At 36.1% G+C, this 72089-nt stretch overlaps 3 protein-coding genes and 2 long non-coding RNA genes across 9 annotated transcripts; 1 reads left to right on the forward strand and 4 right to left on the reverse strand.

Moving 5' to 3' along the window:
* Positions 1–18398: 18398 nt before the first annotated feature.
* LOC144411793 (uncharacterized) lies at positions 18399–20495 on the reverse strand. The gene has a single exon (XM_078109379.1). The coding sequence runs from the start codon at positions 20493–20495 to the stop codon at positions 18399–18401; it is 2097 nt and encodes a 698-aa protein (XP_077965505.1).
* Positions 20496–20551: 56 nt separating this feature from the next.
* Positions 20552–21429, reverse strand: LOC144411794 (uncharacterized). The gene is made up of 2 exons (XM_078109380.1): positions 21259–21429; positions 20552–21214 (listed from the first exon to the last, which is right to left on the reverse strand). Exons 1-2 carry the CDS (start codon positions 21427–21429, stop codon positions 20552–20554), a joined length of 834 nt encoding a protein of 277 aa, XP_077965506.1.
* A 5999-nt stretch (positions 21430–27428) lies between these two features.
* LOC144411761 (solute carrier family 22 member 15-like) lies at positions 27429–33075 on the reverse strand. 2 transcript variants are annotated; one of them, XM_078109350.1, is made up of 11 exons: positions 32619–33070; positions 31998–32414; positions 31763–31927; positions 31483–31612; positions 31078–31181; positions 30822–30881; positions 29894–30029; positions 29540–29680; positions 28991–29076; positions 28178–28362; positions 27429–27678 (listed from the first exon to the last, which is right to left on the reverse strand). In XM_078109350.1, the coding sequence occupies exons 2-11, from the start codon at positions 32062–32064 to the stop codon at positions 27502–27504; spliced, it is 1251 nt and encodes a 416-aa protein (XP_077965476.1). In that variant the 5' UTR covers positions 32065–32414; positions 32619–33070; the 3' UTR covers positions 27429–27501. The 2 variants fall into 2 exon arrangements, with proteins under 2 accessions (XP_077965476.1, XP_077965477.1); XM_078109351.1 differs by lacking the exon at positions 31763–31927 and having other exon boundaries at positions 32619–33075.
* Positions 33076–48958: 15883 nt separating this feature from the next.
* On the reverse strand, positions 48959–57268 carry LOC144411768 (uncharacterized). 4 transcript variants are annotated; one of them, XR_013468867.1, is made up of 5 exons: positions 56767–57268; positions 52992–53141; positions 51024–51116; positions 49837–50010; positions 48959–49134 (listed from the first exon to the last, which is right to left on the reverse strand). It is a non-coding gene; the product is annotated as an uncharacterized LOC144411768 (long non-coding RNA). The 4 variants fall into 4 exon arrangements; XR_013468869.1 differs by lacking the exon at positions 56767–57268 and adding an exon at positions 54963–55700; XR_013468868.1 differs by lacking the exon at positions 56767–57268 and adding an exon at positions 53472–54599.
* Positions 57269–63495: 6227 nt separating this feature from the next.
* Positions 63496–66541, forward strand: LOC144411769 (uncharacterized). Its single transcript, XR_013468871.1, has 3 exons — positions 63496–63623; positions 64222–64354; positions 66228–66541. It is a non-coding gene; the product is annotated as an uncharacterized LOC144411769 (long non-coding RNA).
* The last annotated feature ends 5548 nt before the right edge of the window (positions 66542–72089 follow it).

Here is a 72089-nt window from a genome sequence, read left to right on the forward strand (position 1 = left end):
TCAAATGCTAACAATCATCGCAATGTCTTTACGAATACAAACAGCGTTGCCAATGCAAATGTTTCAGGCGTGGTAGCCAGTTTCAGCTTTTGCCAGTTGTAGTAAAAGATCCATTGGGCTTTTCTGAATAAGTTATCGCTGTGCTAGATTCTGCTTTCTTTGGCCAATATTGAAGCAAATCAAGCTAGGATTGTAATTGCGACAGATAATCTCATAGCGCACTTCCAGCTTTTGCGTGGAGTGGGTCGACAACATGAACCAATAGGAATTGAAACTTCTCTTGGTTGGACTTGATATCGGAAATATGCGTACAAGTATTGGCAATAAAAAATTTTAAACTTGATGCATTGTGATTTAAGTGAACATTATACCATGTTACAAAAACAAATCGGGGGAAGTTGGTCCAGCGAATCTGTATGCACGGCATACATTCATCATATCTCGGACCAAAAGCCTTTTGATTTTGGGCGAATTATGTCGTATAATTAGCGAGGTATTAATTAATTAGTGATGGAATACATGGTGTCACTATGGAGTAAGAGCGCTGTTTTGGGGGATCCCCTATTTTTCGATCGATAAGTCTTCGGTCTATGACCGATATTATTGTATTTAGTTTTGATACATATTTTTTGCGATCTTGCGAATTTTTTATCGCTATTAGAAAAATCCTACTATCTGCTATAAATATCCATAGAGTACAACTTGATTTAATACTTATTTAAAATATTATTAAAGTATATTAGTAAACCAAGTAAAAAAAATATTTATCGCCTTGCTTTAATATCAATTTATTAGTTGTGTCATTTTAATCTGCGGTTGTGTTGACGAAATAAAAGAAATACTACTCAGAAAATATCATGACGATCCATGGACACAAATATGCGTGGTAAAGTGCCCGATTATTACTTATCGATTTTAATCGGTAAGTATGTTGATAGGTATTTGTCTGTTTGTCTGTTAGATGCACGCGATATCTCACGAAAGCGAGATTGAATCTGCTCAAGATTTTGCATGTGCATTCATTATATGTCGTACCAGAAGCCCATTGATTTTGGATGAATTATGTCGTATAATTAGCGAGGTATTAATTAATTAGTGATGGGACACAAGGTGTCACTATGGAGTAAGAGCGCTGTTTTGGGAATCCCCTAACTTTCGATCGATAAGTCTTCGGTCTCTGACCGATATTCTCGTATTTTGTTTTAATTAGTATTTTTGTGAATTCTACAATCCTGAGCTGTTCGTACAATACTTATGGCGCTCCAGTACTGTACGTATCAATGCGAAGGCAGTAAAGCAAAGAATCCTAAGGTAAAATGCCCTGGTAAGTATACTACGATAGCCCCCGCAAATTAGCGATTTGCAAGCGTTTTTAATCGACCGAGGATCATCATAAAACATAACTTATGGTGGTTTCCGTTTTTATTTTGAGTAATTTGTATTGCCGCTTTTCAATTTAGAAAAATTTAGGTTGCCGCCATTGACACCTACCAGAAAAAAAATTATACCTCGTTGTTCGAGCTCGCGAGGAATACCACTTAGATATTTATCCACGCTTGTGCCGACTCGTGTTTTCGTCCGCAAGTACGGTAAATTGTGAAATCCAATCGTTTGATTAAGCGACGCGCAAGTGACCTGTCGAGTCACCTGTTACCAAATTTTCGAATAGTAAATTGCTATTCTAATAGTTGAATATTCGAATATAAGTCCAGTATATGATCCAGTAATTATGGACTTGATTTATGTTAAGTGAATAAACTTGCTTTTTATGTTTTATGTAAATTCTAACAGGAATCGTAACTTGGCTGATGGTTAAGTTTCGCAAAACATTTCCGACTCGTTGCGGACTCATTCGAACGCTCCGCGTACTCATTTGATACCGCGGACTCGGGTTGGGAAACACTGCACTAAACGAACACGCAGCTCGTATAAGTTTCTAAATTCTCACAAAACGACTTAAATAATAAAGATTTAATAAATATTCGTGTCTCGGTGCTGTGTTTCAAATTCTAAATCAGTTTTCACGTAAGATATACGTTCATTGTGTCGTCACAAGTATTGATTTAGATATCGAGGGATTTACTGCGAAAAGTGCTTGGGCTTGAACTGTGGAAGCAAGTAGGATTGCTTCATACTTGAACACCAGGAGTTCACAGGTTTAGTCACAAATAGAAAAGCCCTTACTGTTGTAAGTTCAATATCTGATGCTTGGGATGAAGCATTCATCAATCGGAGACTGAAGTCTTGATCAAAGTGGAGTGATTCTATAAATTTTCAAAATATTTCGATTCCTCTTCAATTCAAAGATGTTCAATGTAAATATTTCCTGTACAAATTTGGCATATTCTGTCAAATAATATCAAAGCATTCCAAGAGGAATTGCCACAGTCGTTCAACTTAACGCTGATTCCGCGTAAAATCCTACTGATTACTGCACTAGAAAAATGGATATTCCTAAGTTTTTATAGAATTCTGACAGATATCAAGTTGAACCAGCTTTTTGCGATTGACTGAGCGAAGCAAACCGAAGCTATTTGCAATTAGTTTTAGAAAAGAAGACAAAAGAGTACAACGACAATAACTTCGATGACTCGATATTGAGTTGCGGAAAAAGAGCCGGACTTGGGAAAAAAAAATTCTGGCACTAGTTTTTGACCCTACTCGACCCGCGTCAGGATTCTGCCTCATTTATGACTTTCTGTGAATATTCATGGGGGTGGCTTCGTCAGCAGTCCGCGTGGTTATAAGTTTTAGTTTAGATTGGGTTGGGAAAAATATTCGAATATCGTATCGAATATTAGAGTGACAGTTTACTGTTCTAATATCTGGTAACACAACACGTGCCTTGAACACGACACGTCATTTGCGTGTCGCTGAATTAAACGATTACACAGCACAGCGCACGAGACACGAGAATCAGCATACACTCCTGGCTAACGGACAATGACGTCAGAATTGAGTGTTATATTTGCGTTATAATATTTTTATTTATTTCTAGTGGATATGATATTGTTTCAATTCCTCGATGAGCATAATGTTCCCCCAATGTCGCATGATTTTCAATTATTCAGTTGGAAGTTTTGTAAGATGGGAAACATTGATACAAGTTTTTAATGAGGTAACATTTAGTCAATCATATCAGAAATTTTTACCGATCCGCAGTGACGACATTTCATGAGTTACATTTAATGCAAAAGCATGGATGCGACAGAAAAATACAACGAATCCCGACACCAGTAGCAAAGATATTTTTCACTTTTTCATTTTAAAGTGACGATAAGAAAGATCAAAGCCGACACGGAAGATTATAATCAAAATAATGTTAATTTGGAGATGGGGATTACAAATTCATTTCTATAATTTCCCTGGCGTTTCGTCGACAATGATCGCACAGTAGTTTTCGAATTTGTCAAACAGAACGCGCAGTTCCGCAATAAATTTAAAAAAATTAAGCATTAGAAATTGACTCAAAACTCAAATACCCCCAGAGAGAAGAAAACCAGAAATCGAAAGATGTGAGTCTACCTTTCTGTGTAAATGATTTTGTAACTTTCGGAAGGGTGATGAAAGTAGGTTTTGATCCTTCTCTAGGAACATTAGCAATGTTTCGTTTCATTTTGAATACTTGAATACATGCTCATTCTTCTGGTTCTGACGATAGGATATTCTTCAAATGTTTTTGACTATTTAGAAGAAAAGGGAAAGTTTACCTTCGTAGTTGAGTATTAGTGGTTGGAGATCTTCGACAACGCGCCCCTAATAAACAAGTCCTGTCACGAACTAAACGATTTGTTTCTGAACCAGTTACTAGTGTTAAGTGCTGTCCTAATGAAATTCAACTAGGAATCTGTGTAGTTTGTTCAAAACAGTCAACATGATGGAACTTGGAATAGAAACAGGAACATGGCATCTGCTGAAACAATGAACATAAACTAAATATTTCATACGGCAAGGCAACCCAATTTTGCAGTATTATAATATCACAACTATCTATATTTCAAATCAATCAGAACGATATAGTTTAAAAACATACAAAATCCAACAGTATATACATACCTAATGTTTTGACTCCACAAGCAAAACAATCGGACGAAATATGCTCTGAAGTAAATAAAATCCAAGCTTTATAACTAAAATATTAAAGCAGTAGTTACTGTGCTCATTTGACTGCCCTAAATTATATTTGTATTACACTTGAGAACCTCACTTCTTAAAGAATTTGTAAATTTACAAATAGTTATTTCCAACGAATACATAACGAGTACTATCAACAATACAGAACCTGTAAACACTGATTCACACCGAATATTGGCCTAGACTGAGACAAGACATCCAAACATTGCGCTTCCAATTTATCAATTAACCCAATTAATCAACAAACTCACAACATACCATTGTGTAGTGCGTCAGATGCGCGTTTGTAGTTTACGTAAAAACGCCAAATTACCCTGGCCAACATTCGGATGGAGCAGTAACAACCTATGATGATTTAAGAATGTATGTTAGTAGGAAGTTTTAGGATAGCAGTTATACATAATTATGAATAGGTACTGGTTGTGCCGAGCTTGATAGGGTAGATCAGGGTGGTCCAACCCGCTGCCCGAGCGCACATTCCTTGCGCCTCGCAGAACAATTTTAGCGTGTACAATACCATTGGTAGATATGTGTTTTTGTTGGCAGAATATGAGTTATTTTTAAACTATTCCAACTGGGATTGGCCTTTTTCCTTATCCCGATGTCCGGATTGATGTTTGGTAAAATCGCGGAATTTCAATGTTGTATCCATAAACGTCAAGACTGTGCAAATATGGAAATGACTTCCCGTGATCGGTACGAAGAGAAATGATTGTCTTGTGCAGACAGGACCAAGCCGATGAGATGAGTCGCGCTTTCATCTAAATTTCGTACATTTTTTTAATTTGTGAGTTTTGTGCCTTTATTTTAGTTAAAACACTTCTTTATTTTCAAGCATTGGCCATGTAACAGCAGTGATGAACAACAGAGCAGACTTGAGCCCCAAGCGATCTAGTATGTAGCTGGGTCAAGAGTCCCAACCTAGACGTAATTTCGGTTGTTTAAGGACAATACTACCAGACCTGGTCACTCTAAAAGTAGTGAAATTAGTCAAATATATGAATTCTTCATACAATAACTGTAAAAAATAGGCCAAAGAAAAGGAAACATATTTTCTTTCCCACAACAACGTTAAACCACAGTGTCTGGTGTGTTTCTAGGTAATATCTACCATGGAAGAATATATTTTTGAGCGACATCACAAAACCATCTCTGAGAAAAGTTACCAAAATTACCACGGTATTTCTCAAGAAGCAAATGGTAAACTCGCGATGTTTTCACCACTTTCTGCTGGTTTTCTGCTACTGCGGCTCAGCCCAGTTTTCTGCTACATCGCCAGAAGTTTTTGCGGCCCGACTACCTTCAACCTTGGACCATCTTGAGGTAGATAGTATGTAACGGATACTGCAATTAGTCGGAACACAAATGAATATTGCTTCGGTAAAACATGTATAGAAATAGATTTTCAATACGATTCGCGAAAATCTTTAGATTCGAATCTCGCTCCAGCCCAATCACTAAGACGAGTAATAATTTCACAACGTCTATATATGCATCACGGAGTTGATTTTGAATTAAATGTAATTACTTTGAGCCACATATCATGTATTTGGAAAATTGTCAATCATATCTCCCTGCTACTTATTTTTTATACTGTGAAAAATTCTAATTGTACAGGCATTCAGGAATGCAAATTAAAAATTTTCTGTGGATAATATGGGGATAATAAAATATATAAGTTTGACTTGTTATATACTGGCTCTGTGATCTTCAAACCTACCTTACATACTAGCCCATTCATCAGAAATTTATCAAATGTAAAAGTTGTGCATGTGGGATAAGTACTGTAAACTAAGTTTTCTCACTACGACTCCGAGTTACAAGGTAACTAAAGTCGTGTCCTGTCCCTTGGTGCCCAAATTAATGTCTTCAATCTATGCTCCAACAACTAACAACTGAACAATGCTGCAATCTGTACACCAACAATCCCGTACACTTGTGTTCAAAGAAAAATTTTTATCAGCCCTAAACACATCTTATGATGACGTCGAATTCGAAATAGGAAAACTCATCAATAATAAAATATATATACAATTGCAAAGCAGATTCCTGGATCCGCATTGTGCAATGAGTGTTTATTTTATGCGTGAATGTACTCAAAGAGCTTCAAGTAGACAGAGCTTCGCACATAATTAGAATTGGATATGCGCACTTTCACTTTTCTGACAACTTGTTGATCATCAGGGTCTCAAGTTCTCCAACTTGGAAGTTGCGTTGAACATTGAGTCACTTCTGTCGTCACTGTAATTCGGGAAGATATTCAAGCGCTGCCAAAATAAATCAAGTAATCGCTGAACATGTCTGTGTCCTCTTCCGTATTCATTTGTTCGAGAGATCAAATCAGGTGGCAATTACTGTTCTAATCTATTTATCAAATTTGAGCTGGGAGTGAGGGCATTCAAGTCTGTCGGATCGTCACTTATCGGTGTGAGTGGTTTATCGTTGAGAATTCCTTCCACTGCTGTTTGAAGAGACCATAATAAGTAATCATTGAGAGACTGGCCATTAAACATAGCTCAAAGAACCAATCTTTCCACCACTCCGTTTTCATGAATAGAAAGAAAGAAGAGGTGAAAATTGCCACTGTATACCATTTTGGGATAGAGATGTGTCGATCTGTTGGGAATTCCACTTGATAATAATTTCATAACGTCCGCATATAGATATATATAACGAAATTGGTTTTGTACTAAATTTAATTACTTTAAGCCTTATGGCATGTATTAGGAAAATTGCCAATCATATCTCCTCGTTTTTCATTTTTAATAGCTTAAAAATTCTAGCTATACAGGCATTCAGCAAACGCGAGTACACTTTTTCTCCCTCATTGGCTTGGCTTTCATAATCTTAGTTGTCCGCATTCAATGATCTTCTAATCTCCCTTTTGTATTAACCCATTCTTCAGAAAGTTAGCAAATGTAAGAGCTGTGCATACTCTACCTTTTTCTATCTGCTTCTACCTAGTTGCTTCTCATCGCTGTCGATTTGAAACCGGGAAAAGTCACAACCGTTGGTTACAGGGAAATTAATGAGTAGACCAGCGTTATGTTGCTTTATTCAAATGTAAGGTGTATGTTCTTCAAGTTGTGGGCGACAGTTATAAATATATCACTGCCTACTTCGAGTTTACAGCTATCATCACTTCTGTGCTCATTCGTTCTATTACAATATTTCAATGACGTAGTTTATTTATTTCTGCATGTTGCAAATCTATGATTGTGAAAAGTGACAATAGCACAGCAACGAAACGACAGTTCTTTTTTAATGAGCAATTCGAGAGTCCTGCTGCACGCTTACACAAACGTATTTCTGTAACCTTTTGTCTGACCAAAGTCAGACATCCACAGACAAGCAGTTTACAGCAATCAACTTTTTTATTGTTCAGGGCTAGGCTTTTATTAGTTTTTAATTCACATTCATTCCGATTTATGACGTCATAATCAATCTAATAAAGCATTTAAATTTCGTTCTTTCAATTTAGATAACAAGCGATACAGGCAACGTTCGCACATTTACGCACATTACTTGGAAATTGTGGAGTATAAAAATCAACTTAAATACCTTCAGAAAAGATAAGTTAGGCAGAAATCAAAAGGTTAACAGATGATGTGAGTTTTGCTTTCTGTTTAGATTGTTTTGTAACTTTTCTAACAGTATTTCATTTCATTTAGAATAACTGAATATTTGAATACATGCTCAAAATATCTGTTCATGGAACAGCTATCGCTGTGCTTTGTTTATTCAATGATATATTGCTTCCGCGGTTAACTTGCCTGATGAGAGTGGCTCAGAGTATCTAAGTAAACCAGTCTCAGTTTATAGGAAGTGTTTCTTAACATGGGTTTTAATGGGTTCGACAAAGGTGCTGGTTTGAAACATTAGTATGTCATGGAGTACTTGTGTTACCATGTTATGTAAACCTACAGTTCACTGCAGATATTGAAGTTTATAAAATAACACAACTATTTGTTATTACTCAACAGTAATGCAATACGTCATACTGTATATATTGAAGACTTTTGTCTCCTTTCGAGCATTCTACAAAATTACCTTTAACCGTTCAATCCAAGAAGCAGTTGACGCGTGGATTGTTCACTGGCAGCCAAACTAGTCCGGTAAATTTGCTTATTTTTTGATGAAGTACACAGTTGTCTTGGCGACGACGGTTCACGTATTGTTCGCTTATTCGCGTCCTTGGCGGGGTCAGCAAAACGACATGTCGACGGCTTAGGTACAATGGGAAGCAATTTTGTCCTTGCGATGAGGAAATTGATACATAAGTTCGGCCAACCAGTGACGATCGCTTGGGCCTGTTTCTAAAAGGTCGTAGATAGCAAAGACTCAGGAATTCAATAGCCGCAAAATCAGATTTTAAATCATTCGTTCAAGCATCCACAAAAACGTAGTTGCTTCTGCAATGGTTTACATTCTTCGTACCCCTTCGTAAATATAAATCGTACCCGTGTTACCATTAACACTTTATGTAACAAAGGCGTTTCACAAGACACAGAAGTAGTAAAATTGTCGGTGAAATCTGGTTACGACGAATATTGGAGTTAAACAACGTGTTTGTGATCAAGTCACAAAGACCACATTCAGATAGAATGCTTAAAAAAGTTCAATATATGCCTCACTTGCAGGATATTCCGTTGGCCGATATTGAAGCGAATCAAGCTATGATTTTAATCGCGGCAGATAATCTCATAGCGTACTTCCAGCTTTTGCATGGAGTGGGTCGACAACGTGAACCAATAGGAAGTGAATCTCCTCTTGGTTGGACTTGATCGGAAATTTGCGTACAAGTATTGACAATAAGACAATTTCAAATTTGATGCATTGCGGAATACGTGACCATTATACCATGCTACAAGAACAAATCGGATAAAATTGGTCCAGCGAATCTGTAGGCACGGCAAACAATTTTTCGCATAGGGAGTCCTTCGAAGATAGACGAGAATATATTTTCACGAACAGTAAAATTAAATTATTTGACCGTCCTGATGAATTCGGTTTCATGGAGTTGAATGGAAATTGCGAAAAGTCACTAAACAAACACGCAGCTCGTATGAGATTCAAAAGTCTTACAAAGAAACAACGATTCAATGAATAATCGCGTCGGGGTGCTTTTTCATTTTCTGGAAAGACCGACAGCTATAAACGTCAATATAAAAGCCATGCTTCATTTATTCTATTTTTGAAAAATGATATTAATTCTGCAATTTTTAACTGTACAAATAACTGTTTTTCTTGGAAACAGCCATGTGCGTATAAATTATTGCCTCGTATTGCTTTCGTAGCTGTTGATTCATCTTATGTGGCGAATTTTTGTCGTTTAACGGGAGATACGTACGATAGCGGACATAAATTTCCTAGTAGCGCATTATCAATTATCGATATACACTTTTACGTTGATTTACTTACTTCGAAATAGAGTTCGATTCATTGGTATCAGCATCTAAGAACGTGATTGAAATGTTACACAATAACGGGTTCAAGACGACAGATTGGGTTTCGAATTCCAAATCAGTTTCACGTGAGATATACATTCATCGTCTCGCCACAAGTATTGATTTAGATATCGAGAGACTTACTGTGAAAAGTGCTTGGGGCTGAACTGTGGAAGCGAGAGAGATTGCTTCATACTTGAACACCAGGAGTTCACAGGTTTTGTCACAAATAGAAAAGCCCTTACTGTTGTAAGTTCAATACTTGATGCTTGGGATGAAAAATTCAACAATAAGAGACTGAAGTGTTGGTCAAAGTGAAGTAATTCTATAAGTTTTCAAAATATTTCAATTCCTCGTCAATTCAAAGATGTGGAATGTAAATATTCCCTGTACAAATTTGGCATATTCTGTCATATGATATCGAAGCATCCCAAGAAGAATTGCCAGGGTCGGTCTACTTAACGCTGATTCCGCGCAAACTCCCACAGATTACTGCGATAGAAGGATGAATATTTCTCAGTTTTTAGAGATTTCGGACATTGGACTAGTTTTTGACGCTACTCCCCCCGCATCAGGATTCCGCCTCATTGATGGATGACTTCCTGTGAATAGTCATGAAGGTGCCTTTGTCGGCAGTCCGCGTGGCTATAAATGCTAGTTTAGTTCGGGTTGGGAAAAATATTTGAGTAACAGTTTATTGCTCTAATGGCCGTTCTCACGTGGCCTGGACACGGCACGTCACTTGCGCATCGTTGAATCAAACGCTTGGACAGAACAGCGCACGATACACGAGCATCAGCCTACAATCCTGGCTAACGGACAATGGCGTCAAAATTGGCTGTTATATTTGCGTTATAATATTTTTATTTATTTCCAGTGGATATGATATTGTTTCAATTTCTTGATGAACATAGTGTGTCCCAATTTCCCATGATTTTTAACTTTTCAGAAGGCCGTTTTGTAAAATTCGAAACATTGATACAAGTTCATGAAGTAACATTAGGTCAATAATATTAGAAATTTTTACCGATCCGCAGTGACGACATTTCATAAGTTTTATTTAATGCAAAAACATAGACACGACAGACAAATACAACGAATCCAGGGGCCAGTAGCAAAGATATTGGTAACTTTTCAATTTTACAGTGGCGATAAGGAAGATCAAATCCAGATCGAAAGAAAAAATTTAAAATAAAGTTGATTTGTAGATGGAAATTGCAAAATCATTTCTATAATTTTTCGCAGCGCCTCGTCGCCAATGATCGCACAGTAGTTTTCAAATTTGTCAAACAGAACGCGCAGTTCTGCAATAAATTAAAAAAAATTAAACATCGATATCCACCAGAGCGCAAGACTTGATACACGCGTGATTAAAAGAACCGACATTTGTATGTGGAATGCCGAAATAATCACGCCATAATCGTGAAACATACTTTAGCGGAAGTGGTTCCCAAACTTTTTAGAGTTGGGGCCCACTATTTATTACCAAAGCTTATGGCGACCCACTTAACTTTAATTTAATTTTAATTTAACAGAACACAGCAATGGCTAATCATCGCAAAACTACCGTGTTTCCTGGAAGTGAAGACCTGGCCTGAAAATAAGATAATAATTTAAATTTTTAAAATGATTTTAAAATGACCCTACCCTTAAAATAAATTCAAAATGTGTGGGAGAAGAAAGGTTCATTAACCTGAAGTAAGGTGAAGATCACACCACTATTAAAGATTGTGTGATATCACAATTATGATATTTGTCACTTGATTTTTGTATAGAAAATACAAATAAAAACTATGGATGTCGGTTTTTATATAATATTTAGTAAAAAAATCTTGTGATTTTCTACAATGTAATTTTATTTTTGATAAATGAACACAAAAGATCTCTTCCAAAAAGACCATAGTGTTATTCTTCAAAATAAATAAATCTAAATCCTGTCTAAATTTCGGGGAAACACGGTAAGAAGTGCTGTACAGTGTACAAAACTGCTATGCGTGAAAAAGCCACGTGGTCATTCTTTGTGTAGCAAATTTTTGTTCCTTTGAGAAGATCGAAAAAAGGAACCAATCACAGATTCGAATTTAAAATCAATTTAATTTATTTTGTTTTTTGAAGATTTACGTATTCGAGTCGCCACCGATCCTAATTACCAGTATGATTAACCAAAGCTCTCTACATCTTTTCACGACCGACTAAGATTCCTTTTGCGACCCACCAGTGGTTCGCGACCCATAGTTTGGGAACCGCTAAAGTTTAGCCTATATAAAATACGGTACTAAAATTTAAACATTTAAAAATGTTTGCTTATGAACTCATTTAAGTGCGGGCTGAACGCGGCCCGTGCATGGGGCGTTGGTTGGACAGCCTAAACTATGTCTTTTTATTCCTCTTCGTTTTCTTTTAGATATATTCTATATGCGGTTATAATTTCGCAATTTTTAGCGTTTGCTAAGACATAGGTTTGGTATGACGTCATAATGATTCTAACTAAACAGGAATTGTGTTTTTTTATTCAGATAACAAGCGATTCAGGCGAAGAACGCTCATTTACAAACATTCCTTAAAATGTGGAGCATGAGAAATTGACTCGAAACTCAAATACCTTTAGTTTAGAGAGAAGAAAACCAGAAATCAAAAGGTTAGTGGAAGATGTGAGTTTAGCTTTCTGTGTAGACTTTCGTAAGGGTGATGAAGGAAGCTTTTGATCCTTCTCTAGAAACATTAGTAATGTTTCATTTCATTTGGAATACTTGAACACTTGTTCATTCTTCTGTTTGCACGTTAGTATATTCTTCAGATTCAATGTTCTAGAAATGTTTCCGACTATTCGAAAGAAAAAGGAAAATTTACATTCGTAGCTAATTATTATTAGTTGGAGATCTTTGACAACGCGCCCCAATAAATAAACAAGTCCTGTCACGAAGTTAAATATTTGTTTCTGAATCAGTTACCAGTGTTTGATATTAGAAAGCAAAGTTCTTCAGCATATTTATTGCCTGTGCCTTAATGTACAGTCCCAATGAAATTCAACTTAGAATCGGTGTAGTTTGTTCAAAACAGTCAACACGATGGAACTTGGAATAGAATCAGGAACATGGCATCTGCTGAAAACAATGAACATAAACTAAATATTCCATACGTCAAGACAATTTTGCAGTATCATAATATCACAACTCTCTATATTTCAAATCAATCAGCACGATATAGATTAAAATCAAACAAAATTTAACATTATATATATACCCAATGTTTCGACTTTCCAAGTAACACAATCAAATGAAATATGCTCTAAACTAAAGTAACTAAAATCCAAGTTTTATGACTAAAATATTAAAGCAGTAGTTATTGTGCTAATTTGACAGTAATACTGCCACAAATTATATTTGTATTACACTTGAGAACCTCAATTCTTATTGTTATTTCCAACAGATACATAACGAGTACTACCAACAATACAGAACCTGTAAACACTGGTTCACACCGAATACTGAGCTAGACTGAGACAAGACATCCAACTATTGCGCTTCCAATTTACTAATTATCCTAATTAATCAACAAACTCACATCATACCATTGTGTAGTGCGTCAGACGCGCCTTTGCAGTTTACGTAAAAACGTCAATATTTACCCTGGCCAACATTCGGATGGAACAGTAACAACCTATGATGATTTAAGAATGCATGTTAGTAGGGATTTCAGGATAGAGGTTACATGAATATGATTAAGTACTGCTTGTACTGAGCTTTATAGGGTAGATCAGGGTGATCCGAACCGCGGCCCTAGCACACATTCCTTGCGCCCGTAGAACAATTTTAGCGTGTACTAAACTAAACCATTGGTAGATAAGTGTATTTATTGGCGGAGTTATTTCTAAACTATTCCAAATGTGATTGGCCTTTTTCCTAATCCCGATGTCGGGATTGATATTTGATAAAATCACGGAATTTCAATGTTGTATCTATAAACGTCAAGACTCAAGACCAGGATGGAAATGACTTCCCGTGGTCGGTACGAAGAGAATAAATTGTCTTGTGCAGACATGACCAAGCTGATGAGATGAATCGCACTTCCATCCAAACTGCGTACATGAAGCTCGTCTTGAGTAACTTCCCAATTTTAGAGACGTGACCATGTGACAGCAATGACGAAACGCAGACCTGACTTAGCGCCGCGCAATCCATTTTTTTTTAGCTGGGTCTGGAGTCTCATCTTAGACATATATTTTGGTTGTTATTTGACGATACTACTAGACCTGATCACGCTAAAAGTAATGAAATTAGTCAAATATATGAATTCATTATACAATAAGTGTAGAATAAGTGAACAAGAAATAGGAAACGTATTTACCTTTCCCCAACAACGTTCAATGACGGGGTCTGGTGTGTTTCCAAGTAATTTCTACCACGAAAAAATATAAGTTTAGCGGACATTACAAAATCAAACACGAATAAAAATGCTATAAATATCACCATATTTCTCAAGAAGCAAATGGGTAAACTCCCGATGTTTTATCACTTCTGGGTTTTCTCCTACTGCGGCCCGCGAGACCTCGCCAAAAGTTTTTGCGTCACGCCAACCTTGGACCACCCTAGGGTAGATCTTATATAACGGATGCTGCAATTAGTAGAAACATAAATTAATATTGTATCGGTAAAAGATGTAGAGAAATCGATCTTCAATACGATACCAGAAAATCTATGGATTCGACACGCATGTAAATTTAGATTCGAATCTTGCTCCATCCAATTCACTAAGGCAAGTAATAATTCCACAACGTCTTCATATATATATCACAAAGTTTGTTTGAGATTAAATGTAATTACTTTAAGCCACATATCATGTATTTCAAAGATTGTCAATTATATCTACCCGTTCCTTATTTTTTATAATGTGAAAAATTCTAATTTTACGGGCATTCAGCGAATGCGAGTATCGGCTTTCCTAATCTTATTTCTCATCATTCTATTGCTAGGACATCAGTGCCGTATGCGATGCAATCACGAGAAAAAAAAGCGTATACATTGTGTTATTTTTATCTCATATAACATTCGAGACACGCGAAAGACCACTCATTAAACCTTATTTCTTGACACGTGTGGATACCAAGAGATAACCACAAAATACTTCTAAGAGAATGATATTAGAAACAAAATATGTGGATAATAAAATATGTGAGTTTAACTGTCTTTGACTTGTCAAATACTGGCACTATGATCTTCAAACCTCCCTTTCATACTAGCTCATTCATCAGAAATTGAGCAAATGTAAAGGTTGTGCATATGGGATAAGTAGTTTGAAGTAAGGTTTCCCACTACGGTTACGAGTTACGAGCTAACTAAAGTCGTATCCTGTCCTTTGGTATCCAAATTATTGTCTTCAATTTATGCACCAACAAGAAACTTTGAAAGAAACTTTGTTATCAGCCTGAAACACATCTGATGTTGACATCAGTGTTAACAGTCTTAGTACTTCAGTATTGGTGTTAATAATAAATTGACTGTTTTTGACAAAGACTCAATGAACAGCCGCGAGTATGCTAGGATACAAAATAAGACAATGATAAATATAACATTGCATATATTAGAGCAATCCTCAAAACCTCTTCGGGTAATATATGAATAAACCTAACAATATTCGAAGTATCAAATTCCCACCTGATAATCATTTTACAACGTATGGCATGAGTCAAACGCGAATTAGGAAATCCCATTATTAATAAAATATACAATTGCACAGCAGACTCCCTGATCCGCATTGTGCGACGTGCATTTACCTCGGGGCAACAAAATTTCGAATTTTCTAGCGAGGGGGGGGGGGTGAGTCATTTATTCGCCCCAGTAAAAGGAGGGACGTTGACTAACTTTACAGTGCTTAAATTAAAGGGCTTAAGATTCTATAAAATGGGCAATAAAACATTTCGTACACACCGGCCCCGGAAATTATATGAAATGTTTTGATGAAATGGATAACGGAGGGAAATATTAAAAAAAAGGTTTGCTCAACTTCCAAAAACAATTGGAGTTAAAAATACGGAAACAAAACCTATGAAGATAACGAAATTGTCAATTTGTATATGTGGTGAGGATGCTATATATGCAGTGTGTATTTTGTACGTAAATGTACTCAACAAGGTTCAAGTAGGCCAGGGGTGGGCAACCTATTTCGGCTCGCGTGCCAAAATCGGCTAAATTTAACAACAAAATTCTTCCGCGTGCCGAACAAAATTAAAAACAATGCTTTGCTACTTCCAAAGCAAAAATACATAATAATAAACCTTTCAAACATGTAGGCCTACAGACGGATTCACTATTCGGATATATTATCAGTCCGACAAATAGATTTGATTACTTATCTTATTCTATCTCAGTGAAACTTCTGCTGCTGCATTACCGCTGATAGAGATTTTACATTGGGTTCATATTTTGTAACTTTCAAAGAAATATACGAACTACTGGTTTCAACGTCCAGGCTACTCCTGTTATGAGACGACTTATTAAAATTCCAATCATAACTGAGAACAAAGATTCACAAGCATATGCAGATGATGTAGTCGCACTAGTCGGAAAACTTTATGTACTTGCATACACATTCCCTGTAGCGCGCAGGCCGCAATATTTCCTACTTCGAACAAGCGCTAGATTGAATTTCAAATTGTGGCGCATTCACCCCTTCTATTATTGCGTTATAAGCCTGCTACTATGAGATGTGTATGTGCCGTTTCTTAATATATATATATTATTCAACAACATATTGTTTTTATTTACTTGGTATGAATGTGAAGGATGATGTTTTTTTGCCACTTGCCCCCACGGTACGTCTTCCAAAGAAGACCTGACAAGCGAGTACGAAGTTTATTCCAAGTGTAATGCATTTCAGATAAAGCTGTTCGCAGCAATATGTGCTTCCGAACGTGCCCATTACTTGTTTTGCACTGTCGCATAGATTAACTGTGGCGCAGTCCTGGGTCTCGGGTCGAATTTTTCGTCGAAGCACATTGGAATGTTCAGTCCTCGTCGCGAGCTATCCTGCGTTTTCCAAACATTTTTGAATTTTAAAGATCACAATTAACTCGAACGACATGCAACTGACGCTACATATTTCAAAACAAGCGTCATACAGCAGAACTTGTTACCACATAAATCCGCGTACATACAATAACAAATTTGGGAACAAATTTTGCTTCATTTAATAAATGTCGGGTTGTTCGAGGGCCGCAACAAATTAGCTCGCGGGCCGCATTTGGCCCTCAGTTTTCCGACCCCTGTTGTAGAATAGTGCATTGCAAAGTTTTCAAGTTTTAAAAAAATTCTCGGAAATGGCATCCCAATCATGTAATAGTTCGTTTTCTGCACTTCTCTCTTGTATTCTCTTTCCTAATAGCTTATATTTCTTTCGAAATCAAGTTATAACAGTAAGTTAGCACGTAACCCTAACCAACATGAGCTGCACAACTTCATAAATCAATCAGAAATATATATTACGTAACAATGTAGCCAAACGTTGTGTTAATTCCGACAAAATTCGTCGAGAGCTCAGTTGCTACGCCATGATATATATATTTCTTTGAAGCCATGAAAAGACAAAAAGAGTTTAAATAAATAACAGATTGTTAACAAACGATAATGACTAAACGAACACCGAGTTTTATCAGATAATTCAGTCTCGAAACTTTTTATCTGAAATAAGACGATCTCGTTTCTGAGGCCTCGCTTGCATGCCGAATACATGGGCTCGCGTGCCAAGTTTGGCACGCGTGCCAAAGGTTGCCCACCCCTGAAGTAGGCAGAATCAAGTGGAATTCCACTTGGTACAAAATTAGTTTGGTATTGAATGTAATTGCTTTAAGCTTCATGGCATGTATTAGGAAAATTGTTAATCATATATCCTCGTTCATTATTTTTTATAGCTTAAAAATTCTAGCTATAGGCATTCAGCAAACGCGAGTGTAGGTAATAAGCGGTGCTATCACCTAACTATGATGTGGAGTGATATCGTGTGATCCAATGTGCGAGCAACACCAGAAATACTTAAAAAGCCCGATCCCAAATAGTTCATCCAACATTTGTTGCTTTGACTTTATTGCATTATCGCAGTAGTAATGAACATCGATGAGCCAGTTTATTTCAGTAATTACACACAATTTAATCTAATTTATGATCATCACTCCAAATATTAGCTAAATAAATAAAACAAACATGAAAAATACGACTTACAAATTGACAAATTCCGGGGCTTAGAAACAGAGGTGCGCTCACTAAAAACTCAGAAAGAAGAGAGCGCCGTGCGGGAGAATTTACAGATGCCAGATTATTTGTCAGAATATACAGCCAAGTTGGCTCCATAAAATATATATTTGGGACTTCTCATGTATTAACCATGGGAATAATATGTGGAAATAATTATTAATATCAAATTTAGGATAATAATCACTCCATTTAGCTGAATACGAATGTACTACTCTTGTAAAATTGAACGATTATCGCAAGACTGGCATGATTGCAAAAAATATATATTACGAAACACTTTTCTGGAACACAACCTAGTGACCATAATTGAAATGAGGAAACATTTCTTACATACCAGGCCCAAATTAGAGAAAATGAAAAGCATTTTATGTAATTTTTTAAAGCAATAAAAGAAATGTTCAAACAACACAATGTGTGAAACACACAAAAATTAACCAGAAATAATTAATCTGAAAGAATCAGCACCATTAGAGATACATAAAAATGGTAAACGAGAATCTCTAAGGAAAGGGTAGGAATGTGGTACAAGCATAATTCCTGTTGCGGTATGTATGTTGTGAATACGTGCATGTTATGTACAATGTGTGTGTATGTGCGTGTCACTATACAGAACTTTATCAATTTTATAATCTAACTCTTTAACAATAGATCTGGCCAACTCTGCAGCAGCAACTGCAGATACCACTTCGAGACGTGGTATAGTAATAGGTTGCTTGGGGGTGACACGGGAAACGCCTCTCACAAAAACAACATGAATGTTATTTGCTGCATCAATCATACGCAAATAACTCGAACAACCATAACCAACTCTGCTAGCGTCACAGAACAAATGCAACTGTACCTCAGTGGGTGTGAAGTCAGCTGGCTTGAAACAACGAGGAATAGACAAATAATTTAGGTTTGATAATATAGCGATCCAATTTTCCCAACTTTCTCTAGGTGGGCCAGAAATGTTATCATCCCAGCAATAACCTTTATCGCACAACTCGCGAAGAATAGGTTTTGCGGGAAAAATAAATGGCTGGACAAATCCTAATGGGTCAAATACTTGACTAACCATTGACAAAATACCTCTCCGTGTTAGAGGACGAGGCTCTACATTTATACGTATTACGAATTTGTCAGCATCAATGCGCCAATGCACACCGAGTGTCTTATTTGAGGAATCACCTTGAATGTCAAAATCTACCATAGATGGGGCTTTATCTTCATCGGGTATAGAATCTAAAACAGCTTGGTCATTGCTTATGAACTTAGCAAGATGAAAACCACATGTATCTAATAGCTTACGTAGTTGAGATATCAAACTGACGGTTTGGTCAGCAGTAGGCAAACTTTTCAAACAATCATCCACGAAAAAATTACGATTAACAGTTTCAATAGTGACAGAGTCAGCATTGGATAAATTATGATCAGCTACCTTTCGTAGCGCAAATGTAGCAACAGATGGAGAACTCTTACAACCAAATATATGACTCAACATTTTTAGCTCAACAGGGTCTCGGGATAAATCATCATTGGGCCACCATAGAAATTGCATGGAATCGCAATCAGGTGGATTTACCCGAATTCTATGAAACATTTGACAGATGTCACAAATTACCGCAACGGGTTCCTGTCGGAAACGCAAGAGAACACCAACCAATGTATTAGTATTGAAAGGACCTGATAACAAGTTGTTATTCAAACAAGTGCCTTGAAACTCGGCTGAACAATCAAATACTACCCGAAATTTTTGGCCAGTATAGTGATGTGGTAAATATGATGTTCTGTTACTGTGTGGCAATTCATGTATGACTAAGTATTCTGCATAACCATTCTGGATGTATGCATGTATTTTATCTTTGTATTTTTGGAAAAGATCTGGGTTTTTCAGGAATTTTCGCTTGAGATATACTAGCCTCTTTTCAGCTAAAATACGATTATTAGGAAGGGTTACATTATCAGATACCCAGGGTAAGGCAATTTGATACCTACCATTTACCATTTTCACTGTATCCGCCATAATGCTCAATGCTTTCTTGTCATCGACAGAAAACTCTGTAGTACATGGATCAGCATATAAATCAACAAAATCATGACCACAAATATGACACATAGATAAATTAGTACTTTCCTCAATAGAATTGGCATAACTATAACCTGCTTTCAAAAAATTGACATCGACACAATTTGAAATTTGAGCATTTTTGTCAGGACCTGCTAGAGCCCAACCTAACATTGTATGGTAAGCAGTTGGTGAGCCTTGTTCACCAACACATGTGTCTGAGATGGGAAATTGTCCCAATACATCAGAACCTATCAGCACTTTAATGGTGCCATTTACTTCGGGGAAAGATAAACCATGCAAGTGTGGATACTGTTCCACTATTTCCTGATGTGGGATAGAGTCACGCAAATCAGGAATACCATCAAAAGTCAAAATATTATTTATACATATTTCGTTAGGCTCGTTAATACCAGTAATAGTGAAAGATACTCTCTTTCCTGAGTGGGGCTTTGAACCACTGGCAGTGTGAATAGTACACCCCTCAGTTTCACCTTGAAAGCCTAAGCTCTTAGCAAGATCAGTGGTGCAAAATGAACGTGACGAGCCATAATCAAGGAAAGCATATGTAAATGAATAACAATCAGAATCATTAGCAGAAACCTTGACTGGTACAACCATAAGTCGCACAGGATAATTTTCTATATTAGGTGAAATAAAATTTGCATGCACATTACTCACACCGGGCCCATTTGAGCCACTGGATTTTGCATTAGAATTAACAGGTTTCTGAGAAGACAGGGTGTCACCATGAAGAAGTGTGTGGTGTTTCTTTCCACAGTTGTTAACTTGCGATCCTTTACGTTGTGTCCTGCACGCAAACAGTTGAAGCATGCCTTGTATTCTCGAACGAAGTCTCTACGCTGTTTGGTATCTTTATCTTTGAACTTCGTGCAGTGATACAGAAAGTGTGAATCACCACAACATAGACATTGAATTTGAGTGTTCTTGGTGAATTTGTTGTCACTTTTCTTTCCCCTTGTAGTTGCAATTGTAGAACTTGTGGTTGTGTATGTCTTAGCTGAGCGAGGTCTAGGGTTAACCTGCTGCCTACTTTTGACATAGCGTTCGGCCATGAGTCGACCATAAAATGTGTTGCTCAGGTGAGCTCTTTTTTCGACATATTCTAGTAAATGCATGTAGGATGGAATAGGACCATTTTTCCATGATTCATCTCTGAGATAGTCCATTTGTACATGATATGGCAATCGATCAAAGATGTCTCGCAGATACGATTGTGCATCAAGCATGTGTTCCTTCTTCCAGTGAGAAAGTATAACATAGCAATTTCTCATCTTCACAGCAAGGTCATAAAGCGCTTCAGCATCGTTAGCCTTTAGCTGAGGACCAGAGCAGTGAGCTGCTTTATAATTGCTTCAATCACCAAAGTTTGATTTCCGAATCTGAATTCCAAAGTCTTTCTTGCCATGCCATATCCTTCTGCTGTAGGTGTTATCACAACCAGATGCTTGATTGCGTCTTTCGCCTTTCCTTTACACATTTGAATGAGCTGTGCTAACTTCACATCAGGCGGATATGGATGTCTATCAATCATGTTTTCGAAGCCTTGGATGAATGAATGATAATACTCAGGGTTACCATCAAATGTAATTGGATCTAGCTTAGGCAAAGTGAACCCTTGACGCACTGTTTGCATAAGTGCAAATAATCATCCTTGCTAGCTGCGTTGCTTGGTTGAACATTAGTAGCTGGACGGTTTATGTTGTACGAAGGAAATTCATATGATGGCATCAAACCTTGCCGTGGTAGTGTTGACATCACAAGCCTGGTGGAATGGCATTGCAATAGTTCAGGTGCTCTTGTGTTCACAGACATACCAACTTTTGGATAAAAATTTCTTGTGAGTGGATTTAGCTGTGACTGACTGTTGATAGCTGCTAAGCTTGTGTATATTTGCATTCCGCTAGTGCTTTGAAGAAAGCCATTGTCTGCCAGTTTTGCAGGGGAAGCTGGAGAGCTAGAGAACATGGGTTGATGGGAATGCAAATGACCTGAACTTGTTGCAATTGCCGGGCCCATAGACAACATTGGTTTACTCGGGCGAGTGGTAATATGGGTTGGTATGTCAGCAGTGGTAACACAGTTAGACACAGGGTGCATCAAAACACTTTGTGATGTAACAGGGATATAATCCACAGCGTAGTCTCTGATTTGTAACACAGGTGGTGGTGAGATGCTAGTAGTTTGCGAATGGCGGAAGCTATGCCTTGAAGATCGGACACTACTTGCTGTAGCTATTACTTGAGCTTTTTCCATTTGTAGCTGGGCATTTCTCAAGGATATTTCGAGTTGCAATTCAGCTTGACGTTGATTGAATTCTGCTTGTAGTCTAGATTGAGCCAACTGTGCTTGTGCTTGCTCAACTTTTTCAGCAGCTTCTAGTTCAATTAAACGTGCCTTTGCTAGACTTGAAACAGATGACATTGATGAAAGAGATTGATGAGAGTGACGAGATTTTTTACTTTTATGTGATTTACTTCGACTTGATGTCACACAAGACTCTAAATAGCTCTGGTATTTTATGTCCCACAGCCTTTGAGTCTCTTCAGCCCTTGCCAGTTGTAATTTAACCGTTTCAATTTCTTCTGATGCAACCGGGACAGATGCACCGTCAGTTCCAGGAGAAATATATTTTTGCAATGTTTGCCATGAATATAATGCAATGTCCAAATTTTCTTTGACTTTTGCGACAAGTACATTGTTCTTAATATCGGATAGAAGTGTTGACAGTTCGTGGCATAGATCTGCCACATTTTGAGAATGTACTTCACATTTCTGCTTGAATGCTTGTGTAGGTTCATCATTTGTAGATGCCATAGTCTAATAGTTTAGTTCAGTTAGTGTTGCACACGTCAAATTTAGATTAAATCCAATATATAGGTAATAAGCGGTGTTATCACCTAACTATGATGTGGAGTGATATCGTGTGATCCAATGTGCTAGTAACACCAGAAATACTTAAAAAGCCCGATCCCAAATAGTTCATCCAACATTCCAACATTTGTTGCTTTGACTTTATTGCATTATCGCAGTATTAATGAACATCGATGAGTCAGTTTATTCCAGTAATTAGGCTACACACAATTTAATTCAATTTATGATCATCACTCCAAATATTAGCTAAATAAATAAAACAAACATGAAAAATACGACTTACAAATTGACAAATTCCGAGGCTTAGAAACACGTTCTGCTGTGAAGTTAATGTTCTGCTGTGAAGTTAATGTGAAGGCCAACATACGAATGGTCAGGGTGGTTTGAGAGTTTCTGCATGGTTTGCGAGGAATTCACCCTGTGTCCCAACCATATTTCAACTCTAGTCTTTGAACTAGCGTTTTAAAGATTGATAACTAATAATCAATATCTACTCGAAATAATAATTAATTCTAAACAAAAGTGTAGGGTAGTGCTGTTTCCAAATATGTAACCTTTGAATATCCTACTCGCAGATTTATTTTCTGTTTTTCAGGTCGTTCCGTGATGATCAATACAATGGCTAGTTTATTGAATTTAAATGGTGTCAATGATGATCAATACAATGGCTAGTTTATTGAATATAAATGGTGTCTACAACAACAAAATTCGCAGGCTGATGTCTTATCCACGATAAACTTGAATTGACATCTATTACGCCACAATAATTAAATGAAGAAATGATCCTGTGAAATAACAATACTAATTCCTTTATTCCTAATTTCTCTATCCTTGCAGAAGTCAATATCTAATAAAATAAAAAAAACCTTATAACCTTAGCAACCAACATATTCCTATACCCTGTCTTTCTACCTTAATTAATTATAATTACTCATACTTATAAAGTTACTGATATATTTAAATACTTATTACAATCTGGACTATAATTTGGCAATAATAGGCTCTAGTTTGGGCAATGAAGTGGTCTAGCCCACCCCTTCATGCACCCAATTCTGGCAGCTTTGGTTGGGCATTTTGGCATTTGACTCCATCTATAATCAGCTTGACAATATATTTTTTTATAAAAGTTTATCTTTACTGTTCACTCCCATTTATAAAATTTGGCAGTGGCAATCACCATAAATTTATTAATATGGTGTGGCAAGTAATTTTTATTTATTTATTTTTCATTAACTACCAGTATGTAATTTTTCATGTTCCCTTTACTTAATAACTTCTATATGGTTGTGTGTGTGGGTGCGTGTGTGAAATATTTCAATTATTTTAGGTGAGTGAACACGTAACGTACGTTACCTTATTATCGCCACTCTTCACCACACGCCTTCAGAATCGCCCTGCTGCAGTCGCACTTACAGATAGCGCTGAATATGAGTTGTTTTCGGATTGCGACGTCGTAAGTGATAAATATTAAACATATTCTGTCACCCGGTGGCGTAAAGACATTTCAATAAAAACATACATTTTTGTAAAATGTAAAAATCAGCTGATATCACGCTCGGTCAACTTTTTGGGAGGGCGGTAATTACTAATTAGCAGCCCAAAATAGCGCGACAGTGTTTATTATTTTAGTTTTTGTCAGTTAGTGTTAGATCGACGTTGAATCAAGTTTGAAATGGGAAGTGTTTGTAAATACCGTGCTGTTGTTAATTATTGTATCTGCAGGGTGGCGATAGTTAGGGTTGGATTATCCGGATAGCGGTTAACCGGATAACCGATTAACCAAAAGGTATTTTGCTATCTGATAACCGGATATTATTGTAACGGTTAACCGGATAATAGAGCAGTATAAATATTGCATATGCGCATTAGTGATTTTTATATTTTTTGTTGAGTGGCCAATGACATCTCTCAGAGCATATAATATTCACTTATATCCACACCACTCTGCATATTTTAGTCATCCGTGTAATTCTGGAGTGAACTTGACTATAGTATTACATCATAAAACACGCAGAAAAATGTGATTATTGCGTATTTGCGGTATAGAAGAGCCCGACTTACCTTAAAATAAAAGCATTTCTACTCTAGATAAGAAAATAAATGGTAAGCTGCACGAACAAATCCAATTTCCTATTTTTGCTATCTTGAAAATTCATCAAATTTGAGCTATTATTGCAATTCCAATGAGTATAATTTATTTAGTACAATAAATGCAGATATTAATTAGCTTATAGTTATATATCAACATTTTCGGGAGAAAAGTCGGGTTCAGTTTCGTCGGTATATAACGCCGATAATTGTTTTATTTCGCCCGGAACTGAAATGGCCGCAGTATGTTATCTATCGTCGTATCTATCTATCGTTAAGAGAGTAGATCTGAAACACACATTTTTGACTGACAATAAGGAATTGAATGCTAACGAAAATACCACGACTCTTGATTTATGAGCCAGTGATAGATAAAACAAGACTCTATTTTAGGCGCTGTTGAATCGCCAAAATTTTGTAATAATCGTATTTACTGAATTTACAACAAGGGTAACTTTTCACGGGATGTAACTTCTTTTCAAATTAAAACTGGCATAATGCCGATGTTAATTCCCCAAATAATAACGCGATGCGGAAGAAAACGATCGGCGATGATAACACAATTAGCCTGTAAAATTCGACCGCCTTTATTAGTGACGTTTTCGAAAATTTCAAAATGAGGAGGAAAGGCTGTCATTACATTTATGGTTTTCATGGAACTTTCACAAACAAATTTGTTTGCAAAATGGTCTATAATATTTCAGAAAAGTTTAATGTGACAGACTCTGTATCGTGTCATGTTTTTCGTTTTTTCATTTAGGGTGGTAAGTAAAGTTGTTCAAAAACTGGCGCAGCATTGTTTTGGCTCTGTTAATTTAGTTTAAAAGGTATTCGAATGGAAATAGATTTAAAGTTGTGGCCTAATTAGTACAAACGTGAGAATATTTACAGTGACATGTTAAATAAGTGAAGTTTTCAAATTAGAAGAAATTTCTGACCACTTCGGTTTTTTCATAATCATCAATTTGCTTTGTTATTAAAATTTTTGTTCAAATGACTTATATTTTCCTATACACTTCACGGAATTTGTTCCCCCTATATTCTATTTTTTGGATACTTCTCTCACCGAAATAAAATGTTCGAAATGCACGATTTTTTGTGTTCATGATTTCATTTATATGTATGCTCTTGTGGTATATATTAACAAAGTTTATTTCGTCGTGCAAGAAATCACCAAATATTATAGAAAACAAAATACTATACATGACAATATTAAATTCCATTGCAATTGATAGGAAGGTGCGGATGATCAGAAATGATCATTGTGAGTCTGCGACACTAAAATTTAGTACGAGTCAAAATTTAAAGAAAAGAGGCCCTAGACACAAAAAGAAACTTTCAAAAAACTTCACAATAAAGTAGAAATAATATAAATCTTTACATATTATTTGAATAGGGAAAATAACTTAGCAGTTGGGGGAAAAAAATTAGGACACAATATTTTCAAAAAATGTTTCATTTTATTATTCCGCTGTACATCGGTACGACTACTGAGCTTAAATTATTATTTATTGACACATGCAATATTAAAATGCACCATAATTCATATTCAAGAAAAATAATACATATGTGAGTATTTACAACAGAACTGTGTGGTGGTATTCGTTCAATTCACCGCGAAAATCCTGCGAAATCGGTTCTCTAAAATCAGCAGTAACTATCCGGTTAACCGTATATTTAAAATACGGAATACCCGTTATCCGGATAGTGAAAATTATAGGTATCCGAACTAACCCTAATCCCCACTGCTTCTAAGAAAAATCTGCTGTAGCCGCCACTTTGATTCACGGGAGCCAAAGAACAACACACCACATGCGGCTCAGGAACCGCAGGTTGCCGACCGCTTGTCTATGAGGAATAAAATGTTCGCCAATCTGATCTCCGAAGGTCTGTTATAGGATTTACATATTTATCCCTGGGGAGAGGAAAGTCGACAAGACGGCTTAACCATATGGCGAACCACGGCCTCTCGTCCGGTTACCATTCCATGTCGGGTATGGGATTAGTTAGTTACGGTATTTGTTTTCGGTAGCATGGATTTGATGGTAGAGGAAGTCGCGAGGAGTCCAGCAATCCTCTTGCACACAATTATCCCCGCATGGGATTCGAACCCCGCAGAGTAATCAGAGATGCGGTGGCGAGCGTATCATGATCCACAACGCCGCGCCATATTATTATATTTGAGTTGAAAAATTGAGGGGCCGCGCTCGTACTGCTTAAAATCATAGCAATAGCGAAATCAGCCATGACATGACCTTTGAAATGCAGTTTGATCTAATTTTCGTATTCTTCTGTTTCTTTCGTGTTATTATTAAAATTGCTATCGTAGTCCGCCTGTACGTTTTATTTGATGATACAGGTCTGCTTGTGTGGGAAGGCTGGGCAACTGCTCTTGGTTATTGACCCATTTCCTTAAATATTCGTTTGTTTTGGTTGGCCGTTGGCACTTGTTAGCAGTTTGAAGAATAAAACTTGATTTTTGTCTCTAACGGCTAATTTGCGTTATGAAAAGTCAAGTCAAAGTTCGCCGTGCCGTTTTTTTCAATTCCGAAAAACAAAAATAAGAAAAGACACGATAAACAATAATTTATTCAAGACGATACACAATAACTATATTCAATTAGTGTAGAGGACATAGTCAATGTTAGCATGTTATCAAATTACAACTATTTTCGTCGTTGTCTTCTTCTTGTAGTTCCGCTTCTTCAAAGGTGTTCGGAATTAACTTGGCTCGGGTTTCAGGGAGGAAAGCAGCAAAAACACTGCTCAATAATCCCACAATACCAAAGGCAAGAAATGGGTCATTCGATCCAGAAAACACCTTCAAATGAAAAAGTAATCACAAAACGATAACAAGAGAGCTACGCCCAAATATATGGACACGTCTGTTCGCAGTACAGTACGGTTTCCGTACCGTCAGATCACAGTCTACAAATATATTCACACCAAGCGAAGCAGTACAGTAGGACACAAAATGGCGTTCAATGCCCGCAGAACATTCGGTGACGTCATAGCAAACAAAAACAAATCTCACAGAGCTAACAGAAATATTTGAAATAAATAAAAGTAATAGCCTTCTGGAGAAAAATTCCATCTTTAACCGCTAAAAATTTCAAAGCAATTGGTCCAGTGATCAAAGAGAAAAGCGGTTTTTTTAATATTTCCACTAGGTGTCCAAAAAGTGTCAAATAACAACAAGAACAACATAACAACAAAACGATCGTTATGTCCACTAAACGTGTCCAATAATAACGACAACGATATATTTGTTCCGTTACCTTTCAGATGCTGCACAATAGTACTTCTCATAAAAAACTTACCGCAAGATTTGCTAAAAATGGAGCAATTACACCACCAACTCTTGCCCAGAACGACATTGAGCCCAGTCCAACGTTTCTCACAACTGTTGGAAAGAGTTCTGCAGTATATACGTAAATAAGATCAAAAGCTCCGCAGATTCCCAGTTTTCCGAACACTAAAAGTGTCAATTTGTAGTTTGAGCGATCTGAATGAAAAACGGTTATTTAATTTTTCTGTTTATCTACATTTATTTCCAGATTTACATTTTAGTAAAGTAATATTATTGTTTTTACCAAAAAAATCTTGGTCGGGTTTGTTGTCGACTGAAACGGGATGGTTTATGAAGGCTGAAGCTCTATGAAAGATCAAAAAATTTTTACGATGTCTAACGAGAAATAAAAAAATTCATTCAATCGGCTATAGCTAATTTCAGTTAAACAGATTATCTTCCAGTTACAGCAATTTATAATACGTATGTATTATAGTCATTTGAGACAAAATTTACACTATATAATTAAAATACATTTGATCAATTAAAACTGGATTTAACATGGAAGAGCAGTTAATTAAATTGCTCCAACCAGGCCCCGCTTTATGTATTATGTACTTGACTTTCGTCCGAATCTTTAAATGTATATTTTCATGACAGACTATTTGGCCTGAAATTCTGTTTATGTTATAGAATTTCGTAAACAGCACTTTATTGTGGGTCTGCAAGCATCATTTCGACTTAACGAAAACTGTTCTGTTCAGTAGGCATCCAGGTAATTACATTAAAAAACATATTTTCAAATTTGTAAGGTTGCTATTCTCAGGTAAATATTTGAAATTACCTTGGCCGAAGGAAACAATGTACATGACGAACATACACAGTGCAGCTAAACCCATGAAGCAGACCAGCGTTCGTCTTCTACCAGCCCTGTATTGAGTAAATCGATTAAAACTATGTATATATATGAGGATAAGAATTGAACAAATACAATCAACTGAGTATACTTAGCAACACCTCTTCAATTTCTTGCGTTATATACTAATAATATAGCATTTGCTGCTTATTTTCTATGGATGTGGCCATTTTTTATGGAGTCAAATATATCAGTATATAAATATAATCCCGCGGCCGGTTTATAATTTCACCACGAAGCCTTTACTCATTTTCAAGGTCATATGATCTGTTCGTTCATTCACTTTCAACGACTCTCGCTTTATTTTGCGGTTATTTTGTAGGTTAATTTTTACCAATAGAACGAATAGATGTTTTTTTTTGGTGGACTCATTCAAGTTATCAGCCTGTCAGTCCCAGATTTTGACTACGTGATTTTTATGAAAGTTCAAAACAAATGGTGAGTTCGAGATTTTTTCCTGTTATGGTATTGGCTTACCATCTTCTCTCCATAAGATAAATCGTAAAGGGTATTGATGGAAGCTGACTCAATCCCGATATTAAATATGCAACATAAAAATTTGAACTAAAAGATCCAGAACCAAGTGTTATGCCGTAAAATACAAAACTTGCGGTGAACCTGAAAATACAACGTGATTTGAGTCAAGATAGACAAAACTAACCGGATATACAATGAAGACGGATTTCACACATGGCTATTTTTTTATATAAATACTCGAACAATATTTGTCCAATCTATTTCATTTCGGTATAACTCTCATTTAGATTGGTCGTATAGATACACATTACGGGTGTTATTATGTCAATTTTAGCTATGCAAAATTATACATACCATTGTAAACTTAAAATGGCTGCTCTGTATCGCAATGCAGGTTTTCTTATCAAATCTATAATTGAGCCTTCCTCGTCTCTTGAGGCATCTTGCTCTTGTTGTGCATATTCATAATTTTGTTGTAGCATTAGACGATCTAGTGAAATATAACCTTTAAAGTTTAGTAGGAACTTTTAAGTTTCGTAGGAACAATTTACACAACTTTAGCTTCCAAGAACAACTTCGTTGTGTCATATCATTTTCTCAGAAATTTTTAACACATCCCATTCGCACGACGTACATAATTACCCGCATAGAGTTAATTAATAAGACTTTCTGTTCATGGCGTGAATCACGAGACCACGTTTTCAATGTTAATTCGTTATTTGATCAACGTACATATATACCGTTCAATAGATTTTCAATGTGAGCCGATTCTAGTTTTAAGAAGTTTTAAAATTGTATTCTGTATATCGTGAAAAACTACGAATGAAATCAAATAGAGGTTTTAACGTCTATTCATTCGCGTGGGTGTTGAGAGGTAAAGCGTGGGCTTAAGATTACGAGTCAGAGTAGGTCAACGACACTCTGGTCAGTCAATCCTGGGGATTCTGTTTAATCCCTACATTTGCAACTGTTCAGCAATTCTGTCCTATGATGTAAATGTTTCTTTTGGGAAGGTAAAAATATAATATCTTGACATTCATTCAAGTGTTCATCTAGATCTGACTTCATCCAGGAACGGTATTTAAAACGAGTTTAAAATAATTCCATCTCGTGCCTTCATTGACGTTTTCATCTCTATTGATGTCGACATTGGCAAGATAGCTGTTCTAAAATCTTCTGAAGCTGGTTAGAAGATTCTGTGTTTGTGAATTTCATTTGTGAGAATGTTTTAAAAAAAAACGTATATCTAGAATTATTTAATCCGCGTTTGATATATACGTACTTTCATTTTGATGTCCCTCATCTTGGCGTTCTTTCGCGTTCCCCGGCAGAAGAGCATATTCTTAATATATTAATAATAATTATCAAGCGTTATTGAAATATTAGAATCATATTATAGGAGAATTTACGTATCAGCAATTACACATGTGATTTACTTTTTGTTTTTCGTAAGCAGATATCTTTGAGTGATATTCAAATTTGCGGGCATCCAAAATATTTGTTCATAATCACATATATATATATATAATATAAAATACCAGTGTGAGGCGATCCATTCCACCTTGATAGTTTTTGCATCACTTCTTCTGCGCTGTCTGGTTTACCGCGAGACAACAGCCAACGCGGCGACTCTGGGACAATGCTGAAAGGTTTTAAGCTAAATTTCTGCATCAATTTCATGTAATATGCACTTAAACTTTACTAATGTATGGACTAGCAGTATTGAAAACATTGGCATTTCGACAGAACTAGCACGGGATATATAAATATTTCACAATGCTATATCCAATTCACCATCGTTAAATAATACAAAAAATTGAACATCCTCGATATGAAAGCTTGAGATCCATTCGCTTTCCCTCGGACTTTGCCATATTTTATCAATATTGAGAAAATGCGATTTATATCTTCAAATATATTCACTAACGTATTTTTTCACTTACTATAAAAAAACAAATCCAAGAATTCCAGGTATCGTTGTAATAAAATACATTTGTCTCCAACTAGGATAAAGATAGGCAACCCATAGAAACGCTAACATATTTGCGGTGAATCCTATTGCACCGAGAGCACCTGAAAATAGATTCATTCAGTCCTATAGCTGTTGTCGAGCTTATTGGTTTTCGCAATTATTATTTATTCATTTTGGATTAAAATCATATGAAAGTCATATAAGCAATTCCTGTTGTACCAGTAAATGGAATTGGAGTCATTTGTACTCACCGTTCAGGACCCAAAGCTTCGATCCCGTAGTTTCTTGTATAAGTATAGTTGTCACAACACTTAAACCGCCAACGAGGAAGCCTGATATAGCTCTACATACTGCAAATTGTTGCCAATTTTGACAAAATCCAGTGATAACTTGAAATATCAGAACTAATATGTATCCTGAAAATATATTTCAAATGCTCTTTTTAATTACTTTAAAATCGCAGAAGTCGCAAATAAATTTTCTCACCTATAACCGAAATTTTCTTTCTTCCATAGCGATCGGATAATTGTCCAAAAACGATAGTCCCAGGCATAAAACCTACGTAAAAAATTGATTGAAGGAAGCCTGGTATCCAACTGCGATCTTCAGTTAAATCCCACTAAAGTATTTTTGCAATAAAGAAAGCATAACGACTAACTATAGTGATTTCGAATATTAGTTGAAAATCAAATTTTACATAACATGATCCCAAAATACGTGAATTACTAAATCAATGTATATAAAAAAAAAAACGGGAAATCCTTAGATTGTTCACTTAATAAAATGAAACTACGTTACCCGGGACACAATGGTTTCTGCGCCCTGAGCGTGTGGATTGTCATCAAAGGCTGTCGACGGCGCAGCAGAAAACACCAATAATATCACATCAGGGGGTTTCGACAACTAAATAATAAAAAATAATTATACTTTGTCAGATTTTTGTTTAAAATATTCATTACTATGCGATTCTGTATTGTTTAGTATATATACGATTCTATATTTTTGCCAATACTTGCTACTAATTATGCAATGCTTTGTTAGATTTAAGTTATTGAAGTCTCAATTGAAAATCCTACAGCTATTCGCAAATGACTATATTTTTCTTACCGAAAAAAGGAAAGCCAACGAAGAGAGAAAAATATACGCTCGACTGGAGACCGACCCCACTTCATTATTAAGAGTCTCATCGATATTATTCATCAAATATATATATTAGTATTTATAGTATCAATTTTATCACTCTTAACTGCCTTTATGTCTGCATATACATGGCAAGGTTTCAGCACCAGAGTTTGAAATTAAACCTGAAGGTAAATGAAAATAACATTTATAGTATAGTGCAATTTTGTACTTCTGCATACTATTTCAACATATCTATAATAATATTTTTGCTATCTTAGCTGGTATGAAAAATCTTTTCAACTTCAGTTGCTAATACCTCCACGAATACTCTATCAATTTATCTGATCATTACAATGACAGTGAAACGTTAAGATTTTTGTTGGTCGCCTTTTAGCACATTCAATATTTTGGAGATTTAAAATATTTACATAATTTCTCAGTTGCTATCTCGTCTAGATTCGGTTCTTATAACGCCAACAAATTCTTTTGATAAATTTTCTGTAATAAGCCGCTGGCGATATGACGACCCGATAACTTTGTACGTGGTATTACTATACGGGGAATTTAAATATATTTTGAAGCGATACGCACGTAATCTGTCGATAATACGGTTAATGTATGTATGGCTGTTTGCATATTATGCCGAACATAGAATTATTATTATCACAGAAGTGGAGCGTTGCTTGTTAACCAATGCAACTTTTTGTTGACATTGTGCATGTAGTTTCCGGTCTTGTCGATTGATTAAATCTGCTGCCTTAAAGTCACATCTAGAAATAACTTTCTGACACGGTCGCTTTAGCTATTTCTAACAAAATTAGAACAGACAGATTGAACGAGTTGAGAAGGCGGATAATTACACGATTAAATGAATACACGAAGCAAAGCTGTTGACCGGTTGTGAAACTCGATCCTGACATATCGTTGCCTTCGACTCCAACACGTATTCTAGAAAATTACGCATAATTGCACTAAATAGTAGGCTACGGTTGAAATGACGTAAAGTCGGGAGGTAGACGACGGCGATTCAGAACGACCAAAGTAGCAATTCTTGCAAGGTATATGGATCGGATGTCGTGAATAAAATGAGAAGTATAGAAAAAATTCTGAATGTAGTTAGATCTGTTTACAAAAGAGCTTATTGTATTTTATCGTTGTTGGGTTTTCTATTTTTGGTAAGTTAATTTCATATGTGTATTGGTCGGAAAACATTAAGACAGGGTTTCAAGTTTGATGAAAAAGAAAAATGACTCTGTATGTATGCATAGCAATGTCATTTTATATATCAAATAGGTGATATTTCACTGGCACAGCACAAGCAACAGGGGCAAATTGTAACTACTAACGATTAAGTTTAACAAACTAAAATTCAACGATAGTTTTAAAATATTTTTTAAGCTAGCGAAGCTTCCAGATCTTAACCTATATCAAATGCCAGACTGTTGGGTTGGACTTAGAGATAAAGACGCATCAAGTGAACACACTCCTGTGTAATCATAGTGTAATTAATTATATCGTTTATATTCATTTGTAAATAACCGATAAACAGCTTGGTCTTGCCGAAAAGGGTGTGGGTGGAATTGGAAGGTACCCGGTTGATGAAATACATCCCGAACCTTGAGTACACGGAAAAAAATATTGCAATATTGACATTTGTTCAGCAGGCAAAATATATAGTTACGAACACTAGAGCAGCAGCGTACAAATCCCGCCCACATCGCTTCATCGAACTGTCGAGCCCGCCGCAAACTGATTTTAAGTGGGGTTTTGTTCAAGTATTACCTGCTTTAGAGCGTGTTGTTATGATGGTCTTCGCATAGGCAAATAGCTTACAGCCTTATTACCGATTTAAAGCAAGCTATTTACAATGCAAGATCTTTTCATGGTTACAATCCTGGATATACTTCAAACCCAAAATGGCTTGGTTTCCAAGTTGATCCGGGATATCATGGAACTTCGAAACCGCAGTTTTTCCACGTTGCTGATTTGTTTGAAGCGGTTTTTACTCCAAGTTATGTTACCCACGGAGAAGAGCTGAATTTTACATGGAATATAAATTTTGCCTTCAGATGTAGGAAGAAGTAATTTACTTGTGAGTAACACAGGCTGCGCAATTTAACGGGGTGAGCATGGCCAAACACAACAGCAATAAAATAAATCTCCACCTAACCACTAAAATTTGTATATATAAAAAGTTTTCAATGATCAATAACTTGTTCAGGACTCATATGAAGAGGTATGCGTAATACCATAAAGTGGATTTCGTTATTTACTATAATTGCATATTTAATTCTCACGCTATCTGACCAACGTTACTATAAGAAGATTGTTGTTTGTTTATAATCGGCTTCGAAATAGCATTGTGTCTTTATTGTCTATACAGCGATTTTCATAGTGTTACAAAAATTAAATTTAGTTATTTCTGTTGCAGTGCTCTACACTTTGAACTAGAGATCTACCGATGTCAATGAAAAGGCACTGATACCGATATTTGAAATTGTCGACATCAGCGATATTCTAATAACACGTAATTTACATCAATGTAAATACAATTTTGTTGAGTGGTCGAAACGGGACAAAATATTTGTTTGCGAATAGTATTTACAGTGAACATTATTTCTTCTAAAGCAGCGCTTATCCCAAAAACTTCAAATCCTTTTTTTTATTCAAATGTATCAATAATGTGTCACTAGACTCACTTCTATTGGTTTATTAAAATACTTGAACCAAGTGCATCGTAATATGCATTTTATCTTTGTAGGTATGCAAAGATGATTAGCACTCCCATTAGGCAAATTATAGCAGACATTTCGTTGTGCACAAGCGCACCACGCAATAAACATCTATGGGCAATCACCCAACCACTATACTAACTGTAATGAATTGGATGAGGCAGTAAATGACGCATGCATGTTCCACGTCCATCCACTATAATAACTCATAGTTCAAAGCATACTGGATGAGATCAGAGAGCTGCATATATCGGTTCATTTTTAAGCCGATATCGAAAAAATGGCCGATACCGATACATTGGTACATTTTTACGTCGGACTCTACTGTATATCATTATTCGTTATTTTCCTTTGTGTGTGTGATCGCCGATTATCGTCAAGCAACAGTGGATTGCATCTGTCTTACTGCATTTGTTATTAGCTGTTTCGAGTATAAGTTCAATAATTATCTTGCTCTTGAAATTATATTGAACGATTGCGGCAGATCCAATCCACAGTCGCTGCCATGACCTTTTTCACAAAATTTGGGCGGCAAATCAGAATTCCATTAGAAAATTTCGCCATGTAAGCAGTGCCATACAAATGCAAGTTTCGGAATCCTGGCACGAAAAAGTAGCGTTGCAAGTGAGGCTCATTTAGTTGTCAATGAGACTTAGTTTTGGCGTTTATATGAGGATTCGAAAGGTGCGTGTTCTCTATGATTGGTCACTTTGTAATGTTAGCTCCTTTAATTCAATTATTATAGTGACTGTATTATTCAATATTTTTTATTGTGATTTTTCTCTGCATTCGCTCGCATGCATTGTCCTACCTTCAGCGCTACCAAATCGCACACTTGTCATGAAAACCAGACTGACTAGAATCCGATTCAGCAAAGGTATTTCCATGGTAAATATGTGAAATGCGTGTAAACATGTAATTGCACTATTGGGTCATCCGAAGAAAGATTCGATGACCCAATAAATATTGACTATTCTAACAGATAGGCTATCTATTGTGTGCGCATCCAAATCATAAATATAAGTCACACAATTGATAAGATAAAAATCATAAAAGCTCCACTTACCCAGTCAGCTTACATGTGCAATGATCTAATCCAGGGGTTCTCAAACTTTTGATGTTGCGGAGCCCTTGAAAGATTGAATATTATTCGCGGAGCCCCAAAATAAATGTTAAAATTGTTACTTTCAGATTAATATTCCTGAGCAAGTTAAATGTACTTTACTTATTTTAAATGCTGAACCTTTTTTAATAGGGTTAACACAAGTCATAAATAAATCTAAATTTCATACTAAAGCTGTAAATTTGACACTTGACGAACATATTAATAAATTAGGGGTCGAATCTTTTCTCTTTTGACATTTTTGGAAGACATAAAAGGCCGTTAATAACGTTCGCGATTTCATTTTGTTACAATCGCCGATTTTTTTCGTCAGCATGGCGTGTTTTAAACATCTTTACGCCGGTGTTTATTCTCCCTAAATCAAATATTTCCCTCGGCATATACATGTATTGTTACACAATGACGACGTAAAATTGCTTTTTTGTTCTTATGGGGAATTATGAGTTCAATGTGAAAAACATGTTACCATATTATAGTCATCGGCGACGAAATGCTAAAAATAATAATCAATAAAGAGGTAAATCCACAACTCAAATTTCTTGATTGAAAAATGGCATTCTAAAATATTACAACTGAAACTTAAAATGGAAGATCACAGCAGACACAGCAGGTTTCAGCAGACTTACCTCAGATTGAAAACGCTTTTATAGACATTGTAAATCACAAAAGTTGGTGTTATGTGAGCTTTTCATCGTAGTAACTGCGAAATCGAAACACAGTCAATTGTTCGCGCGATGTACCTTTTTTTTTCCTATTCTGAAACTACCGACGCAGCCGCACGCAATCAATTGTGAGCGCGATCCGCGATGTACCTTTTTTCATTCTGAAACTACCGACGGAGCTGAATGCAATAAAATAATTTTCAATTGTTCGTATTTTGCCCAGACATTGTGATTTTTTAAACGGCGATATCTTGCTTAAAAATAATCTCAAGTGCGAAAGAACAACCAAGTTTGACAAATCCCAAGATAGCAAAAATACGACCCCAATTTATTTATAGTTGGCAGTTTATGACATATTTTATGTTATTTTAGAATAGTATTCTTTCATTTTAGTAATCATAATAGTAATCTCGAATCAAACGTGAGTAACGACATTATAACGACGAGACACGTTAAATGCTCCATCGGTCATGGATTGAATATTTTACGCAACAGAAATCTCGTTATCCGTTTTTTTAATCGCGAAGAATGTTGCGCGGAAATTTCCGATTCCAATTTTAGACCACCTCCCTCTTAGGAATCCTGGCTGCGACACTGCTTATAAATAATGTCATTATTTAATTCCGCCTCTTTACCATATATTCCGAGACTATATTGTTGTCAGATTTTATCTAAGCTGTCATTGCTTCTTTGAACAGTTACAAAATTTTGAGTCAGTATTTTGAAGAGTAATCGAATAGCTCGCGGAGCCCCTGGGTTTCTCTCGCGGAGCCCTGGGGCTCCGTACGGAGCACTTTGAGAACCTATGCTCTAGAGCAGGGGTTCTCAAACTTTTTGTGTTGCGGAGCCCTTGAAAAAGTTGACTATTATTCACGGAGCCCCAAAATAAATGTTAAAATTGTTACTTTCCGAATAATATATCTGAGTAAGTCAAAAGTAATGTACTTATTTTAAATGCTTAACCTCTTTTAATAGGGTTAATACAAGTCATAAATGAATCTAAATGTAAAAGATGAATTATATATACCAAAGCTGTAAACTTGATACTTGACAAACATATTAATAAATTAGGGGTCGGATCTTTTACCTTTAGATATTTTTGAAAGACTTAAAAGGCCGCTAATAACGTACTCGATTGCATTTTGTTACGATCGCCGATTGTTTTCGTTAGCATGGCGGTGTTTATTCTCCCTAAATCAAAAATTTTCCTCGACATATACATGTATGATGTATTGTTCCACAATGACGACGAGTATTGCTTTTTTGTTCTCGTGGGGAATTATGAGTTCAATGTGAAAAACATGTTACCACATTATAGTCACCGGAGACGAAATGCTAAAAATAATAAATAATAAAAGGTAAATCCGCAACTCAAATTTCTTGATTGAAAAGCGGCATACTGAAATATTAAAACTAAAACTTAAAATGGGAGATAACACTATAAGTTTTGTTTCAGCAGACTCACGTCAGATTAAAAACATGTTCATAGACATTGTGAATCAAAAATTTGGTGTTATGTTGGGTTTTCTTTGGTTATTCGTCGTAGTAACTGCGAAACCGAAACACAGTCAATTGTGCGCGCGATGTACCTATTCTGAAACTACCGACGGAGCCGCATGCAATGAAATAAATTTCCATCTTTCGTATTTTGCCCCGACCTCTTGTTTTTTAAACGGCGACATCTTGCTCGTGAGTGCGAAAGAACAAAATCAAGCTTGACAAATCCCAAGATCGCAAAAATACGACTGCAATTTATGTATAGTTGGCAGTTTTTCGCGTATTTTATGTTATTTCAGAATAGTAGTCTTTTATTTCAGTAATCCTAATAGTAAAATTAGCCAATTCAGTATTTTAAAATGTAATCGAATAGCTCGCGGAGCCCCTGGGTTTCTCTCACGGAGCCCTGGGGCTCCGTACGGAGCACTTTGAGAACCTATGATCTAATCTAACAGAGTGGAGCTAGATCAATGCCGCAAGACACCCAAACACACTCTTTGGCTACTGAAATAAAAGTAATTTTCATATTTATTCCGGGAGAGAGGAAAGGGAATAAGATGGCTTAATCATATGGCAAAAAAAACACAGCCTCTTGTCCGGTTACAAGTCCAGGTCAGGTATGGAAATAGTCAGTTATTTGTTTTCGGATGCATGGACATTCCGCTGTCCAGACTGACATAACGACATAGTCTACTAAACCTGGTGAACCTAGTAAATATTTTTAAGTTTCCACAAAATCAAATGCTAAATCACTCACCAAATAAAGTGTAAAAGCATATTTTTATGAAACCACACAATACATTATTTCGAGAAGTGAGTATTCGTGATAGTAGATTATTCAGTTCTGGCCATCCCTACCAATAACACTTTTTAATACCAACGACTTGCTTAGACAGAGATGTGACATGCCATGCAGCATATTGTTGGATAAACATAACTATGGTTACAAAATAACTATAACAGAGCAGAAAAGATGATTTAAAAGCCCTGCTTTTGCATCTACATTTGCTAAAAAAGCCTTCATAACATTGAAAAATACAGACCCTGAACTACTCATTTTTAGTATAAATATTCAAAAACAAAATTTTTATTTTGCTTTGCAGGCTTGCAGCACAAACTCGACAAAATATTCATACACAGGGTTGGTTTTATGCTTTCCCTTCCTTTAAATCTTAATACTTCTAACAGAAAACTGCTGTTACAGCCTGTAACCAATTTGAATCACGAGATCCAGAGTTTCGAGGATAAAGAGCCACAGATCTACGGTGTTTAAATGACTGTCGATAAATTTGTTTGTAACTTTGCAATTCATTGTATTTCTGAGGGGTAATGATAATGTATGAGGTACTGTAAGGGGTCGACAGTATAAAAAAGTTCGAGAAGCGCTGTTATAGAAGACTATTATTTCAAGGAATCCTTGACAACCTGGAGAAACGTTATGTTTATACAGCTTCACGAACTTAACGATATTTTTAAAAATGCTTCTCACTACTGTCACTCCAAGAGATTATTCATTTTTGGGCATTGCTTTTGAATACTTGAAGCTTACCCTTTATTAAGAACTTTTATATATAGTTTTTTTTTAATTATTTGCACCGAACTATATATGAACACGAATGTTATATTATTAAACGATGCGGATACTGCTGTCTTAATTAGCAATAGGTAACTTACTTACAAAGAAGCTCAGTATGCTAGGATCAGCAATCACCAAAAAAATTTTTTATGATTTTCAAAATCAAGGATTTAGACAAGGATAGCTTTTTGTGACGATAGATAGTTTTCTACAGCTAGAGATATTTTAGACTTTAGGGAAAGTAGAATATAAAAGTTCTACTTACATCAAAGTGTAGATGCATACTAAGAATGATATACGCTCCAAATAAATTGCCCACAATATTTTCATCATGAAATGAATGTCTGTATAAAAAATAAAACGACAAGTGTTAAATTTGAGAACCAGTGAAGTGAATATTGATAAAAAAGCTACCGCATTGAAAAAATAGAATCCGCAAATAAATTGATTTTAAGATTATGGAGATGAGTAATCGTCAACTACTTTTAAACGCAGAGGTTTTCGATCGGGGTTTGCAGTGATCTAGGGTTCCGCAAGTGCCCATTAAAAACCGAGAGTTTATTTTATTGTATGTATTATAACTAATGGGTCTGTCACTAATATTGAACTTGCTGCATTAAAGATCATATTGTTTTGTCAGTATTAGGTTTCAAGTCATAAGACACCCATTAATATATATATATCATAATATACAACATATTATTGATTGCATTTTGCAAACCTGTTCTAGCTCAACTTGGCGATTGCACTATAAAAATTCTACTTTGCGAATCAGAGTTTTGGTTCAGCATATTTTCATTTCAAATTCCAGACTTTTCAGGTTGTTGAAAATTGAAGTGGGAAATTTCTACAGAAAAAAGTTGACTAAACAATCTATAGTAGGCTCGTATTAACTTAAATTTTTAAAGCCCGGATTCTATATGCAGTGCACAACCTAATATCATATATCCTAAATATGAGTGCAATCACAAAATAATATAAATAAATAATAATAACATAATCTCATTCTACGTAATACCAAGTTCACTTATTATCTCATAGTTTAATTATGGATCCCAGTCTTTCTATTCTTGCAAATTTGACAAATTTGAGATGCATTATCGCTGTTGGGTCACCCAAACCTATTTTTGTTTGATGTTGGCCCAAGGGTCTAAGCCAGTGGTTCTCAAACTTTTTGAGCGCGCCACCGTTTGAAAATTTTTACAAACTTCGCGCTCTCCTCCTTTTGCATTGAAAAAATGCTTTTGTGATGAGCATGTTGCTTTATATTAAGATGGCGCTGTAAGAGTGTTGGTCTCATAGCGTTATTGCTCTGATTGTTTAGGCATAAAACTTATAGAGTACGACTTCGCCATTCACAGTCGTATGTATATTTTATCGACACAATCGCAGATTTAGTTTATCACAAATAATAACGAAACCATTTTAAATATGTATATCGATCATGAATTGACAGAAAACCCATTAAATAATAATATTTGTTGAAAAAGTCGGCTCTTTTAACAAGTTGCGTAATCTCGACAACTGACTCAAGAGCGTGTGAAGAATATGTATTTTTGATTTACCAATATACTTTATATTATTTTCTTTGTACTAAATTAAATATTCTTTCCGTGACTTTATATCAGATCTTTTTAACGACGATAACGAATTCGCATGAGCGCAATACATATCAAAACTTAATATAATTGGGCGGTTGATCTCACACTATTATGTCCGCGGATTGGAGTGGTATTTTAGATCGGTAATGAGTTTATTTTGTCATGGGTCGCCGCAAAGGCGAGTCACCTTGAACACAAATGTGGTAAAATAGAGATTAATAGATTGAAAATTTGGGGGCAGAAAAATTTATTATTAGAAAAAGCCGGCATTTTGAACAAACGCGATCGTTTCAGAAGAAGTTGCATGAAAATTCTCGATGCCATCTTGTGTCCTCTCGCGCCCCCCCCCCCCCCCCCCCCCCCTGATAGCATCTATTTCTGTTGGGTCTAGACCAAACTTATTTTTGTTTGATCCTAGCCCAAGGGTCTAAGCCAAAACTTATTGCTGTTGGGTCTAGCCCAAACTTATTTTTGTTTGATCCTAGCCCAAGGGTCTAAGCCAAAACTTATTGCTGTTGGGTCTAGCCCAAACTTATTTTTGTTTGATCCTAGCCCAAGGGTCTAAGCCAAAACTTATTGCTGTTGGGTCTAGCCCAAACTTATTTTTGTTTGATCCTAGCCCAAGGGTCTAAGCCAAAACTTATTGCTGTTGGGTCTAGCCCAAACTTATTTTTGTTTGATCCTAGCCCAAGGGTCTAAGCCAAAACTTATTGCTGCTGGGTGTAGCCCAAACTTATTTTTGTTTGATCCTAGCCCAAGGGTCTAAGCCAAAACTTATTGCTGTTGGGTCTAGCCCAAACTTATTTTTGTTTGATCCTAGCCCAAGGGTCTAAGCCAAAACTTATTGCTGTTGGGTCTAGCCCAAACTTATTTTTGTTTGATCCTAGCCCAAGGGTCTAAGCCAAAACTTATTGCTGTTGGGTCTAGCCCAAACTTATTTTTGTTTGATCCTAGCCCAAGGGTCTAAGCCAAAACTTATTGCTGCTGGGTCTAGCCCAAACTTATTTTTGTTTGATCCTAGCCCAAGGGTCTAAGCCAAAACTTATTGCTGTTGGGTCTAGCCCAAACTTACTTTTGTTTGATTCTAGCCAAACTTATTTTTGTTTGATCCTAGCCCAAGGGTCTAAGCCAAAACTTATTTCTGTTGGGTCTAGCCCAAACTTATTTTTGTTTGATCCTAGCCCAAGGGTCTAAGCCAAAACTTATTGCTGTTGGGTCTAGCCCAAACTTATTTTTGTTTGATCCTAGCCCAAGGGTCTAAGCCAAAACTTATTGCTGTTGGGTCTAGCCCAAACTTATTTTTGTTTGATCCTAGCCCAAGGGTCTAAGCCAAAACTTATTGCTGTTGGGTCTAGCCCAAACTTACTTTTGTTTGATTCTAGCCCAACTTATTTTTGTTTGATCCTAGCCCAAGGGTCTAAGCCAAAACTTATTTCTGTTGGGTCTAGCCCAAACTTATTTTTGTTTGATCCTAGCCCAAGGGTCTAAGCCAAAACTTATTGCTGTTGGGTCTAGCCCAAACTTATTTTTGTTTGATCCTAGCCCAAGGGTCTAAGCCAAAACTTATTGCTGTTGGGTCTAGCCCAAACCTATTTTTGTTTGATCTTAGCCCAAGGGTCTAAGCCAAAACTTATTGCTGTTGGGTCTAGCCCAAACTTTTTTTTGTTTGATCCTACCCAAGGGTCTAAGCCAAAACTTATTGCTGTTGGGTCTAGCCCAAACTTATTTTTGTTTGATCCTAGCCCAAGGGTCTAAGCCAAAACTTATTGCTGTTGGGTCTAGCCCAAACTTATTTTTGTTTGATCCTAGCCCAAGGGTCTAAGCCAAAACTTATTGCTGTTGGGTCTAGCCCAAACTTATTTTTGTTTGATCCTAGCCCAAGGGTCTAAGCCAAAACTTATTGCTGTTGGGTCTAGCCCAAACTTATTTTTGTTTGATCCTAGCCCAAGGGTCTAAGCCAAAACTTATTGCTGTTGGGTCTAGCCCAAACTTATTTTTGTTTGATCCTAGCCCAAGGGTCTAAGCCAAAACTTATTGCTGTTGGGTCTAGCCCAAACTTATTTTTGTTTGATCCTAGCCCAAGGGTCTAAGCCAAAACTTATTGCTGTTGGATCTAGCCCAAACTTATTTTTGTTTGATCCTAGCCCAAGGGTCTAAGACAAAACTTATTGCTGTTGGGTCTAGCCCAAACTTATTTTTGTTTGATCCTAGCCCAAGGGTCTAAGCCAAAACTTATTGCTGTTGGGTCTAGCCCAAACTTATTTTTGTCTGATCCTAGCCCAAGGGTCTAAGCCAAAACTTATTGCTGTTGGGTCTAGCCCAAACTTATTTTTGTTTGATCCTAGCCCAAGGGTCTAAGCCAAAACTTATTGCTGTTGGGTCTAGCCCAAACTTATTTTTGTTTGATCCCAGCCCAAGGGTCTAAGCCAAAACTTATTGCTGTTGGGTCTAGCCCAAACTTATTTTTGTTTGATCCTAGCCCAAGGGTCTAAGCCAAAACTTATTGCTGTTGGGTCTAGCCCAAACTTAATTTTGTTTGATCCTAGCCCAAGGGTCTAAGCCAAAACTTATTGCTGTTGGGTCTAGCCCAAACTTATTTTTGTTTGATCCTAGCCCAAGGGTCTAAGCCAAAACTTATTGCTGTTGGATCTAGCCCAAACTTATTTTTGTTTGATCCTAGCCCAAGGGTCTAAGCCAAAACTTATTGCTGTTGGGTCTAGCCCAAACTTAATTTTGTTTGATCCTAGCCCAAGGGTCTAAGCCAAAACTTATTGCTGTTGGGTCTAGCCCAAACTTATTTTTGTTTGATCCTAGCCCAAGGGTCTAAGCCAAAACTTATTGCTGTTGGATCTAGCCCAAACTTATTTTTGTTTGATCCTAGCCCAAGGGTCTAAGACAAAACTTATTGCTGTTGGGTCTAGCCCAAACTTATTTTTGTTTGATCCTAGCCCAAGGGTCTAAGCCAAAACTTATTGCTGTTGGGTCTAGCCCAAACTTATTTTTGTCTGATCCTAGCCCAAGGGTCTAAGCCAAAACTTATTGCTGTTGGGTCTAGCCCAAACTTATTTTTGTTTGATCCTAGCCCAAGGGTCTAAGCCAAAACTTATTGCTGTTGGGTCTAGCCCAAACTTATTTTTGTTTGATCCCAGCCCAAGGGTCTAAGCCAAAACTTATTGCTGTTGGGTCTAGCCCAAACTTATTTTTGTTTGATCCTAGCCCAAGGGTCTAAGCCAAAACTTATTGCTGTTGGGTCTAGCCCAAACTTATTTTTGTTTGATCCTAGCCCAAGGGTCTAAGCCAAAACTTATTGCTGTTGGGTCTAGCCCAAACTTATTTTTGTTTGATCCTAGCCCAAGGGTCTAAGCCAAAACTTATTGCTGTTGGGTCTAGCACAGACTTATTTTTGTTTGATCCTAGCCCAAGGGTCTAAGCCAAAACTTATTGCTGTTGGGTCTAGCCCAAACTTATTTTTGTTTGATCCTAGCCCAAGGGTCTAAGCCAAAACTTATTGCTGTTGGGTCTAGCCCAAACTTAGTTTTGTTTGATCCTAGCCCAAGGGTATAAGCCCAAACTTATTTTTGTTTGATCCTAGCCCAAGGGTCTAAGCCAAAACTTATTGCTGTTGGGTCTAGCCCAGACTTATTTTTGTTTGATCCTAGCCCAAGAGTCTAAGCCAAAACTTATTGCTGTTGGGTCTAGCCCAAACTTATTTTTGTTTGATCCTAGCCCAAGGGTCTAAGCCAAAACTTATTGCTGTTGGGTCTAGCCCAAACTTACTTTTGTTTGATCCTAGCCCAAGGGTCTAAGCCCAAACTTATTTTTGTTTGATCGTAGCCCAAGGGTCTAAGCCAAAACTTATTGCTGTTGGGTCTAGCCCAGACTTATTTTTGTTTGATCCTAGCCCAAGGGTCTAAGCCAAAACTTATTGCTGTTGGGTCTAGCCCAAACTTATTTTTGTTTGATCCTAGCCCAAGGGTCTAAGCCAAAACTTATTGCTGTTGGGTCTAGCCCAAACTTATTTTTGTTTGATCCTAGCCCAAGGGTCTAAGCCAAAACTTATTGCTGTTGGGTCTAGCACAGACTTATTTTTGTTTGATCCTAGCCCAAGGGTCTAAGCCAAAACTTATTGCTGTTGGGTCTAGCCCAAACTTAATTTGTTTGATCCTAGCCCAAGGGTCTAAGCCAAAACTTATTGCTGTTGGGTCTAGCCCAAACTTATTTTTGTTTGATCCTAGCCCAAGGGTATAAGCCCAAACTTATTTTTGTTTGATCCTAGCCCAAGGGTCTAAGCCAAAACTTATTGCTGTTGGGTCTAGCCCAGACTTATTTTTGTTTGATCCTAGCCCAAGAGTCTAAGCCAAAACTTATTGCTGTTGGGTCTAGCCCAAACTTACTTTTGTTTGATCCTAGCCCAAGGGTCTAAGCCAAAACTTATTGCTGTTGGGTCTAGCCCAAACTTACTTTTGTTTGATCCTAGCCCAAGGGTCTAAGCCCAAACTTATTTTTGTTTGATCGTAGCCCAAGGGTCTAAGCCAAAACTTATTGCTGTTGGGTCTAGCCCAAGACTTATTTTTGTTTGATCCTAGCCCAAGGGTCTAAGCCAAAACTTATTGCTGTTGGGTCTAGCCCAGACTTATTTTTGTTTGATCCTAGCCCAAGGGTCTAAGCCAAAACTTATTGCTGTTGGGTCTAGCCCAGACTTATTTTTGTTTGATCCTAGCCCAAGGGTCTAAGCCAAAACTTATTTCTGTTGGGTCAAGCTTAAACTTATTTTTGTTTGATTCTAGCCCAAGGGTCGAAGCCAAAACTTATTTCTGTATATAGTTAATATTTCATACAGGTCAACTATAATCTAAGAAATGTGGAATGAGATTATGATACTTTCTCGTTCAAGTATCCTTGTGGCTACTGCAATATAGATTATTAGACGAGGAGAAAGGAAAGGCAGCTTAATATACAATAAACTAGTAAATAATATGTAGGATATTCGTCACGACACAAAAGCAACTATAAAATGGGACATATTTCTCTACAAAACTAGAAATGGGTATAATTTGAGATAAATGGATGTGTTTTTAAAGCAGTTTTTTAATAATCAAGAACTTTTCTAAAAAAAAAATATATACTTCATCTCATTTGAACAGAGATATAAGTAGGTAAGGAAGTGCATTTCCCATTGGAAATGCACAAATTTGAACGGATATAAAAAAGAGAAACAAAAACACCTCAACCTGATAAGCAGTGAAATAAAAAATTATAAAAAATGTCACATAGACAGAGGTGACCGAGTCGAGCAAATATACCCAAATTAAATCATTGGTCAAACCGCAGCTTCCGCAAACCCCTGCACATAATACAATTGCAATAAATGAAACAATAAAAAAGAACCAAATTTAGTCCCGGCACAATACCCGATTTTTCACAGGAAGTATACCCAAAAATTTATTCTAAAATGAAAAAAATGCCTACCGGTAACTACAAATCTATAACAGTATAAATCCCAGCTAAGACATATAACACGTAAATGACAAAAATCTCATCGGAGTTATAATCAATTGTACAAATATAAAAAATCATATATAAAATATTTAAAATCAAAGAACAGTTACACGATAAGCTTATAAATAAAACAATATGAAATCACAATGGAAATAAATCAAGTGGCAGGACTACGCTACACCTGCCATAGCAACGAATGATTCCGTGGTCATATTTAACAGGTTATTCTGGTCCTCTTAGTACGAACCCCAGGGTTAAAATATGAATATCATTACATCCATAATGTCATTACTATCAACAATATTGTCATTCTCAAAGCCAAAATCAAGCAAATTAATACCATCTAAGATGATCAACATAAGTAATCCTATATTTTCCACTCCAGAGATGGCCAATACCGAATGGCGAATAGTTCGCATTTTCAATACATTTGGAATTATTATTTTCGAATATGAAATATCGGATACATTCGAAAATAAAATAAAATAAAAGAAAGAATATTTTAGTGTATAAAGAAGTTTGCATACAATAAACAATGGAATAACTGTTATCTACAATCTGGCTATTCACCAGACATTTTATGTCCGCACATCGCCGTGATATTTTAGAGTAGTTTTGTTTTTCACATTGTAGTAGGTACGAAAATACAAATTAAAAATTAATTATAATCAGGCAGTTTAAAACATTTCATGTTGATTGCCGTGGCATTCATTTTTCGTTATTTTACGCAACCATGAGATAAGTTGAACAAAATCAAAATAATACAGCGAGGCATTTTAGATGCTGGTATCTAAACATTTTGCCCAACAGAAAATCATCCTAGTGAAAAGTCTATACTATTATCTATCATTATCAAAATTATTTGCAGAAAAGAGAGAAAAAGTATGAATTATATTTCCCAATAATTCCGACTTGCGACAATTTATTGGGTATCGTAACACTTGTGGCATTACATACCGTAAGTTTAAATTTTTCGACGTCATCGAAATGAATGTGTAAATTAGAAGCCTTGAAGGGGAATAGCGGCTATGTCAATCACTCAATCGTGCAACAATATGAGGCGCACGTTCACACCGAAGATAACAAACAATCAAAGTGCCAGGTCTATTTCATCGTCAGTACAATACAAAGCGCAGAAAACTGTTCGAAGATTTCACTTAGGAGGCAAAACACCTCACTGACAGCTGAATGCGGCTATTATTCAGAAAGGTACTTGAATCGTTTTGGACAACCCTGTTTACCAGTATTATTAACATTCTTGATGTAATAAACAAAATGTGAAAAAAAAAAAAACACTTTAAAGGGTCTCACCCAACCAGTTGACCAACCTATTCTTACATGGATAAAAAATACCATACAAAATCCCCCACATTAAAAACAAAGATTTGACAGTTACATTGAAATTTCGTTTCTGCCAAACAGCAGATTTCATGATTGATCCCTGGCAAATTCGAAGGGTTCAGATGGGGCATTATTGAACAGTTCAACAATTTCATCATGTAACGTTCATTCATACACAACTCATGGAGTTGTCTGTATATTTCAAGCACAATTAGACTGATTTTCCTACAGGTGCAGACGATAAAACACCCAATATAGAACTCCATCAATGACTTTCATTATCTTTCAGCAGCTGCACAAAATTCAAATTTTCCTGGAATAGAACAGTAGATCTACAGATAAAGTAGGTTGATCCAAGGTTTTCTTCATAGTTAGAACTTTTGAAATATGACATCCTTCATCCGCCTTTCGCATTCATATAATCTGATGCCATAATAAAACAATCACCAGGTTAGACCAGTTTGCCCCATCTAAAAAAATATAAATCAAGTCATTACAAATTTGAACTGAATTATACGATTTACTGATCAAACTCTCTTCAAAAATACGATTCGGATCACAGAGACAAACAAATTGACATTAGGTTGAAAGCAAGAGCGCAAAAATGATACACCTCATGAAAAAAAGTAAAATTTCAATTAAGTAGTTGAGTGAGTAGAGTAGTTGAAAAAACATCTATAAAATTTAAGTTTAGAGCAGTGGTTTTTCACCTTTTTGGTGGAGCGGGTCTATAGAAACATTGCTGATTGAAGCTTTTTTCCACTAGTGCTCTGATATGAGGCGAACTACAGCTCACTTGTCAGATATAGCAATGGTTCCTGGACCTTTTTTCACACGACCCAAATTTTTATACCATCTAAGACTACAAGTACTCCTGTATATTGACTGCAAGTGGATGTGGACGGTACACAATAGTCCAAAAATATATGACCGAGTACGGCAATGCATACGCGTATCCACAAAATATTTTATGGTGTTTTTCGTTGAAATACGATTTTACAGACTTTGGGCTTTTATTTTATGCAAATTACTTAATTATTATATTACTTAATTTTATTTCAGAATATATTGGATATTTTATATTCGAAAATAATAATTTAGAATGTATTGGAAATAGTAGATTATTCAGGTATATGAATTGATTTCAAAGAGTCTGAAGATACTATACTAACCTTTACTATGAATATGATGACTAGAAAATATGGCATCAACATTGAATCTTGTACATTTCCGACAACATATTTTGTAAAAATAGTCGAAACGTGAGCACAGTATACATGAGTAATGTGATGTTATGTGAACTCAGAAGTTTAAGGCTGATGACTATCAGTAACTGGCACCAGAGTCTGCAATATGTATCGAATATAAATTGTTTTGGTAAGGCATTAATGAAATAAGGCAATAAGGCGTCAATTTACAGACAGTTCGCCATGCTTTTATGGTCAAAACCATATTATTGTGTTTGTTATCACCTTAATATCACCACCAACATAATTTACCACAGTCATACTTTCAATCATGTTTAGGATACTTGATTGAAGTTGGTCAGTGCTGATAATAATGCTCATTTCTGTATAGATTCGGTATAATTGAGATATGTAAATAGAACTAGACAAAATGAAATATTTAAAATACATGATTTGTTGCTGGTAATAAAGACTTGCCAATTGTGGTAGCGTTGAAAAAATGCGGCATAGTGATATATCAGACTGATATTCATTCTTCGACTGAAGGAAACTATCAGTAGCGAATGCTGCATTTATGCAAGAAAACTGTAGATTGTAATCCAATGAGATTGGAACGTATTTTCTTTTATCACTCAAGCCCCTTATGATATAAAACTTCATTTACATTCTTATTGAAAGTCAAACACTCCATTTTAGGAGAAAATCAACTTCGGCGTATGCAAGTCTCCTTTAATTAGTAGTGCTTAAAATAATCAACTAAGTGCATTATACACGTGTCAGAAATTTAAAATTCCAACTCCCAACTCTAGAGAATTCAAAACCGGACTCTGTTTAAAAATTTTGAGAATACGAGTCAACTACACAGCCCTATTGAATACTAGAGTCCAGAAATTTTGGGTCCAAGACAAATATTATCTGCAGTGTAAAAAATTTGGAGACTAAACTATATCATCAATATTAAATTCACAACAATTCAAACATAATTCTATGTTTAAGTGGCTTTTCATACAGAATCTTTTTTGAAGCAAGAGATGCAATGTATCCTAAACAACTTTCCAGCTTTATAAATGTTTGGATAGAAGAATAGTTTGGTCACAGAAGTATCAGATAGACAGATATCAAACAGAGAGTAATACATAAATAATCAAACAGAGAAAAGTTATTTTAGTTACCTGTAATTCAATAAATGCTGTACTGTAATGTATTGCAAACAGAAATATTGCAATTACTGGATAGACAATCATGTCTGACTGAAGACGTTCTCACTGAAAATACGAAAAAATGAAGTTTTAAATAGGTTTTAAAAATTCAAAACGGAATCTTATATTGTACGAAAGTGATTCCCGTTTATAATAACATTTGTCACGATAAATCAATGTTTCCTAAAGCATTATTATTCATCCGTACACATTAAGAACTACAGGCAGTAATAAAATAATAACAAAATCAACATTAAGATTAAGGTTATTAAAAAGTTGTATATCTGACGATATTGGACATTTAACTGGTGTATAATTGTCAGTGGTTCCCAACCTGGGTGTCGCATTTTTTGAGGGGGTCGCGGGATAACATAATTTAATGTGCAACTTTTTTCTATAAAATCTCGATGAAAAAAATAAATTTGTATATAACCGGAAAAATTATAAACGAGAAACAATGGAAACCAATATTTGAGGCTTTGGGTTGACTAATTCCAAACTAAGGTCTCCCACTTCAGAACACTCTTACCAATGTGATATATTATCTGTTGACACTACAGCATGCATTTTAATTTTGACTATGAGTTTGTGGTTCAGTACCCTTTCATTGACTTCCCCATTTACCTATTTTGGAACCCGCCCTCTCTCTCTACGAATTCTATATTATTTATTGAATCTATAATGAGCCGCTTTCCAGTCCCATTTTTGTACAGTTTAGGTGATTTATCATAATAAACTGAATATTTGTGCTACACAATTCGAAGTGCTTACTATATATATAAAAAAGCAAATTTCCTCCCTTGGGCAGAATTCTTCCCGGATTGGGAAGCATTGCGATAGGTGTCTCATTTTACCACTTGTGCGTTGGAGTATTATTCGACAAGAAACTTAGCAGTCGCGGCAAAAAAAATTTGTAGACATGGCAGCGTCAAAAATTGAGTATGTTCCTCATTTTTTTTTCAATTTCAAGTGTTGCGTGGAAATTGCGCAACTGTAAAGGCCCTCTCGTTCATCTTCTACTATCAAGTCAGGCAAACTTTCTATGAAATGAGTAACAAGAAAGTACAGAGTTATGCATTTTCATGAGCGTATTTTTAGCTACCACTCTGGTCAATTTTGCTCCCGTTATTTTCAGTTTTCAGTAAATCAGTTTGATAAATTAGGTACCAGTAGGTCTTGTAAATTGCCCTGATATCCGGAAATACTGTACTCATCAAATAGTACTGATAGTGCAATTTCTATTTTGGGGATAACAGGGTAATTCAATAAATGATAGTATTTGAATTGATTTGAGGATAACTATTTTGCAGAAAACAATAAAGCTTAACATCCTCTCTTTTGTATGGCATACTAATTTAAAATCAGCATATATTGTGAAAGGGTGCGGTAAGCTAAAAAACATGAGTTTTTTCCTGAAAAATTTGGTGCCGCACGAACAAAAAGTTTGGAAACAGCTGATATAAACAGTAAATAGGCAATTATAAAACTGGCAAAACAAAATGGTCTTCGAGGTGTAGTAGCAAACCTAATGTATATTTGATAATTTATAAGCAAGATACATATATTAATTTACACTCTCGGATTTGAAATTAAACTTGCGGAGTGCGGACCCTTGCGGACTGTATTGACAGAATCTTTGAGTGCCACGGAGCTAATGTGGAGAACCATTGCTCTATTAATTATGCCGGCACCATAGGTTGTAGACCTCTGGTTCGAACCCATCCGCGTTTGAATTAAATTAGAACTTACTTTGGCTCTCAATTACAAATTTGTTGAATTGTCTATCAAATAATGACTGTGGATTCAATGCTTTTTCAGTTTCTTTCAGAAATTACAAATTCATGTCTTCACCAAAAGTTTGAAATTTTGACTCTTTATTCCAATATCAGTAAAATCATGTCACTCTCTAGAATCCGTCATCAAATACTAAATATAAATTACCTTCCCAGCGTCATATCATCACACAAGGTATTTTGTAATGAACAAGTCAGATGTTCATAAAATGTTGAGTTGAGGTTATTATCATCCGATCATGGTCTTCTGTCTATCTGGGCTGCTAATCTTCTGTTAGAATGGCCCACTCTCTTTGTACTAAAAAATAGATCAACTGTGAGCATAAAATGTAGAAGGGTAATGAGATCTTGAGTAATAGTGAAGACTTTTTCAGCTAGTGCTCTGAAATGAAGCGATAACTACTGCCCACTTGTCATATATAAACGATACCAGCACCTAGGTATTGCATTATCGTGTCTTGCATTAATAAGACTCTAAAACATTGGTTCTCAAACCTTTAAAATCGCACCTCATTTATAAAATTCGTCAAGTCTTGTGTCAAACTCAAAAATAACAAGATAACACATTGAAAATATGTGGATAGAACGTAAATATCGAAATCTAACAAATATATTCATTTTTAATTACCGTATATAATTGCATATAAGCCGAGTTACTTTTCATAAACTAATACCGCAAACCTAAACTGAACGATATTATCATCAATGGCGCCAGGCTAACAAATAACATCGGCCATAGATACTAAATAATATTTAAGAGCTATTTCATAGGCTGAAAATGCAAAGATTTCCCGGTATGCTCGGTCACTATTGATGAAAACAATGAATTACGACACAATTTGCTTCTAAATTTATTGTCGTGGTCACCCATGATATCTTGACTATGTTAGAAATACAAAAATAATTGTAAAATATTTTCAATCAAAAACATTCTCGATGTGTTGTAAGTACTTCAAGTCGGCGCTCATTTAAATCCTCTCATGTCGACAGTAATTTAGTCGTGCCGTAAGGGGCTGTCTTCGAATACGAATACGATTAAACATAAAAATTGAAAAATGTTCTCAATCAAAATGTGAGTGCAATATGCCCTATTAATATAAACACTGAAAACGATACTAGAAGATAGCGAATAACAATATTTGAATATTAAATTTGAATTGAACATCATCGACTGTAATAGTTGCTTACAGCATGTTACGATTTGGAGAGTCGGCTTATACGCAAATTTTTATAAATTCACTATTTTAATAAAGTCGTTTTTAGAAGGTCGGCTTATACGTGAGATTGGCTCATAAGTGAGGCTCTACAGTAGCTGCACTCCAACTAACCTCTAGCGGGGCACACCCAACTGTTTGAGAACCACTGCTTTTAAATACCATAGCAATCTACGGACATAATATGTGTGGTAAACTGCCCGATTATAATTAATTTTTCATGCATATTTTTGCCATTCTGCGAAGTTATTATTTATTAATAAGCTACAAAGATCCGTGAAGAATCCCAAGAAATGTTTTTCATTCAATTAAGTATGATAATAATTGATTGAATATACTTAATAACATTGGTTAGCTTAATAATATGTCCATCATAGTTAGGGATGGGCAATTCAGAATACCGAATCCGGAGGATTAGAATTTAGCAGGATCTGACAATAGGTTGCGGTTTCTGCCTCTTCATCACCACGCGTCAATTTTTTTATTTCAGGTTTCTAATTTAATATTCAAATATGAGCGTTTTCTCCTACGTGGAAATCTCACTGGTTTAATATTACTTGCATACCTTTGCGAAAAAAAAAACTGTGAAATCAGCAAACATGGTAATCTCAAGTGGCATATTCAGAACAGCAGCGACTTAGTGGCGATATTCTGATAACGTGATTGCAGCAATCTTTATGAATATTTTATAGAAATGTCTTGCTTTATTTTACATTCCCAAAAATGATGTTAACCAAAAGCCAGGCGGTAAATGTTACAATATTATTTGCGATTAGTTTAGATCAAATATTAAATATTATTATTACTTTTAGGACACCAATTTCCAAGATACAAATTCCAAAGTTGTATGGCAAAACATGGCAATCTGTCAAATTTATTCTTCATTAAATAAATATAATTTATACCTTTTCTTGCTTCGTGGCAAATAATTTTGATAATGATAGTTAAAAGTATCGAATTTTACTAGGATGATTTTCTGTTGCGCAAAATATTCAAATCCGTGAACAATACCAGCATTCAAAATGCCTTACCATATTAATTTAATTTTGTTTAACGTAACCCATGGCTGAGTCGACATAGAAAAAAATAAAATCATTTGGCCTACTAGCATACTTTATTAAAATACCACGGATATAAAATGCATATAAAATGTGTGGGCAATCTGCGGACATAAAATGTCTGGTAAATAGCCAGGTTGTGGATAACAATTATTCCATTGATTTTAAAAACAATTTCAAAATGAAAATATTGCAACGAATATGGTTCTCTTTCTGTTTCACAGTTAATAAATTAAAAATTACGCCAAATTTGGCATTTGAAACTTTTGACATAAATCCTGATTTTATCTAGTGAACTAAATTTGATAAAATTTGTAGGCTATTTGTGATTGCACAACACAATAGTTTCAAAATGAAGTAATCTCTTGGCTCAAATATAAGCAGAAGAAGGTAATTTCTGCCCCAACATTAAAACCAATAACCTAACTGACAAAAAGTCTCGCGAGAATGTTTTAGAAGATTCAGCTTGTGTAAGAGTTCCGCTCAAATTCAATTCTCACAAGAAATTGGGCAATTTATGTCTTCATGTCCTTGAGTAAGATTAGACTAGGGCCCATAGTTAGACCAACCATACATCCCGGTTTAAACGTCTGTCCCGGTGTCCCGTCCCGGTTAGCAAAATGTCCCGGAATTTGACTTTAGTGAAATTTTCAAAATTAACTCCGACCTTATGCAAAATTATGAATAATTCCGTCCCAGAAGGCATAACTTTAACTCGAGGCTCATATCTTAATTTTTTAGCCTATTAGGTCGAGTAAAATATCCGGCAGAGCTTGAGAAATCCTTTGGCTAGGGAATAATGAGTGACGTTCATTTCGTCATTATTCTATTGACTCCAATGAAACTACAGCAATTGCTGCATCAGAAGCCTTATTATGCTTGGAGTTGGAGAAGGCATAATAACTTTCATTTGGTTTTGTTTGAGTCATATTATGCTGAAAGTAATCTAGAACTTGAGATTCTGTAGAGTAATGCAATATTAAAGCTTATAGATATAAATATGGAATAAAAATTTGCAAAGCTCAGGCCGCCGGCCTTTCGTCCAGTTATTTCATTCATAGTTTTGAGTTTGTCCCGGATTAAGTCCACCTAGGCTATAGTGCTAGTATCGGTACATCGGGTCTGGTATAGTGTAGTACCACATGTACTTCTAGTTGACCTGGCTCAACAATTTTTACATATGTCAATCCTAACCCCCACCTGACTACGTCACCGAAAAATTACGTCATTTCGACGTCACAGTGGCGTAATAAGGCCCACCGAAGTATGCGGATGGTCGTCCAAAACGCGCAGACGATCACCCGAAATCGAGCAAGCAATTTCTCCCGTTTTCTTGTCACAACGATCACGATAGGAGAGATTGTCGGCTTTAGCAAGTTCGTTATCGGCGGCGCAGATGACATTTCGGGCGATCGTAATTATACTTTGGCAATCTCTATGACGTGATGGTGACGTCGAAGTGACGTAATTTTTGGATGGCATAGTCAGGTGGGGGTTAGGAATAGCATATGCAAAATTCGTTATGCTACGCCCACCGGAAGTACTTGTGGTACTAAACTATACTAGACCCGGTACATCTTGGAGGTATTTGTAGACCATTAGCTTGTCTTCGCTGGTATCAGCTTGATATTAGGCCATTCGTTTGACTAACCTGGCTCAAGGAATCCATATTTCCAGTCTCGACGTCGCCTACAATTATTTTCCCATTTGTTTCTTCTGCCGGCATACCGTATGATGATAGCTTCAATAGTTGCACTGTTTTGCCATTCCCGAGCCGAGCGACCCTTCATTTATTAGCAGAAGGCAACAGCCTAGCCGAGGGCGAGGATCACGCAGAACCGCTGTAAGATCGCAGGCGACGTTGATCGAAAATGGCGCCAATTTACATCGTTGCGCAATCTAGGTATAGAGGACTTGCACGGGTCACGTGACTTTGTTTACTGGACGGCAAAAAAACAAAAACGTCCATTTGGCTCCTGTCAGTTGCAAGTCGGATTATACGTTTCCGTTTTGTTTGGCTGTTGAAAATGGTTATTTCGTATTGTTCCGTTGGCTGTACGTATAGTATATAGACAACGAAATGGATCTTCAGTTATATTCCACTGTTTTGAAAAGATCCGGAACGTCGCGCAATGTAGATATCATCTATTGGAAGGACTGCTTGGTGTCAAGTCCAGAAGTCATCTCGATTGTGTTTCACTGTTTGCGGACAGCACTTCGGTGATGGTGAGTGATAAATTAGATAATAGGATAAAAAAATTTTGGCTCGCCGAAAGGGAGAACCGGAAAAATCGTGAAAAAACAAAACAGCAATGCTCAATAATGTGAGAACAAACATTAAAACGAAGTGTTATCAAATCTTTCACAGTAACGGTAATCTCATTTGATAAAAAAAACTCCCGATTTCGCTGACCGCTAGATCGCCTAAATGTGATCGCCGAACCACCATGCTACGATGCGCAATTTTTTAATTTTGATGACGTCATCATATATAACTTTGAAGTGAAAAACAAATCTCGTAGGGCCTACATAAATGTTTGAAATAAATAAAAGTAATAACCTTCTAGCAGCAGCAACACTCTTTAAGCATTGAAAATTTCAGAGCAAATGATTATGTATTTAAAGAGAAAAGCTATTAAAAAAAATTTGGAGATGGAGATTGCAAAATCATTTCTATAATTTTCCTCAGCGCCTCGTCGCCAATGATCGCACAGTAGTTTTCAAATTTGTCAAACAGAACGCGCAGTTCTGCAATAAATTAAAAAAAAATTAAACATCGATATCCACCAGAGCGCAAGACTTGATACACGCGTGATTAAAAGAACCGACATTTGTATGTGGAATGCCGAAATAATCACGTCATAATCGTGAAACATACTTTAGCGGAAGTGGTTCCCAAACTTTTTAGAGTTGGGGCCCACTATTTATTACCAAAGCTTATGGCGACCCACTTAACTTTAATTTAATTTTATTTTAACAGAACACAGAAATGGCTAATCATCGCAAAACTACCGTGTTTCCTCGAAGTGAAGACCTGGCCTGAAAATAAGATAATAATTTGAATTTTTAAAATGATTTCAGAATGACCCTACCCTTAATATAAATTTAAAATGTGTGGAAGAAGAAAGGTTCATTAACCTGAAGTAAGGTGAAGATCACATCACTATTAAAGATGGTGTGATATCACAATTAAGATATTTGTCACTTGATTTTTGTATAGAAAATACAAATAGAAACTATGGATGTCGGTTTTTATATAATATTTAGTAAAAAAATCTTGTGATTTACTACAATGTAATTTTATTTTTGATAAATGAACACAAAAGACCTATTCCAAAAAAAACCATAGTGTTATTCTTCAAAAGAAATAAATCTATATCCTGTCTAAATTTCGGGGAAACACGGTAAGAAGTGCTGTACAGTGTACAAAACTGCTACGCGTAAAAAAGCCACATGGTCATTCTTTGTGTAGCAAATTTTTGTTCCTTTGAGAAGATCGTAAAAATAAATCACAGATTCGAATTTAAATTCAATTTAATTTATTTTGTTTTTTTGAAGATTTACGTATTCGAGTCGTCACCGATCCTAATAACCAGTATAATTAACCAAAGCTCTCTACATCTTTTCACGACCAACTAAGATTCCTTTTGCGACCCACCAGTGGTTCGCGACCCATAGTTTGGGAACCGCTATAGTTTAGCCTATATAAAATACGGTACTAAAATTTAAACATTTAAAAATGTTGGCTTATGAACTCATTTAAGTGCGGGCTGAACGCGGCCCGTGCATGGGGCGTTGGTTGGACAGCCCAAACTATGTTTTTTTATTCCTCTTCGTTTTCTTTTAGATATATTCTATATGCGGTTATAATTTCGCAATTTTTAGCGTTTGCTAAGACATAGGTTTGGTATGACGCCATAATGATTCTAACAAAACATATGAATTGTGTTTTTTTATTCAGATAACAAGCGATTCACGCTCACTTACAAACATTCCTTAAAATGTGGAGCATGAGAAATTGACACGAAACTCAAATACCTTAAGTTTAAATAGAAGAAAACCAGAAATTAAAAGGTTAATGGAAGATGCGAGTTTAGCTTTCTGTGTAGACTTTCGTAAAGGTGATGAAGGAAGCTTTTGATCTTTTTCTAGAAACATTAGTAATGTTTCATTTCATTTGGAATACTTGAACACTTGCTCATTCTTCTGTTTTGCACGTTAGTATATTCTTCAGATTCAATATTCTAGAAATGTTTCCGACTATTCAAAAGAAAAAGGAAAATTTACATTCGTGGCTGATTATTATTAGTTGGAGATCTTTGACAACGCGCCACAATAAACAACAAGTCTTGTCACGAAGTTAACGATTCGTTTCTGAATCAGTTACCAGTGTTTGATATTAGAGAGCAAAGAGCATATTGCCTGTGCCTTAATGAAATTCATTTTAGAATCGGTGTAGTTTGTTCAGAACAGTCAACACGATGGAACTTGGAATAGAATCAGGAACATGGCATCTGCTGAAAACAATGAACATAAACTAAATATTCCATACGGCAACACAATTTTGCAATATCATAATGTCACAACCAGTGTTCCCTCTAAGGTGTGCGCGTGTGCGCGCGCACACAGCTTTCAGAGGCTGCGCACATGCATAGATTTACTGCGCACAGACGTATTTCGATGTAATGTAATAATGTGCTCGGTTGGCAGGTTGAGAAAGTTTGTTGTTGGCCCACTTATTACCCTGTTAGAACGCCAAAATTTCTTCATTGGTTTTTGCACAAATATTAGTCATTTCCAAAAAAGTGCGCACACACCAAAATTTCTGCGCACACATACTACAAAAAAGGGAACATTGATCACAACTCTCTAATTTTTAAATCAATCAGCACGATATAGATTAAAAACATACAAAATTTAACAATATATATATACCCAATGTTTCGATTTTCTAAGTAACACAATCAAATGAAATATTCTCTAAAGCAGGGTCGGCCAACCTTTTTCGTCAAAGGGCCACATGTAGTTCCATGGTAGTTAGGTTCTGATTTTGTTATGGCTACACAAACTACAGGTTAATGAACATACAAACAATACTCTCACACCAAACTTTCACAATTATTAGAATATTGAAACTGTTGTTTCCCAACCATTGATGGGGCGCCATCAGTGGTTATTCCCGAAAGTTTCGCCAAAGGCAAGCGAAGATGCTTGATCATTTTTATCATAGCTCCCAACAAATCAATGCCTCCAGTCGTGGCTTAATAAGGACAATGACTGCGAGCTCTTTGGTAATTTAAAATCATCATTAACTCCCCGCAAGAAGATCGCCAAGTTGTCAACTGAGCAGGAAACTTGATGTCAGTGCTTTTGCCAAGCGCCAAGGAATACGATGAAAATTTTCCCGCTTTTGCAATTAAAGTTTCCGCTATAGATTTCCCAGGCTCTTCAACATGAGGAGTTATGGTCTATCTTGACAAGCTATTTTTGCAAAAACCTCTTTTATTTCTGGACGTAAAACATTGACAACCCGAACAATACATAATATACATTCCTTAGATTGTTTTGCCATATCATCATATAGAGTAGTAAAAGACCAAGAGTGTAAGCGACTATGGCACCTTTATGTATCGATATCTCCTCCCAGTTGGTTTCGATTCAAAATGACACTCATGGCACGTTTGAAAGGGCTGGCAGAGCGCATTTTAGAAAAATAAAAAAATCGTTTGTATCACATCTTCACTCAATATTTTTTATTCAATTCTGGAAAATACAGCGCGGCCATTCTAAATGCTACCGCGGGCCACGGGCCACCCTGCTCCAAAGTAACTAAAATCCAATTTTTATGACTATAATATTAAAGCAATAGTCATTGTGCTAATTTGACAGTAATACTGCCACAAACTATATTTATATTACACTTGAGAACCTCAATTCTTATTGTTATTTCCAACAGATACATAACGAGTACTACCAACAATACAGAACCTGTAAACACTGATTCACACCGAATACTGAGCTAGACTGAGACAAGACATCCAACCATTGCGCTTCCAATTTACTGATTAACTTAATAAATCGAGAGACTCACAACATACCATTGTGTAGTACGTCTGACGCGCTTTCGTTGTTTACCTAAAAACGTCAAAATTTGCCCTGGCCAATATTCCGATGAAACAGTAACAGCCTATAATTTATAGGGTAAATCAGGGTGGACCAAACCGCGGCCAGAGCACACATTCCCTGCGCCCCGCAGAAAAATTTCAGCGTGTACTAAACCATTGGTAGATATGAGAAAAGATACCAAAAATATCACGATATTTCTTAAGAAGCAAATGGGTAAACTCGCATTGTTTTATCACTTTTGTGTTTTCTCCTACTGCGGCCCGTAAGACATCGTCAAAAATTTTCGCGTCCCGGCAACCTTGGACCACCCTAGGGTAGATCTTATATAACGAATTCTGCAATTAGTAGAAACAAAAATGAATGAAGCCTCGATAAAACATGTAGGGAAATCGATTTTCAATACGATTCCAGAAAATCTGTGGATTCCACACATATAAAAATTTAGATTCAAAGCTCGCTCTATCCCAATCGCTAAGACAAGTAGTAATTTCACAACGTATTCATATATCACTGAGTTGGTTTAGGATTAAATGTAATTACTTTAAGCCACATAACATGTATTTGGAAGATTGCCAATCATATCTCCCTGTCCCTTATTTTTCTTTTATAGTGCGAGAAAATTCCATTTGTACAGGCATTCAGTGAACGAGAGTAAACTTTTTTCCTATCCTAGGTAACATTCGGGACACGCTAAAGACCACTCATTTAACCTTATTTCTTGACACGTGTGGATACCAAGAGATAACCACTAAAGACTTCTAAGAGAATGATAACAGCAACAAAATATGTGGATAATAAAATATGTAAATTTAGCGTTCTTTGACTTGTCAAATAATGGAACTATGATCTTCAAACCTCCCTTTCACACTAAAATCATAAAATCAAACATTTCGTACAGTACATACCGGCCCCCGTAATTTTATGAACTGTTTTTTGGATAACATTGGGAAATGATTTTCAAAAAAAAAAGAAAAGTTTGCTCAACTTCCAAAAACAATTGATGAAATAAATACAGTAACAAAACCAATGAAGATAAGCAAATTGCCAATGCAAGAAATTCGAAGAAGGATAGAACCAAAAACTAGCCCCCACTCAAATATAATTCGAATTATACACCTAATATTCCCAAAGTGAGAATGTATGTGTGACTGTGTATGTGTAGTGTGGATGCTATTTATGTAGTGTGTATTTTGTGCGTAAATGTACTCAAAAAGCGTAGACAGAGCTTCATTATGTCGCGCATATAAGTAGAATTGGATATGCACACTTTCACTTTTCACTCCTTGATCATCAGGGTGACAAGATCTCCAACTTCAAAGTTGCGTTGAATCTTGAGTCGGCACTGTAATTGGGGAAGATATTCGTTTGTCAAGCGATGACAAAATAAATCATGTAATCACTGAACATGTCTGTATTCCTCTTCTGTATTCAAGTGCTCGAAGAACAAATCAGGTGGCAAAGACGGTTCTAATCTATTTATCAAAATTGAGTTTGGAGAAAAGGGCATTCAAGTCTTTCGGATCGTCGCACGGTGGTGTGAGTGGTGTGAGTGGACTTTATTTTTTGACGCGTGTGGATTCCAAGAAATTCCTTCAACGAGAATGATAATAGCAACAAAATGTGGGGATAATAAATAATGTGAGTTCAGCTTTCTGTGACTTCTCAAATACTGGCTATGTGATCTTCAAATCTTCCTTTCGTATTAGCCGATTCTTCAGGACTCTAGCAAATGCAATATTTGTGTATACTCTACATCTTTCTATCTGCTTCTACCTAGTTACTTCTCAGTGGTGTCAATTTGAAACCGGAAAAGTCACAACCGTTGGTTACAGGGAAATTAAAGAGTAAACCAGCGTTATGTTGCTTTAGTCAAATGTAAGTTGTATGTTCTTGAAGTTGTGGGCAACAGTTATAAATATACCACTGCCTATTTTGAGTTTACAGCTATCATCAGTTTTGTGCGAATCGGTTCTATTACAATATTTCCAGGATGTAAATTATTTATTTCTGCATGTTGCAATTGCAACTAAACGCCAGTTCTTTTTTAATGAGCAATTCGAGAGTCCTGCTGCACGCTTACACAAATGTATTTCTGTAACCTTTTGTCTGACCAAAGTCAGACAAGCAGTTTACAACAATCAACTTTTTTATTATTCAGGGCTAGGCTTTTATTAGTTTTAAAATGCATCCTCATTCTATTTTATGACGTCATAATGGATGTTACAAAGCATTTAAATTTTGTTCTTTTAATTTAGATAAAAAGCGATACGGGCAACGTCCGCACATTTACCCACATTACTTGAAAATTATGGAGGATAAAAATCAACACAAATATCTTCAGAGAAGAGGAGATTGGCAGAAATCAAAGGGTTAACAGATGATGTAAGTTTAGCTTTCTGCTTAGATTGTTTTGTAAATTTAGTAACAGTATTTCATTTCATTTAGAATAACTGAATATTTGAACACATGCTCAAAACATCTGTTCGTGGAACAGCTATCGCCGTGCTTAGTTGATTCTATGCTATATTGCTTCCATGACTACCTTGCCTGATGCGAGTAGCTCAGATTATCTATTAACCATTCTCAGTTTTTTAGCAGTGTTTCTTAACATGGGTTCGATCGAACCTCATGGGTTCTGTAGGGCTGTTTAATTGGGTCGACGAAGGTGCTGGTTTGAAACATTTGTATTTCATGGACTTCTTCCTATTCTACCTATATCAAAGTTAGACCTTTATCTCAGGTATCGCTGCTCGATAACCAGCATTGTTTTTTTCGCGTCACCCTCCACCATGAAATTCCTTTTTTGTGTTTTTTTCCTAGTTTTGTTTGCATTAATTATATGTTCATTTTGGTGAAAAATGAACTTCTGACTGGCTGACTGATGGAGTATTTGTGTTACAATGTTTTATAAACATACCTACAGTTTTCTGCAGATATTGCAACTTATAAAATAGCTTAACTATTTGCTGTTATTCAACAGTAATGCAACGACGTCATACTGTATCAATTGAAGACTTTTGCATCCTTTCGAGCTTTCTACAAAATTAACTTTAACCGTTCAATCCAAGAAGCAGTTGACGCGTGGATTGTTCACCTGGAACCAAACTAGTCTGGTAAATTTGCTTATTTTTTGATAATGTACACAGTTGTCTTGACGACGACGGTTCACATATGCTTCGGCTATTCGCGTCCTTGACGGGGTAGCAAACGACATGTCGACGGCCTAGGTACGATGGTAAGTAATTATGTAGTTGCAATGAGGAAATGTGGCAAAGATTCAGGAATTCAGTAGCCGCAAAATATCCGATTTTAAGTCATACTTTCAAGCATCCACAAAAACGTAGTTGCTTCTGCAATTGTTTACATTCTTTAAATGTACATGTCCAATGACGTAAAAAGAAGATTTTCACTAAAATTAGGTTTATGTTTCAATTGTCTCGAACGTGGACAGTTTGCCTTTTGGTGTAAAATTTATAACATGTGTCGCGCTTGTTCGGGTAAGCAATATTCAGTGATCCATGGCCTGGGGATCTTTACAAGAAGATCAAATGCTAACAACCATCGCAATGTCTCTACTCGTAAAACAGCGTTGTCAATGCAAATGTTTCAGACGTGGTGTCCAATTTCAGCTTTTGCCAGTTGTAGTAAAAGGTCTGTGGGCTTTTCTGAATACTTTATCGCTGTGCTAGACTTTGCTATTCAAATATCAATTATATATACATCATCAATCGAACCGAAGACTTGGTCTAATAAAAATAAATCGTACCTGTGTTACCATTGACACTTTATGTAACAAAGGCGTTTCACAAATATCAGAGTTAGTAAAATTGTAGGTGAAATCTGGTTATGAAGAATATTGGCATTAAACAACGTGTTAGCGATGGAGTCTCGCATACAACATTCATCTAGAATTCTTAAAAGAGATCAATATATGCCTCGCCTCACTTGCAGGATATTCCGTTGGCCGATATTGAAGCGAATCAAGCTATGATTTTAATCGCGGCATAAAATCCCATAGCGCACCCATCGCAACATGAACCAATACGAATTGAAACTCCTCATGGTTGGACTTGATTCGAAATTTGCGTACAAGTATTGACAATAAGACAATTTCAAATTTGATGCGTTGTGGTTTATGTGACCATTATATTAGCGAATCTGTAGTTACGTCGTTCAATCTACCGTGTAGCGAGTCGTTTAATAATAGACGAGAATATTTTTCACGAACAGTAAAATTAAATTATTTTACCGTCCTGATGAATTTGGTTTTATGGAGATGAATGGAAATTGCGAAAAGTCACTAAACGAACACGCAGCTCGAATAAGATTCCAAAGTCTTACAAAACAACTTAAAACAAACAACGATTTAATAAATAATCGCTTCAAGGTACTTTTTCAATTGCAGAAAAGACCGACAGTTATAAACGTCAATATAAAAGCCATGCATGCATATATTCGATTTTTGGAAGATTATATTAATTCTGCAATTTTTAACTGTTCAAATAATGATTTTTCTTGGAAACAGCCATGTGCGTATAAATCACTGCTCCGTTCTTTCATCGCACAGTAGTTTTCGAATTTGTCAAACAGAATGCGCAGTTCTGCAATAAATTGAAAAAAAAAACTGACATCGATATTCAACAGAGCGCAAGACTTACTATACGCGTGATTGAAAGAAACGACATTCGGATGTCACGCCATAATACGAAACATAGTTTAGCCATATATAAAATACGGTACTAAAATTTAAACCTTAAAAAATGTTTGCTCATGGACTCATTGCTTATGAACGCGGTCCGCGGGTTGGGCAGCCCTAAACTTATCTGTTTTTTATTCAACTTCGTTTTCTTTTAGATATATATTCTTTAAGCGGCCATAATTTTGCCATTTTTATCGTCTTTAACCACCTTCAACTGCTAAGATATACATTTTGCATGACGTCATATTGATTACAACAAAACATATGAATTGTGTTCTTTTATTCAGATAACAAGCGATTCAGGCCAAATTGAAACAAATTCGGCCAACCAGTGACGATCGCTTAGGCCTGATTCGAAAAGGTCGTAGATGGCAAAGACTCGAGAACTCAATAGCCGCAAAATCTCCAATTTAAGTCATACGTTCAAGCATCCACAAAAACGTAGTTGCTTCTGCAATGATTTACATTATTTAAGTTTTTATGTCCAATGACGTAGAATAAAGATTTCCACTAGAATCAAGCATATGTTTCGATTGTCTCGAACTTGGACAGTTTGCCTTTTGGTGTAGATTTCCTAACATGTGTCGCGCTTGTTCGGGTAAGCAGCATTCAGTGATCCATGGCCTGAAGATCTTTACAAGAAGATCAAATGCTAACAATCATCGCAATGCCTTTACTCGTACAAACAGCGTTGCCAATGCAAATGTTTCAGACGTGGTGTCCAGTTTCAGCTTTTGCCAGTTGTAGTGAAGGATCATTTGGGCTTTTCTGAATAAGTTATCGCTGTGGTAGACTCTGCTAGTCTAATCTCAATTATATATACATCATGAATCGAAACGAAAACTTGGTCTAATAAATATACACCATACCCGTGTTAGCACTGACACTTTATGAAACAAAGGCGTTTCGCAAGATACAGAAGTAGTAATATTATCGGTGAAATCTGGTTACGACGAATATTGGCGTTGAACAACGTGTTTGTGATCGAGTCACGCATACCACATTCAGCTAGAATGCTTAAAAGAGATCAATATTATGCATTACTTACACGATATTCCGTTGGCCAATATTCCGTTGGCCAATATTGAAGCGAATCAAGCTGTGATTTTAATCGCGTCGGATAATTCCATAGCGCACTTCCAGCATTTTGCGTGGAGTGGGTCGACAACATGAACCAATAGGATTTGAAACTCGTCTTGGTTGGACTTGGTCGAAAATTTGCGTCAAGTTTTGACAATAAGACAATTTTCAATTTTGATGCATTGTGGTTTACGTGACCATTTAACCATGCTACAAGAACAAATCGGGAAAAGCTGGTCCACTGAATCTGTAGGCACGGCGTACGATTTGTCGCTCAGTGAGTCGTTTAAAGCAGGGGTTCTCAAACTTTTGGTGTTGCGGAGCCCTTGAAAGGTTGAATATTATTCGCGGAGCCCCAAAATAAATGTTAAAATTGTTACTTTCAGACTAATATTCCTGAGCAAGTTAAAAAGTACTTCACTTATTTTAAATGCTGAACCCTTTTTAATAGGGTTAACACAAGTCATATTGAATCTAAATTTCAAACATAAATTATATATCGTCACGCTAATAACCGATTTGCGTAAGTCATTTTTGGCGATCTTGAGTTTTTTTTATAAAATAGGTATTTATGTAATGCTGCGCACCTGTCTGTTAACTCAGATTTTATTTTAAGAATTTCAAAACCAATAAAAATAGAGATTTAGTATGACATGCACATTTGTGCAATTGTTTCGTCATAATGAATAATCATTGTTACCGCAGGAGTATTGTGACGTCACAAAGGCAAAATAACCTCGGCGAGGTATTTTCGAGTTTTTGCATCTCGGATACTAGCTTAGCGCGTATTAATTTGAATTTATACTACAGTATAGGAAGACGTGCACTTGCGATATTCACTGTCCGAGTCCAATTCACCTTGGTTGGCTTTTATATTGGGTGCATTGCTGTTTTATTCTTTATATTTAATCTTAGTCTTATTTCGATGGGTGTGCAGAACGTGTTATATTGATGAAACATATATTTTTAAACATGAAAAATATTGTAATTGAAACTGATTAGCTATTTTGGGGATTAGGCATTGTAGATACTAAGAATTACATTCGTTTTTGGAAGGTTTAGTTTTCAGGACTGGTGCATATAGTAAAGTTGCAAAATTGCGTATGTCCCCAAGTCATAGACACAAACCTGCCTAAGTCACAGTGCGCCATTATGACGTCACTTAACTGCGTCATACAAATTAACTTAAATCCGGCTACGATCAAAAAATTGAACCATGGCAAATTATTGACTCTCAATGGCATAACAATATCATTAGGAAGTTTTTTACGTTTTTCTCAAAACTGCTAAAAATGACTTACGCAATTCGGTTATTAGCGTGACGATATACTAAAGCTGTAAATTTGACACTTGACCAACATATTGATAAATTAGGGGGCGAATCTTTTCCCTTCTGACATTGAAAGACTTAAAAAGGCCGCTAATAACGTGCGCCAATTTTTTTCGTCAGCATGGCGTGTTTTTGAACCTTTAAACATCTTTACGCCGGTGTTTATTCTCCCTAAATCAATTCTCCCCTCGGCATATACATGTATTGTTACACAATGACGACGTTAATTGCTTTTTGTTATCGTGGGGAAGTATGAGTTTAATGTGAAAAACATGTTACCATATTATAGTCATCGGCGATAAAAGGCTAAAAATAATAATTAATAAAGAGGTAAATCCGCAACTCAAATTTCCTAATTGAAAAACGCCTTCTAAAATATTAAAACTGAAACTTAAAATGGAAGATCACACGTTTCGTTTTCAGCAGACTCACCGCAGATTGAAAACGCTTTTATAGACTTTGTAAATCATAAAATTTGGTGTTATGTTAGGTTTTCATCGTAGTAACTGCAAAATCGAAACACAGTCAATTGTGAGCGCGATCCGCGATGTATCTTTTTTCATTCTGAAACTACCGGCAGAGCCGAATGCAATAAAATAAAAATCAATTGTTCGTATTTTGCCCAAATATTGTGATTTTTTAAACGGCGATATCTTGCTTAAAAATAATCTCAAGTGCAAAAGAACAAATCAAGTTTGACAAATCCCAAGATCGCAAAAATACGACTCCAATTTATTTATAGTTGGCAGTTTATCACATATTTTATGTTATTTTAGAATAGTATTTTCATTTTAGTAATCCTAATAGTAATCTCGAACCAAACGTGAGTAACGATGAGGCACGTTAAATGCTCGCATCGGTCATGGATTGAATATTTTACGCAACAGAAATCTCGTTATCCGTTTTTTTAATCGCGAAGAATGTTGCGCGGAAATTTCCGATTCCAATTTTGAACCACCTGCCTCTTAAGAATCCTGGCTGCGCTCCTGCTTATAAATAATGTCATTTTTTAATTCCGCCTATTGACCATATTTGGAGGCTATATTGTTGTCAGATTTGCTGTTATTGCTTCTTTGAATGAACAAAATTTCGAGTCAGTATTTTGAAGAGTTCGCGGAGCCCCTGGGTTTCTCTCGCGGAGCCCTAGGGCTCCGTACGGAGCACTTTGAGAACCTATGGTTTAAAGGATGAGAATATATTTTCACGAACAGTAAAATTAAATTATTTTACCGTCCTGATGAATTTGATTTTATGGGGAGGAATGAGAATCACGAAAACTAAAACGAAACGCAGCTTGTATAAAAAGTCTTACGAAACAACCTAAAAAAACAACGATTTTATGAAAAATCGCATCGGAGTGATTTTTTGGAAAGACCTACAGCTATAAACGTCAATATAATAGTCATGCTTCATATACTCGATTTTTCGAAAATGATATTAATTCTGCAATTTGTAACTGTTAAAATAATTGTTTTTGTTGAAAACAGCCATGTGCGTATAAATTATTGCTCCGTTGTTTCGGAGATGTTGATTCATCATATTATGTGGCGAATCTTAGTTGTATAGCGGGAGTTACGTACGATAGCGGAAATAAAGTTCCTAGTAGCGCAATATCAAATATCGATATGGACTTTTAAGTTGATTTAATTACTTTGAATGGGTTTCGAATTCTAAATCAGATTCCACGTGAGAGGGATGGCCAATACCGAATAGTTCACTATTTCGAATACATTCGAAATTATTTTTTCCGAATATGAAATTTCGAATACTTCGAAAATAAAATCCACTAATTGAAGCTTATCTAAATGTATGTAGGAATTTCCATACAATGAGTAATGGAATAACTGCTATCTACAAGTTACAACCTAGCTATATTACCAGGCATTTCATATTTGCAGATTATTGCAGTATTTATTTTATATACCATATGTCATGTTAACAGAATTAAATGAATTCGGCAATAGTGGTATCGATGACGGAATTGAATATTTGCGCAACTCAAAATCATCCTAGTAAAACGCTCATACTTTTAAATACCAACCATTATCAAAATTAAGCAGGATAAAGTATGAGTTATTTTTCTGACTCAAAAACTATTTATAACGGGTAGTTTACCACACATTCTAAGTCCACAGATCGCCGTTGTATTTTGTAAATACGAAAATAGAAATCGAAAATTAATATTAATCGCGAGTTTACCACACAATTTATGTCCACAGATTGCTGTGATATTATGCCGAATATAATTAGTTTTTGATCACGAAAAAATGTTACAAGTCGGAAAAAGAATTTACACTTTATCCCGCTCTTGGGAACTAATTTGGATAATGGTTGCCATTGGTTTGTAGTATGGACTTTTTCCTAGGATGATTTTGTGCTGCGCAAAATATTCGAATCCATGACCGATACCACTATTTAAAATGCCTTACCGTGTTAATTTAATTCTATTATCCTAACTCAAATGTTGGTAAATCGGGCATAGCAGTATACCACACATTTGAAGGCGACAGATCGCCGTTGCATTTTAGAATTATAATAGTTTTATTATTTTGTAAATACGAATCCGAAATTAATTATAATTGGGCAGTTTACCACACATTTTATGTCCACATATAGTCGATACAACCATGAGTTATGTTAAACAGAATTAAAATATTACGGCATGACATTTTAAATGCTGGTACCAGTCATGGATTGGATTATTTTGTGCAACAAAAAATCATCCTGGTAAAAGATCGATATTTTTACCTATCGTTATCAGAATTATTTGCCAGAAATTATGTTCTAATAAATCGACTTGTTTTTCCAACTTGTGGCAATTTATTGAATATCGTAATAATGACGGCTATAAATACCGTATTTCCCGGCTAATAAGTCCACATGGCAAATAGGACGATGTCTATTTTTAGCACTCAAAAAAGTTTTTTTTTCATATAGGCCTCCAATAAGAAGGGTAGCAAAATTGTGTCCCTGTTGTTCAGTTATGCTGATATGCGCTAATTATTTTATATGTTTAGAACAAGATCATGTTAGTTTGGTAGAATCATACTCACAGAATTATCTATTTTTAACAATTGAGCGGTAAATTTAAGTTGTAAAGCGGCAATCCTTCTGGACAACCTATTAACCCGAATGTTGAAATAATTTTGGAATGTGATAAGTACTACACTGTACGTCCACGGGTTATTTCACAGCTGTATTTTCCTGTCCCTGTCGTGTTCTGCTGAATCGGCAAAACGAAAGGGTCACAAATCACTTTATCTCGGTGGCCGTGTTTCTCTTTAAAGTAACTATAACCGGCCTGCGAATAAATATCATGAAATACGGTATTTGTCAATTTTCCGACGTAATTGAAATGAATTTGTAAATTAAAAGCCTCGTAGACGTATATCGGCAATGTCCACCCACGCAAACGTGCAAATGTGTCGCAACACTATGCGACGTACGGTCGCACGGAATTTAAACAATCAAAGTGCCAATTCTATTTCATCGTCATTACAATACGTGAGACAGCATAAAAAGTCGTTTGAAGATTCCCGTAAAACGAAACACCACGTTTACGGCGAAATGTGGCTACTATTCGGAATTATTCGAAAATAAGCCGAAAAGGTATTCGAATACTTTGAAATTCGAATACATTCGAATATTCGATTCGTTTTGGACAACCCTGCGACGTGAGATATACGTTCATCGTGTCGCCACAAGTATTGATTTAGATATCGAGAGACTTACGGCGAAA

Source organism: Styela clava, chromosome 15, assembly GCF_964204865.1.
Source record: "Styela clava chromosome 15, kaStyClav1.hap1.2, whole genome shotgun sequence".
Classification (NCBI taxonomy): Eukaryota; Metazoa; Chordata; class Ascidiacea; order Stolidobranchia; family Styelidae; genus Styela; species Styela clava.

Bases quoted from the DNA above. Each gene is read 5' to 3' on its own strand.
- LOC144411761 (XM_078109350.1), bottom strand. From the start codon at position 32,064: ATGCCTGGGACTATCGTTTTTGGACAATTATCCGATCGCTATGGAAGA. The intron at 29,077-29,539 runs GTAAGCCAATAC...TACTCAATACAG, and splicing joins TATCTTATGGAGAGAAGATG to GGCTGGTAGAAGACGAACGC. The intron at 28,363-28,990 runs GTAATTTCAAAT...TTTTTCATTCAG, and splicing joins CATTGTTTCCTTCGGCCAAG to ATCGCTCAAACTACAAATTG.
- LOC144411793 (XM_078109379.1), bottom strand. From the start codon at position 20,495: ATGGTTGTACCAGTCAAGGTTTCTGCTAATGATTCTGATTGTTATTCA.
- LOC144411794 (XM_078109380.1), bottom strand. From the start codon at position 21,429: ATGATTGATAGACATCCATATCCGCCTGATGTGAAGTTAGCACAGCTC. The intron at 21,215-21,258 runs GTGATTGAAGCA...TCTGGTCCTCAG, and splicing joins GATTCGGAAATCAAACTTTG to CTAAAGGCTAACGATGCTGA.